Here is a 72,089-nt window from a genome sequence, read left to right as displayed (position 1 = left end):
AGAAATCACGAAAGCCTTTGAAATTTTGTTGTTATCCCGTTTAACTTCCAAATGTTAAACTTGATCAATTTTTATTAATCTTTACTCTTTGGGAGTTATTGCTAATTGGCCCTTGGATCCCACTATGATATTCACCAAGGTTAAGAAAGCATGCCTTGAATTGCAATGAATCTGCGAACTACTTAAGATGCATTAGGTGTTTAATTTAATTTTATTCTTGTGCTTATCATTTCCCAATGCTGCAGAGAAATTAAAAGTACTATAATAAGCAAAGCCAAGTTGACTCGCTGCTATGTATACAAAGGAGACTTACTGTCCTGTTAACTGATTATTATATGTATATATATACGTATATATATATATATATATATATAAAGCATACCTGTTGGTACTGTTGTGCTCGAATGAAAAAATCTATAGCATTATTCTGAACCTAAATGAATTTCTTTTTGGACAATTTGCACCTTGATGTTCTAGATGCCCACCAATTTAGTCTTATTGATAAACCTGTTAAGTGGATGGAAAATGCTGATGCATCTTCAGTCTGAATTTACTCAATCCAAGAAACTAGCAAAGCATTGCTCAACAACATTATTTTGAAAACTCAGTTTTCGCATCAACTTCTGTTAGTTTTGGTCCCAGGAAATCGACCAACGAGAATAATAGGATTTTTAGCAACTCAATAATGACAATAACATAATAAATAAATCAAGAAAAGAGGAAACAGAATTTTACGTGGTTCGGCCAAATTGACCTACGTTCAAGGGCGAAGAAGTAGCAGATTTACTATAACAGAAAAAGAGTACAAAAGAAAGAATTCAAAATCTAGGAAATAATTCCTAAGGTCAAAAAGCACCTAAAACTGAAAATACAAAAGAGTTTAAATAGCACTAAATGTTTAATGGTTCAAAGGCCCATGACTTGCTCTTTTGGTTTGATGTCTAACCAAAACTCCTCTTAAATATATTATAACTATTTGATGTAAAAAAGGTAAAAAAAAGAAGTGATTAAGAATGTATTCACCAAAAATGTAAAAATTGCTTTCCAAACAAAGCTGAATTTGAAGGTGACAAAGAACTTTTTCCTAGAAAAGCTTGAATCATGTGTACTACTTATAGGTTTTTCGTTTTTGTTAAAAATTATGCACCTTTCAAAATTAGATGGAGGCCTTTTGCTGGCATCTTGTTCAACTTCAAAATGTTAAAACTTATCATTTCGGATCATCTTGGAACCTTGGATTTAGTTTTGACTGGTCCTTAGATCCTACTAAAATTCCCACCACGCCTAAGAGACGATGCCTTGTTCTTTTCAATTTCCTTTTTATAAGTGGGAGGCCTTGAATTCAGGATTCCTTTTTTTATAATTCCTTTCACCTTACCACTAAACCCAACACTTTTCCATAAAAGAAGATGCCATGAATTGCAATGAATCTGGAAATCCCAACACCCGTTTCATTATGAGATTTTGCTAGCAAATTAATTTGCATTAAAAAATTTTCAAAACTTCCAAATCAACGTTAGGATAATTAAAATTACTTTGAAGAGTTGGACTTCATATATTTATAATATTTGAATCAACATGAAAGTTTATAAAATTTTTGCACGAACATAAGGTTTAATTTGTAAGTAAAATGTTTAAAATCTTTCCAAATTTGAAAGGAAAAAAACACAAAATTTGAAGACTTTGGTGTGGTGGTTCCTATTCCCTACATTTCTTTGCTTCTCGAAGTGCTAACTATTTCTTTAGTTATGAATCTTGAACTATACAAGCAACCTTCTGCCAATGTGTGTGTAAAATAACATGGTTACCTAATTAGACAAATTCTCTGCATAGAAGTAGTATTTGTGAACACAAAGTTAATAGCTGCAAGTACCGTAATTGATAGGTTGCATTTTTGCCATTAATTTTATGGCTATTTCCCTCTTTTATTTTACCAAATATTGCGTTAATTGATGGATTCTACTTATATTTGGTTAATGGTGCTAATTGTAGGAAAAAGAACAAAACGTGACAAAAAGGGGCAATTTTTCAATTAATTTGATGGTGACACGTTCAGGACCTGTTTCCAAGTTCAATTCAAACTCTGGGCAGCCTTAGAGGAAGATTTGGAAGAATTGAATTCTAATTATTAGTTTATGGTTGAATTAGGAAAATTGAAATACTTTCTTTTGTGGTTTATTTTTCTATTTAGGAGACTAGTTTAATTTGGTAGTAGACTTGAATTAGGAAACTAGGAGAGAAAAGGCCAGATTCCCATTTGATTAGGACTTCGGCCAAAAATAAAAGCGTCAGAACTCTTTGCTTTGCAAGGAGGGAGGACGGCCGCATGGCCTCTCAATTTGTCTTGCTTTCATTAGTTTTAGAGGAAAACCAATTGCAATCAGATTTCATGGAGTCTGGCAGAATTTCTTCTAAGATGCGTAGCTAAATCTCCATTTTCTAATTAAGGGTCAACTTGAAGTCACGGTTCCGAACATCTGTGAGATCGAATTATTTTTATTTATTTCTTTTATTCATTGGTATTCGTACATTTTCTGATTTAACTTCTTATGATTGTTTTGTTATTTGAATGTCAAGGGTCCGATATTCAAATTAACCTAATAATCTACTGCCAAATTAACCGGTTAAATCCGTAATTGTTTGATTGGTTAATACCAGTGGCAACTAGTGTGATTGGTCATGTTAGGGAAACATATGATCTAATTTAAACAAACCCTCATAGCATGTTTGTTGGTTAGGGTTGGATTTTTCTAATACTTAATGCAATTTAGGAATTGAATCCTACAATCGTACCTAGAGTTATTTCTTGGTTAGGGAAATAGTTAACGGTCGTACCTTGACTATCGATAAAGTAAGAAAAAGTTGGTTGTTTGTCTCGTGTATGGCAATTATAACGAATCTATTAATGAGTAATTGAATTATCATTGCATCAATGATCAGTTAAATGGACCGTGTCTGAAAAGTTGCATCTTTGATTAGAGTCGTTTCTGCTATTGATTAATTCTTATTTATTTCCGTTAGTTATTTCATTAGTTGGTTAATTAGTTGTTTTTATATTTTCATACAAACCCCCATCTCTGGACTGTAAAAGAAATAAATTATCCCCAATCCCTATGGATTCAACCGTACTCACCGCTATATACAAATTTGTATTTTTCTTGAGTAGGTAATTATTATTGCATAGGCTCAACTCCTGTCAATTTTTGGCACCGTTGCCAGGGACTGGTGCCTGATTAGTTTGTTTCTTTTTGAGTTCATCTTGTTTTTATTTTTATTTTTCTCTTTTTTTTGTTTATGGCTGCTAATATTCCGTATTTTGGTGATAAACTGGATTTTATTCCTACGAAAGGTAATGAGGCTTGTGCTTTTTCTGATGATCAACATTCAAATTCATTGAGTTTTCTCATAGAAAAAATGGCTACTGCAACTTGTGAAATTTGTTATGGCACGGATCATTCAACCGGTATGTGCATTGAATTTCAAGATTACCTGAATGCCTCAATCAATAAGTTTGAAAATTTTTCACCCTAATTTGATCCTTATTCATATGGGTATGATCAAGAATGGTGAAATAATTCCAACTTTAATTATGCATCAGAACCAATCGATTTTCAACATCACTATCAACAACAACAACCATCACCCACGTCAGGTATGTCTCTTGAAAAAATGATAAAATTATTAGTTGCTAACATATATTGATTTCAACAGGAGACAGAAATGAACATTCGTGACATAAAGAATCAACTGTGTCTAATGGCATCTAAAGTGACGCAATTGGCTTTTCAAATGTGTGAAGAATTACCCTCACAAACCATCATCGACCTTAAGAAAGACGAGAATGCAATTATCCTGACAAATGACATGGAGTTGCAAGAGTCTCAAGAACAAGGATCTAAAGATGTAGTTGAAAAAGGGAATTAAAGTGCAAAAAAGGAGAGCCTAACATCAAATCGTTCAAGTGAATGAATCCAGTGAACAATCTCCAAATGCGGTGACATCTTCTCCATTCCTTAATCAATATTCTCCTGACTTTTATTTTTCAATTCTTGTTAGTGAGATTGACTTTATTATACCAGAAAATTTTAAATTTTATGACAGGAATAAGTTAAAAGTGGAGAATATTTTGAACCAGTAAGTGCGCGTGATGGAGGAGTGAGTGAAGAATTAAAATTATTGTTGATTTGTTTGGTGTCATCTACTAGTCCATGGAAGACCGTAACTCATGTGCTCAACGATTACTCTATTTATGAGGGATATCAGGACTATATAGAGAATGACGCATTGAAACGAGTCACAAGATTTTATCCTCCCTGAACAAATATGACAATGTCTAACCAAAAATATTAAAAAAATGTGCTTATTTGGAGACGTCCTCCTGACATGACGTGCCCAAGTCAATAGGGCACGTGGCAATGTATAATTCAACGATTCTTCATCAGAGGGGTTCCTACCCTCATGACATGCCCGCGTCAACTCGTCTGGAGAGCTTTTTCTTCGATTTTGGAGCACACTGACTGACATGACGTGCCCGCGTCAATAGGGCACGTGGTTACTTTCAATTCAGCGAGTCATCATCAGAAGGGTTTCTACTATCATGACATACCCACGTTGTGTCCTAGGGAAAGGTAAAAAAAAACACTGAATTTTTTTTCCTTTCTTTTCTCTTCCTTTTCCTTTCTTTTTCCTTTTCTTTTTCTTTCTTTCTTTCTCTCTTCCTTTTCTTTCTTCTTTCTTTCTTTCTTCCATCATTTTCCATCTGAACTCTACCGCCACCAACCATCAGCATACGTCAAGCTCCACAATCATTTGCCCGTCACCTGTAGCTATCTACGGACTCCCTCAAATCTAAGGGAAGTTTCGTTGTCTATTTTACTTCATTTTTTTTATTCTTTATCTTTTACATTGGGGACAATGTAAGATTTAGGTGTAGGGGGGATAGCATATGATAGTATATTGAAAAAGTGAAATTATAGGCATTTTTGTTGAAATTTTTTGTTTGAATTTTATTCAATTTTTGCCTATCTTTGTGCATATTTGTGGTTGTTCCTGATAAACGATGGTTAGATGTCTCAAATTGGTTCAGTTATTAATCTTAGGTCTCCATATTTGAAAAATAACGCAGGCTTGTGTGGTCTTTAATTTTATTTTGGTACTTGTGAATTATGTTTGGTTATACTTCGCTAGTTATTGTTATCTAGTAACCGGGGATTTTTCACCAAAAGTGTCGACTTTTGCGCTAAAAAGTGGCGCTTACTATGATTATATGGTTTTTAATCAATAAGGGTTGAGTAACCGGACTCTTTCATTTGGTAATTGTCGGAGTTCGCATCAAAAGGTTTGAATGGCTAAGAACTAAGTATTTTCCTTAAGAAAAAAAAAGAGGGTTGTGCTAAGAGTAAAAAAAAACAACAAGAAAAATAAAAAAAAATGTACGAAATTTTAGATGGTTACATTAGCCTGCTGATCTATGAGTTTTAATGTTGAGATTTTGCTTAATAGTTGAACCGTTTGCTGATGAATGCTGGTTGAATATTTTATGTTCTTAGGTTAGTTGGTCATAAATTGAAAAAGTTCTTAATCTTAAAAGCTAACTAGAGAGATATTTCTTGGGATCTAGCCATTAATGCTTGACATGTGGTTAAACTTGCCGGATTCCGTTAAATTTAATGAATTCTGTTAGTTTATAATTTAATTCAAAACATGAGATGTCGTTTTGTATAGTTTGAAACCACGGGGGGTTTTCTGTATATTAGATATACCGCAGGGGATTTTTTGTTTTTAACCCTTAATTTATTGATAACTCACTTTGTGATTTTCATAATCACAATTCAACTAACAGTATTGTTCTCTGATCTCTGTCTTCACAAACATAATCCATTTGATAATTCCTGGACCAATCTTATAGTCCAATCTTCACCAACTGGATACTTCATGACCAACCTTGTAGTCCAATTTGATCAACTAACTTCTTCACTAGGGCTGTTCACGAGAGTCGCTCGCGAGCGGCTCAAATACGAGCTTGAGTCGAGTTCAAATTAATCAAGTCGAGTTCGAGGTCAAAAACATTAAACTCGTTGACCGCTCGTGAACTCGATTATATAAATATATATATATTTATTTATTTTAATAGTAAAATTATTTTATTCATTTTTAAAAACAAAATAATTATTTTTTTAAAAATAAAAATAATTATTATTTTTTTTTTATTTTTTAATCTCGAGCTCGAGTTCGAGTTCGAGTTTCATAAAATTAATTAGAGGCTCGACTCGATTAGACTAAAACTCGACTCGACTTGTTTGCACCCTGATTCTTCACAGCAATTCTTATACCTTAATTTTGACAATAGAAAATACTCGGGACTAACCTCATAGTTAAGACAATTTTTCAATATTCACAGGTACTTCAGGATCAAGTTCTTGAACCTAAAACTCTGATACCATATGTAGAATCCAAAAAATTCTAAGAAAAATTATATTGGAGATAAATTTCATAAAATCAATATGTACAGGAAGGCAATTTACACACAATTTACACATATACGTGTGGGAGAAGAGAAATAATACCAATAGTAATATATTAATCATACACCAAAATAACAAGACTATCAAATTTTATTGTTCTCAATACAATAATAAAACTCCTTATTTATAAACTATATGATTTGATAAATAAGTCTTACAACCACAATGTCCAACCAAAATACTAATTTCTAAATAATAAAACTAGCATAACTTCACTCAAATAAAACTACTAAAAATTTGACTTGATTAAAACCCGACTAAACAACAATTTAGAAACTTCTATAGGCTTGATTTAGTATGCTAACACGAAACAATTTGACAAGCGAATTCTCATTTCGAGAGTTGAGTAGTTTCATCACTTGATTGACAAATTGCAAATATTTGTCAATATTGGAATTGAGTGACAATCCACTGAATGGGAACTTTCCAAACTCGGTTAGTAATCTTTCAACTTCCCTTGAAAGATTATATGCATCGGATGGTAAAATCGAGAGCAGCACTCTTGATGGAATTGAAAATTTTAGCAGTTTGATCCTATTTGATCAATCAGACAATGAGCTAAGTGGGTTGTTTCCAACTAGAATAAAAGACTTGCTGAACTAAAATACATGGACCTTAGTAGGAACAAACTAAGCAAAGTATCTCTACTGCTTCTTTGTGCTTTCTATAACTTGGCTATCATAAATCTTGGACAAAATCAAATTATCAGCCCAATTCCAAAGTGCTTGGGAAATCATATTTCCCTAAGGAATCTTATTTACTCCATTACAATTAATTTTTCCCACACTAACAATATATACACTATCAACGTTAAATGAATGACAATTATGCAAAATTTGAATTTGAAATTTAACTTTTGCACATATATTATGGATCGTTAAATGAATGACAGCTGTGCAAATTTTAAATTTGAAATTCAACTTTTGCACATATATTATAGATCCAATGGTAATAGTGTATACACTGTCAGTGTATATAAGATTTACTCTTATCTTTAATTATTTTTTTGATTCCCAAAGGAGCCAATTTCAAAATCTTGAGTGGTGGCCAACTTTCCACTTTAGGCCCACTAATTTTGAGAAAATTCTTAAATTGTGATGAAAAAAAAAGTTATTCTACAAAGAGGGTAATTTGTGGAGTTGATTCCAGACTTGTGATCTTCGCATTTGTGAAATGCGAGTTCAGGTACCTCGCATTTCACAAATGCGAGGTAAGTCTTTTCACGAAAAAAGAAAAAGAAGATCGCATTCTCCTAATGCGAGCTTAGTAAACTCGCATTAGGAGAATGCGAGATTAAGTACCTCGCATTTCATGAATGCGAGGTACTCAATCTGAAATCAATCAAACTTCCCAATTTCGCATTTCTCTTCAGTCGTGACTCCCTTTACTCTTTCCGTGCAGCCTCCTCACTCTCAAAATTATCTTGGTCTGAGCTTTGTCATCAGAAATCAGAGCCACAGCTTTGTCGTCGGAATCTGTCGGCCTTCTCCTCGGAAGCTCTGCAATTTTGTAGAGTTGCGGCGTTTCTCCTCAGGCGAAACCAGAAAGGCGGCATTTCTTCCCGTCCGAAGCTGTCATCTTAAGCTCTCTGCCATTGCAGAGCTTCCCCTTTGGGAACCCATCTCTGGTAGCTAGCTCCATTTAAGTCCGGCATCCGTCTTTCTCCATTTGCCATTCCTTTCACCAGAAACAGCATAAGAGGTAAGATTTTTTTTTTTCTGAGTTTTAATTTTTTTCTGGGATTTTTTGTTTTTACGAATTGAAGTGGCTTTTATGATTTGACAATTTATTGGACATTGTTGTTGTTTCGGTTGGCAATTTATTTGGACATTGTACATTGCTTGTTATCGGAGCTAAGTTTCTTCTTGTGATTGATTACAAGAATGGCCTGTCCTAAGTTTCGGTTGGTCTAATGATAAATGTAGACAATAAAGAAGATAGCATGTCAGATACCTTAAAGATCAATCATGCTATGAAAATTCATAAAGAACAGGAATCTTTTTACGTGCACACAATGCGCAGGAGTGCTTGAATATCCTTATATAATAAATTTTTTTTTGATCTAGCAATTAAAGATCTAGCAAGTAAATCTGATATAACTTTTAAGATCATGCTATCCTTTGAATTTTTTCCCCTGTTGCTGTTTGTACTTTGAAAAATAAATGGAGTAAGAATTTGTTTATGCACTTACAAAAAATTAAAATAAAAACAATTTATTTGCACACTTTCGAATTTATCCATTAATTCTTTATCTATCCTTTTCATTTTTCATTTTTGCAATTGAAGCATGTTAATTACTTAATCTTCTTATGCCAACTTGTTATTAAGTTATCCTTAATGGTGTAACAATGTTTTGGGCAAATCAAATGTTGGAAAAAAAAAATCTAAGTCCATAATGACAACAACTGCTCAAACAATTATACTTGAATTTAAGCACTCTTATCCTTTCAAATTTTTAAACCCTGTATACAAACTTTATATTAAACTCCATTTACTAAAGCTAACATTTATGGAGAAAATTCTTAAAGTGTGATGAAAAAAAAAAAGTTATTCTACAAAGGGGGTAATTTTTGAGGTTGATTCCAGACTTGTGATCTTCGCATTTGTGAAATGTGAGTTCAGATACCTCGCATTTCACAAGGTAAGTGTTTCGACAAAAAAAGAAAACCAAGATCGCATTCTCCAAATGCGAGCTTATAAGCTCGCATTTGGAGAATGCGAGATTAAGTACCTCGCATTTCTTGAATGCGAGGTACTCAATCTGAAAACAATCAGAATTCCCAATTTCACGTTGTTATCTGTCTCACTCTCCCTTCACTCTCTCCGTGCAGCCAAAACTCCTCACTGTCAAAATTATCTTGGTCACCGCTTTCTCATCGAAAATCAGAGTCACTCGTCGGAATCTCTCGGCCTTCTACTCGGAAGCTCTTCAATTTTGTAGAGTTGTGGCTTTTTTCCTCAGGCGAAATCAGAAAGGCGGCATTTCTTCTCGTCCGAAGCTCTTATCGAAAGCATCGGAAGCTCTCGGCCATTGCAGAGCTTCCCCTTTGGGAACCCATCTCTGGTAGCTAGCTCCATTTGAGTCCGGCATCCGGACTAAGCATCCAGCTTTCTCCATTTGAGTCCTTTCACCGGAAACAGCATAAGAGGTAAGAATTAAATTTTTTTCTGAGTTTTAATTTTTTTCTGGGATTTTTTGTTTTCCTAATTGAAGTGGCTTTTATGATTTGGCAATTTATTGGACATTGTTGTTGTTTCAGTTTGTCTCTTATTTGGACATTGTACATTGCTTGTTATCGGAGCTAAGTTTCTTGTTGTGGTTGATTACAAGAATGGCTTGTCCTAAGAATGTCTAATGATAAATGTAGACAATAAAAGATAAAGCTTTTGCATTGATAACGCTGATCCTTTAGGATCACTAAGAGCAAAAGAATTGTTTTTCCCTTTCCAATACGCTTAGCAATCTGCTGAACCACATCAGGTTGCTATCTCACTAACATAGTGACGATTTTGCTGCACTGATGTGGAATGGTACGGCCACAACTGTTCCTTTGAACCATGACACCAAGAGACATGTTAGTTTTTTTCTTTTTCAAATCTGAAAATTAAAAAAAAAAGAAGATCAAGCTGTTTAGGTAAATGGTAGTTATATTTGAGTAAATTCTTAAGTTGTGATGAAAAAATAAAGTTATTCTACAAGGGGTGTAATTTTTGAAGTTAATTCCAAAAGTGTGATCTTCGCATTTGTGAAATGCGAGTTCTGATACTTCGCATTTCACAAATGCGAGGTCAGTCTTTTACGAAAAAAAGAAAAACAATGCGGTTGCATCCACATACTTTTTCTTTTATTTTGATTAATTTTGCTGGAGGTTAGCAGTTAGCTATTGCTTTCATGTGGAGGCAGCATGGGATTAACATGGATCAATATTGCATTGCAGAAACGTGAAAGAGAAAAAAAAGGAAAAGCAGCAATCTAAGAACCATAGCTAGTTAATGCCAAGTTCTAAGTAGCTAGCTAGCCTACCAAAAAAATAAAATCTTTAAGAAGCCATGCCGAAGCTGCAAAGAAACTTTGTCCTGGCTTTCTTAGTTTTTAGTCTAAAACACCCTGCCTCAAAGATATTAGTTGTCGCATGTGGTGATTACAGTATATGTTAGGACTGTTGATATGTGTAAATTGCTTAATTGGTTTATAGGTTTGGACTTAGTTAAAGTTTTCCTTAAGCATATGGTCTGATAGGCTTCATGAAGTTGCCCAATTTTTTTTACAGAAATGGAGCAGAGGATCTGCCTAGTTGCTGGGCTATCATGCTATTACAATGTCTACACATTTGACTGCTATGTGTTTTATCATAGTCTACGGTATCTGAGTAGCTTCTGGTATAATTTCTACTTTTACTGCTACTAGAGGCATCTGTACTTGGAAGTACTGGCACTCTCATGCTATCCATGCTAGCTTTAGGATCCATCATACTTTCCTGCAAACTCTGGAGAAAATTCTTAAATTGTGATGAAAAAAAAAGTTATTCTACAAAGGGGGTGATTTGTGAAGTTGGTTCCATAAATGTGATTTTCGCATTTGTGAAATGCGAGTTCAGGTTTTGTGCTCATACATTTTGCTTTTACTCAGGAAAAGTAATTAAAAATATGGTTTGGTAGCAGCAAAACTTTTTTTGTTGATTTTCTTTTTAATGGACTGACTATAACCATTACTTGCTAATTGTCGATATGAAAATGATGCTATATATATCAGATTCAAGCCATAGTTAAATTGTTGGGCATCAAAAGTGAAGGAAATGGTAAAGAGCATAAACTGTTAGACTCGCATATGAGAAATACGAACCTAGCACAGATCGCATTTATAGAATGCGAACACCTCCCTTGTCGGAATAGGACACCAAAGTAACCCCCTTCGTGGACCTTTTTTTATTTTCTATAAGTATGTTTTCTATACCTATGTTATTTAGTTTACCAACGCATATTTTCTTTGAAATTGGGGGAATAGATCCAAAAAGGTATATCGGAACAAGCAAGATCTACTGGAACGAGGTGGTTCATCTGAACAAATCCCTCATTGCACCCCAGATCCTCTGCTCCAGTACCTTATCTTGGTTTTCTGTGATCTCCATCATATTCATGTAGGTGCATACAAAGTTTTCCACACAAGCCAGGAGACTTGAAGAGGCTTTGATTGGTACCACTAGGAAGTTGTCCGCACAAGTGCATCTTCAGAATCTGAGGCAAATCATTGGGTAAGTCATGTAGTTTACAAGTAGATTTAATTGTAGTCATATTAATGTTCTAATTTTTTGAACTTTGCTTGGATTCGTTTTATGGTGAATTCATGAATGTAAAGTGAGACCCTCTACTGTAGTATATTTTTTAATTGCATGTTATGTTGGTTGACAGGGGAGTATAAGAAATTATTGTTGTTTCACACTCTACTATATACATTATATTATTATTGTAGGTTTGTCAAATATCACAGTTCCTTGTCTTCTATAAGAAATTATTGTATATCAAATTATTCTACCGTATTTGCAGTGGTCTAAATTATCTCATATCTCTCAATTGTTTGAAAATCGATGTGCCTATGTTGGTTGGCAGGGAGTTTTAGCCCAGTTACAGGGGAAACTCTGTCAAAATTTTTTTAAAATTTTTTTGGGTGTTTTGATTAGTGATTGCCTTAAGAGTATAATAAGACAAATTGGCGACAATATGGACTCAAAAGGGGGGGGTGCTTGGAAACGTTAAATAAAACAAGATATCTGCCTGCATTTAATAAACTTATACTCAATTTAATTAGGAATTCTTGACTAACATTTTGGCATGATGCGTAATAATGTATAGGCGGTTAGAGGGAATATTAACTTAGGTATAGTGATAGAACGGTTATTTGGAGTATTTTACACTGTTATTTTGTCCTAATTTTGGCTATTCACGGTACTAAGAATTGGGATTTCACTCATATTCGATATTTGTGTGAATTGTAGGTGGTAGGCATGAAAAATGATCTCGCGGGGTAAATTTTCAGAAGACTTTTCGTCTCAGGGCGTGGCCACGCCTTAGAAGGTGGACGAAACCGAAAGCCGGACTGCGGTCCACATGAACCGCGAGAAGCATGGGATAAAAACTCCAAAAGGCTAGCTTTTGAATTGGGCCAGACGTCTGAGAGTTCCTGCGGCGGCTATAAAGAAAGGAAAAAGCAAGATTCAAAACATCACTACTTTTAGTCTTAGTTTTACCTATTTGCAAGATTTGTCAGACGCTTTTATTTCTTCTTTTGTTTCTTCTGCGGCCGAATAGGGTCAGACACAGAAGACTTTTCTTTCCTTTGTTTTTGGCGTCTGCGTCTGACTCTTTTGCTTTTCGCTTTCGAATTTATTCAACTTTCGTTGGTTTTGGCATTGAACTTGGGGAATCCAGTACAGACTCCCACGCAGAGTCAAGCGAGACTTTTCACTTTTTCTATCTGCGCTACTTCACCAATCCAGATTCTTTGATGTTTGCGGGGATGAAATCAATTAAATTGCGTGAGCTTGACATGATGAGGAGCGGCTAATTCCCTCATCTACCCAAAGGTTGGCGCGAGGGCGCGGTCCATCACATCTGTGAGATCTAACCGAATCTTCATTATTTCTCCCAATTTATTGCTATTCGTGTGTTTCCTGAATTAATTGTTCATGGGTATTTTATTAATTGAATATCAACGGCCGGGTATTTGATTTAATTTAATAGCCTACTGCCGCGTTAATTAAATAGAATTCGTAATTGTTCATTTAGTTAACACCTCGTGGCAACCACCATAATTGGTTTTATGATGGGGAAACGCAAGATCTAATTTAAATAAACCCTCTTAGCGTGTTTATTGGTTAGGGTTGGGTTCTTCTAGCTTTAATGCAATTGGGTAATTAAATTCCTACGGTCGTACCTAGGGTTGTTATCTGATTAGAGAAGCAGTCAATGGTCGTACCTTGACTGTCGAAAAAGTAAGGAAGAGCTGGTTGTCAGAGCTTATTGATGGCTATAACCAACCTAGTGATAAATGGATGAAATATCTTTGCATCGATGAGCATTTATTTGGACCGTGCCTGAGCAATTAATCCTTTGGGTAGAATTTTATTAATTGCTATTTTTAGTGAATTGTGTTTTGTGAGTTAGTTTTGAATTTTGTTTGTTTCATTTTATTTTATTTTTATTTGCCTCCCATTGAAAATCCCTCAATTTTGTTCTACTGATTTGGAAAGAAATAATTTCCTACCTGCTCCCTGTGGATTCGACCCTACTTGTCATTGTACGTAAAATTAGTATTTTTATAGACAAATTCGGTATATCGGATCAAGCAAACTCTTCGGGAACAGGGTGAATCAAGTAACCCATTGCACACCTAGGGTCCCTGCTCCAATACTTGGATTTGTTTTATAATTATTTAATTGAGGTGGTAATTAGGACTTTTTAGTAATTATTATTGCACAGATTCGGCACCTGTCATATAGAACTAAAAATATGTATACAAGACAAGCATGTATCACATTTGCTTGTACTACTAAAATATGAGAAAATTCTTAAATTGTGATGAAAAAAAAAGATATTCTACAAAAGGGGTAATTTCATGCCAACTTGTTATTAATGACAAGAACTACTCAAACAATTATACTTGAATTTAAGCACCCTTATCCTTACAAATTTTTAAACCCTGTGTACGAACTTATATTAAACACCCCTTACTAAAGCTAACATTTATGGAGGTAAAGGCAAGGTTTGAAGTGAAAATGCTTAATATTCCCGCTCCACTACTTTTGTCTTTTATACCAATCCTATATTTAGTATCGCTATTTGAAACCTATACCGTTTGCTAAAAACAGTGGGAAAATATAAACTATTTATGATTTGACAATTCTAGTTATTATTAATTCCCTAAACACCCCTTTCCTCGATTTTTAGTCTTCTTACGTTAACCTCTGTTTAAATTATCCTCATCATTCTAAACATTATATATGCAAAAAACAATAGGATAATAAAACTATACCTACATAGTTGAATGTGATGCAAAGTTTAGATTTGGTGTGAAATTTGGATGAAAAAATCATGTGGGTTGTGCTATTTTGTTGCATTTTTTCTGGGTAATTCAGTGGTAAATTTGGACCACATAAAAAAGTAGGGATTGTTATTTGTTATATATTCTTGTACCACATGAGCTAACTTATTTTATTCCAAAATAGGGATTCTTTTCACACGTATGTCTATAGAAAAACCTCTGCGAGTGTCTCTTTATTGGGGAGGTAGAATACACTACGAGGATGGATCAATTTGTTACTTGCCTCGTACGTGCAACCGTACATTCTCATTACGATCCAGAATTGGATATGATGAGTTGGTGGATAGAATTTATCAATATATGGGGGTCGATAGGGGGTTGTTCAAGTTGAATATATTTCTCCGCTAACCTTGTGGCCGGAGCTCTTATAATGTCTCCCCAGTGGTGGATGATGAAACTCTGGAAATAATGTATGATGTATGGAACAAAATTGTCCCATACATCGCAGAACTTTATATCGAGAAGGAGGAAATATTCCAAAATCCTCGAGTCACCGGGACATTCATTTCACCAAATACCAATTGTGGTCCGATGATGTCGCTTGTCCATGCATGCATGGATCCAACAAGGTTTCGACCAAACTTTAGCACAGCAGTACCTGAGACAGCATCGGTATCACAATTGCCCCAGGGGGGTTTGTGTTAGGGATTCGTTAGAGCCACGTCTTCCATCAGGCTTAAGGACGGATGTTGAATCTGTTCAAGGCCTAGACTCGATTCAAAGTTTTAGAGATCGAGAATCACCGGAACTTGTTGGTAGTTATGGCTTGGATTTCACTGCCGGTCCAAGTCATTGTAACAGCCCCCTAGCTGATGATTCGGAGCATGATGTGGAAGATGTAGAGGAATCTGAGTCGGTTGATGTGTCAGGCAGTGACTCAGATGGCGAAATTGAACAACGTGGAGTCCACCAGGATCTCGAGAACCATCAGCCCTTTGATGCATCTGGCAACCTCTCATATGCTCCACGAGGATTGAAATTCTTCTCTAATCTTGGAAACATAGATGATGACGAGCATCTCACTGATGAAAGTGAGTTGGAGCGCAATGTGACATTCAGTGAGGAGAATAATAATATAAGGATGCATATGAGATTTGAAAGCAAACAACAGCTGAGCAGGGCTATTAGAATGTGGTCTATCAATAATAATAGGGAGTTTAGGGTTGTTGAGAGCAAGAGTAACACATGGATTGCCAAATGTAAATTTACAGTTGAAAGGAGTTTCACCACTGCGGCCGACTCATCGGAACCTCCATGCGACTGGTGTGTCCAAGCAGTGAAAAAAAAGACACATGGATTGTGGCAAATAACTAAGTGGGTGAACGATCACAATTGTCTAGGTGATTTGATCAGTAATAGCAATGCTAGCCTCACATCGTCGGTTATTGCTAGACACATTGTTCATAGCATTGAAGACGATCCTGGGTACAAAGTAAAAAACATAGTAAGTCATGTTAAAAAAGTGCTGAAGGTGGATGTTTCTTATAAAAAGGCTTGGTACGGCAGACGCAAAGCTATTGAACTTGTATTTGGTTCTTGGGATGCCAATTTTGCCGACCTACCAAGATATGTTGATGCACTTATGAAGTCAAATCAGGGTACTGTGATCAGGTGGTTGCACCATTCTGATAGTACGGATCACGTGAAGACATTTAAGTATGTGTTCTGGGCCTTTGGACCGGCTATTGATGCATTTCACATGTGTCGACCGGTTATATGTGTTGATGACACGCATTTGCGTGGCGAATATAAAGGCAAACAACTTGTTGCAGTCACGCATGATGCCAACAACAGGATTATTCCAATAGCTTATGCCATTGTCGACGAAGAGACTATTTCTAGTTGGTCTTGGTTCATGGAGCAATTTAGATACCACGTGGCCCGTGATCGGTGTCCTATTTATGTCATTTCAGATCGACATAATGGTATCATTCATGCCATGACACATTTTGACTATTGGCAAGAACCTTTGGCCTTTCATAGGTTTTGCCTACGACACGTTAGGAGTAATCTAATGACTCACTTCAAAGGTTTGCACCTAAAAAGGTTGTGTTGGGCAATGGGAAGAGTCAGACAATTGCGCAAGTGACAGGCATTCAAACGAGAATTGCGGAGCACGTTTCCAGGCGCATGGACTTATCTGTCTAACATTGAAATCGAAAAGTGGTGTCTAACACATGACGGTGAGCATCGGTGGGGTATTCTAACGACCAACATATCCGAAAGTTATAATAATGTACTTAAAAGAGCACATCATTTGCCTATCCGAGCTTGTATTAATTTGACTTTTCATCGGACAGTTGAGTTGTTTAAAACAAGAAGGGAGGAGGCCAGACATTGCCGCAATCCATTTCCTGCAAAGATATGGCGGAAGTTTAAAAATTCGGATCAGAAAGCGGGAAGTCACAGGGTTGTTGAGTTCGATGGCTCTTCCGGGGTGTATAAAGTTGTGACAGGCCGACGTGTGGATGGGAAAAGGGGTAATACACAAACGGTCAAATATGTTGAAAAAACTTGCTCTTGTGGTAAGTGGTAGTGCTACAGACTGCCCTGTTCGCACGTGTTGGCTGTGTGTAGGCACCGAATGGATAATCCAGGAGCGCTTGTAGACCCTCAGTTCACAAAAAGGCGATGGGCAGTACAGTATTCAGGAAAGTTTAACCCTTTGCCACATCGGGATACTTGGCTCCAACCAGATTGGGAGCTGCAGACAGATAGAAGTAAATATGTTGCCCATCGGGCGGGAAGGGTACGAGCTAGAAGAATTCGGAATGAGATGGATGAGAGAGACCCTGAGAAACCAAGAAGGTGTACAAATTGTCATCAGTCGGGCCACAATAGAAGAAATTGCCCTAATTTTAGAGCTTGATTTTGTTATTTAGCCAATAGATCCATTGTACTCCTCGTACCTGGGTGGGATTTTCGAAGTAGTATATTATATGTGATACCTTTTGGATGAAACATTTTCATGATATTATAATTCTGATTTATTTTGAGCTGTTTCGCATATTTAAAGTCGATATAATATGAATTCGCATCTAGATCTCATATTCTACTTTTCTAATGTGTGTGGTCGTATCTCTCACCTATGCAATTTGTAGATACTGTTTTTGGTATGGCAGACATCCCTATACAGCCAGACCTACATCCGGGTCCATTTGAGTATGATGTTATACCAGCAGGTTCAGTTCACCGGGCACATTCTATATTTCATGGGCATATTGTGGGTGATCAGCTGGATGTTAGGAGATGTGATAGGGGTTTTTGGGAGCATACACCTATCCCCGAAACTGTTCGGCATTATATTCGATTGGCAGGTTTTGAAGGGGTATTAGAGTATGGATATATGATGATTGACCATGCCTTGATCACTAGTTTAGTGGAGCGGTGGCGGCCCGAGACTCATACATTTCATCTCCCCGTTGGGGAGACTACGGTTACCTTACAGGATATAGAGGTCCTGTGGGGGCTACCCATAGATGGATCTCCAGTTACAGGGATAGATACATCTCATAGCGTTGAGAAGTGGAGAAATTTATGTGAGGAGTTGCTTGATTTCTCTCCAATGATGTCCGATTTTGATGGACAACGGCTCAAATTGGAGTGTTTATCTAGAGTATTAGATTCAGAGCTGCCACCGGATGCCCAGGATGTCCAATGTCGACAGCGGGCCCGCATATACCTGCTTCTGATGTTAGGGGGCCATTTATTGTCCGATAAATTCGATAATAAAGTCCCGCTATTGTATATGCCATTATTACGAGACTTGGAAACTGTTACACAATACAGTTGGCGCAGTGCGGTTTTAGCGACTCTGTATCGTTCATTGTGTGCCGCAACATCTCCCTTCAGATCTGCTATTGCCTGACCATTAGTTTTGCTACAGGTACAGTACCCTAATTGGTATCTTGGCTTTATGTACCTGTTAATTTACTACAACATCAAAGTCCATCGAATTCAAATCTAACTTTTTTACAGCTATGGGCGTGGGAACGGATACCTACAATGCGTCCTAATCGAGTGCAACTGTTAGAGCACTATCCTGGACCGTATGGAGCTCGGTATGTATATCAGATATATATATATGCACCTAAAAATGATAAGACACTCGAGACGTTGGGGAGTTATAAAGAGTCATGATTTATTGAATGCAGGTGGAATGTTCAATTTGATTTACACAGAGTAGCGAGAGATGTTGTGTCCATATTTCGAGATCAGTTGACAGGCCTACGTGATCTTCAAGTCTTATCATTTCGTAATAGCAATATATTATCAAGTATCTAATTTGTTTATATTTGAGCAAATGAGCATGATTTGTTTAGATTAGTTGGACATATACAAGATGATGCTTGTCCTTGGTCAAAAAATTGTTGTGTTTGGCAGGGAGTTTTCGTCCAGTTATAGGGAAAATGCTGCCGAAATTTTCTAAAAACTAATGTGTGTTGAATAATTATTGTCTTGCAGTTCATATGGCAGCCATATTCGGAGGATGTTCTTGCTTCTCTGCCTGCATATTGTACAGCAGGACGCGATATTTGGAGATCTGTCACATATCTCATATGTTGGGAAGTTGTCGAGCCACATCTTCCGTATCACGTTATGAGACAGTTTGGATATCATCAGCCCGTGCCTGATCTGAGATTGACCGAAAATCAAGCAGCACTACATTCTTTGGATCGTCGTGGCAAGGGGAATCAGAACTGGATAACTACACATGGAGCATATATTGATGTGTGGACTGATCGTCATTCTCATGTGGAAGATGGTGTTGTAGCTGAAGATCCTAGATATCCATCCGATGAGTATCGTCAGTGGTATCGCGAGCGGACAGTGCTGTATGTTTCAAATCCTACTAGGTAGCTCGTTTTTTCGGAGGGATTTCAGGGTGATAGTGCCAGAACTCAATATCTGGTAAGTTTTTCTTACAATTAATGAAATAGATTCCCATCCAAGTCGAAATAAATTTAACTCTATTAATCCTTATTCATCCCAATGGATGCTATGACTCAGGTGTATTACATGGCAGAGACCTCTCTAACACAGAGTGACGAACAGTGACAGGTGCCGAACCTGTGCAATAATAAATACTAAAAAGTTCTAATTACCACCACAATTAATTATAGAACAAATCCGAGTACTGGAGCAGGGACCCTAGGTGTGCAATGGGTTACTTGATTCACCCAATTCCCGAAGAGTTTGTTTGATCCGATATACCAGATTTGTCTATACAAATATTAATTTTGCGTACAATGGCAAGTAGGGTCGATTCCACAGGGAGCAGGTAGGAAATTATTTCTTTCCAAATCAATAGAATGGAGGATTTTTAAAGGGAGGTAAATGAAAAATAAGAATAACACTAAAGCAAACTAAATTCAAAACTAATTCACAAAGCCCAAGTTACTAAAAGTAGCAATTAACAAAATTCTACCCAAAGGATCAACTGCTCAGGTACGGTCCAGCTAAATGATCATCGATGCAAAGATATTTCGTCCATTCATCACTAGGTTGGTTATAGCTATCAACAAACTCTGACAACCAGTTCTTCCTTACTCTTTCGACAGTCAAGGTAATTCCGAATTGGCCCATTAATTAATTTTTTCACCATATTAACAAAATGTCTTTTTTTTTTAATTCCGAAACAAGCCAATTTTAAAATGTTGATGGGTGCCGGAATGTGGCCAATTTCCCGCTTTTGGCCCATTAATTAATTTTCTCATTTACTTTTCTTTAAAATGTCCATCAAAAACCTCAACTTGTTGATATTTATTCCATTTCATTTTTATAGGTCAAATTCCAAAAGAGATTGGTAATTCAACTATGATTAAAATGCAAAACTTTGGATACAACAACTTAACAGGTACGACAATTTTCTCAATGACAGAAATTAGACACTTATATGGTTTAATATATGTGCTCAATATTATTTTGCCAGGTGTCATACCACGAGAGATTGGCAACTCGTTCTTTCTCCAACAACTCAGCTTACAATTCAATAGCTTAACTGGTTCCAATACTCTCAAAGTTGAGTATTATGGCAGTTACACAAAATCAACTTTCAGGCAATCTTCCATCAACATTCCCTTATTTAGAATACCTTTATCTCGGCATTAATCATCTTTCTGGAGCATTACCTAGTTCAATCTCAAATTCTTCTAATCTCCGTCTTATAGAAATTGTTAATAACAAGTTCATGGGTCCAATTCCTACTTCTATGGGAGACCTGAGGTTCCTTGAACTGCTGGATCTAAGCGGCAACCTTTTAGTGAGTGACTCCTCATCTCCAGAGTTGAGCTTCATCACTTCATTGGCAAAATGCAAATATTTGGCAATATTGCTTTTGGGTGGCAATCCATTGAATGGGATCATTCCAGACTCGGTCAGTAATCTTTCAACTTCCCTTGAACAACTAAATGCACCGAATTGTAAAATAAAGGGCAGCATTCCTGATGGAATTGGAAAATTGACAAGTTTGATCCTATTAGATCTATCAAACAATGACTTAAGTGGGTCGTTGCCAGCTACAATAAAAGATTTACAAAAGCTTCAATACATGGATCTCAGTATGAACAAACTAATTAGCAGAGTCCCCCTGCATTTGCTTTGTGCTCTCCACAACCTGGATACAATGAACCTTGGACAAAATCAATTCATGGCCTCAATTCCAAAGTGCTTTGGAAATCTTACTTCCCTAAGGCATCTTAACCTAAGTCACAACAGACTATATTCTGCTCCACCTGAGGAAATATGGAACCCAAAAGATCTCTTAATGCTTGACCTCTCCTCAAATTTGCTGAGTGGATCTTTGCCATATGCTGTTACGAATATGAAGATGGCAAATTGGGTAGATTTCTCAACCAATTAGTTCTCAGGTGGCATTCCTGACTTAATTGAAGATATGCAGAGCCTGCAAAATCTTTCTTTAGCACACAACAGATTGCAAGGATCAATCCCAGAATCGATTGGTAAGGTGTTCAGCTTGGAGTCATTGGATCTCACATAACTTTCTCTCTGGATCAATTCCAATGTCAATGGAGACCCTTCGGTATCTCAAATATATCAATCTCTCTTTTAACAATTTAAGTGGTGAAATTCCATCCAAAGGGCCATTTACAAACTGCACTGCCGAATCCTTCGCTTCAAATCAGGCCCTCTGTGGAGCTCGAAGGTTTCATGTGCCCCCATGTCCTAGTATTTCAGCTCACAAATTGAGAATAAAAAAGCTGCATCGAAACTTTTTTATTTCACTCGGGGTAATAATAGCAGTGGGAGCCTTGTCCTTTGGATTTGTTTACCTGAGATATCGAAAAAAAGATGAATTTTCCAGTGGAGCAGATTTATCCTTAGTTGCAATGCTAGAAAGAATTTCATATTTTGAACTTCTACAAGCAACTAACTGGTACAATGAAAGCAATTTGTTGGGGACTGGAAGCTTTGGATCTGTTTATAGAGGTACTCTTGATGATGGAAGGGATGTGGCTGTTAAAGCGTTCAATTTACAAGTCGATGAAGCGTTCAAGAGTTTTGATGTAGAATGTGAGGTGTTGCGCAATCTTCGCCATCGAAACCTCACAAAAGTTATTAGCAGCTGCTCTAATCTTGAGTTTAAGGCATAGTGCTTGAGTTCATGCCTAATGGGAGTCTTGAGAAGTGGTTGTATTCGCACAACTATTTTCTGGATTTGATGCAGAGATTAGACATATTGATTGATGTTGCATGTGCATTGCAATATCTCCACTGTGAGTATTCAACTCCAGTAATTCACTGTGATTTGAAACCGAGTAATGTCCTGCTGGATCAAGACATGGTTGCCCATCTCAGTGATTTTGGCCTTACAAAGTTGTTGGGCGAGGAAAACAGCATCACATACACTGAAACACTCGTCACACTTGGCTATCTCTCACCAGGTGAAGAATTTTCTAACACAGCAAAATTACTATTTCCCCAGCTAAAATACAATCAATTTAAGAACATATGATGAATTTATATGTGTCTTGCAGAGTATGGGTTGGAAGGATTGGTATCAGCAAAATGCGACTCTACAGTTTTGGAATTATGCTAATGGAAGTCTTCACAAGAACGAATCCCAACAGTGAAATATTTGGTGAAAAATTGAGCCTGAAGAGCTGGGTGGCTAATTCAATACCTGATGGATTAGCTCATGTCATAGATGTTAATTTGCTAAAGGAGAGTGATGAATCCATTGGTGAAAAGCTAAGTTGCATAGCCTCAATCATGAAAGTGGCTCTGGGCTGCACGATGGATTCTCCAAAAGAAAGAAGCAGCATACAAGATGTTCTTGTTGCGCTGAAAAAGATGAAGCTTCAGTACACGAGTCCCCTCTGTTCAGGGACTTAATGGTGCATGCATGTTCTCTAAGCAAGATTGCAACCTTCTTCTTGATTGTCTCGTTAGGTAATAAATTTGTAGTGGTGTTGCACTGACAGGGTGGGGAAAGATCTCAACAAGACTATTTTTCCTCTTGACTTCTTTACATATTCTTTACATGACCTTTTGCTTTCAAGCTGATGAGGGCCATTCCTTTTTCCAAATTTTGAAACATTTAAATGCCCAATTTTGGGTCAAAAAATCTCATTTTCATGTCTGGCTCACAAGGGTAAGCTATGAATACTTGACTTTGATATCACTTGCCTACATTTCCCACAACCTTTTAATATCACTTATTGTGATAGCGGTTTATATTATTACAGCACTCAAAACATAAGGGCGCTATGCAAAATTGTCAGAAACCTAAAGGGAGATTTATAAAATTATCCCAACTACAAATTTTGCAACCAGGATTAGGCGCTATAACAGAAGTTGAAAATGTGCCAGATACAATATCATAGATTATATTACCACTTAATTAAGAGAATCTTCTTTGGAAAAAAAATACAAACAGAGCAATTAGCCTCTTTCAGCATAGATGACTTTATGATGTTTCCTAAGCCACAAAAAGGCCCTCCACAATCATCGATATGGTGACACACCAAGCAGTGAATCAGTGGTCATTGCAGCAATTCAAACCACAACACCTCTTCCCTGGAGGAGTTGGCATGTCTTCAGATGAAGAATGTAACAATTTGTACAAAATCTAAATTTGATGCAGAATAGAAATTTCAGAAGCTATGCCAAACATTCTTACAGTAAATGTTACTTCAGTTTAAGAAAAAGAAGCAGTTTTCATGACAAAGAGTTCAAGAGACAGCATGACTGCAAGGTGAAAAGCTTGTTAATCTTCAAGTCTAACCATCTGTGCATGTAAGGAGAGAGGCAAAATTTTGGAGAGGCAGATTTAGGGTATTCATAAATCAAGCTTCTATGAGGCATACGATGATCCATGAAAGATTATAACATATAAAAGAAAAAGAATACCACAATGCCTAATAGCAAAATCATGTAATATACTTGCTCATGTCATTTCACCCACTAATTAGTATAAGATTCTCAAAGAGCTATCCAAAGACATTAAAAATGCCATGAGGATCTTTTCTTTTCAGAGGCCAAAAAGACACTGCAGGAGGCCAAAAAGCTGGGTCTGGTCAAGGAAGGATTGTCATCGATATCTCCATATCGTCTAGAGCCACCTGAAGGAATATGTAATTGCTGAGACATCAAGTTTTTCACATTTTCCTGAATTTGGTCTTGAACAAACTTCAGCTTTGGCCTGAAATTAAAAAGATTTGTAGTCTCTCAGTTAACCAAGATAAGTAGTGGAAAGGAAATCATCATATAAAGAATAAAACTACTGAATAAATTAATTCATCAAATCAACGCATACCCCAGAAGTATAACCAACGCAATTACTTGGTAATCTTGCATTCGTTCAGCAGTACTGCTATAGCTTCCCTGCTCAAGCAATATCTGCAATCAAAGTAAAACAATCTGAGCCATTTAAATGAGAAGGATAATCATCATCTAGATACAACAGAGTCAATCTAGTAAAAGGAAAAATTTCAGAAAAGGGAACTGAATTAAAGGTAACCATTCTTGGATCAACATTCTCTAATTAGTTCAGATGTAAAGAAAACAAAATGAGATTGTTTTAGAGTTGGATGTAAAGAAAATACCTATTAACAGACGTGTGTCTGTACCCCCAAAAGCTGTTTCCTCCTTTTCCAAAAGCTGTTTCCTCCCTTTCCAAAAGCTGTTTCTATTATTAATCCTCACTCAAATAACTATCCATCTTCTCCCGATCATACACAAGGTCTCTGTGTCGTACGAGTACATGGTTCGAAGACTCGGCCGAGACGGTGACGACTCGGCCCTCACCAATACGATACCATGATGAAACGATACCGAGATATTCAACTCGCCGAGACGTTACCGTGAAGGGTTGAAATGGCCGAGTCACACCGAATCACTCCGATTCATCTCGAGTCAACTCGAATTTTTATTATTTTTACTAATTTTTTAATTATTTTTATTTATCATATTTTTTACAATTTTTAGAATATTAAATATTACAAAAATTCACGTCTCGCCGAAACCGCGACCGATGTGCAACGGTCCAGGCCGTGACCGCAACCGCGACCGCGACTTTGAACCCCCAAATACAGCGTCTTTCATCCTTTTGCTCCTGGACCTGATACCTTTTTGCTTGCTCCACATCCTACCAAGTATATACAAGAGTCAGGGGACAACATTGTGAGGCGGCGGCTTACCTTTGGTGATTCTACTTGTTGTTGCTTTGTTCTGGTTGGGCAATAATTCTTGTATTGGTGCTGTATCAGGCAGGGCTTGGAGAAATCTCAACTAGCTGAGGTCAAGTAGAAATGCCAGCTAATCAGTCATTATGCTTTGTAAGTACCTACAAGGTTGTAAATCCTTTTCATAGTCTTTATTGAATCCACGTACTGCTTAGCATAACAAATGTTGAAGGAGACTGCTTTTTATTTCAAGTTAAGGACTAATCTTTTCCTTAATTATAGATAAATTATCATCTACAAACAAGAAAAGTAAAAAAAAAAAAAAATTTTATCATCTTTTCCTAATCTATAGTGAAGCCAACAGGGACGTCACATGCCATCTCCTTATGTTGAAATTTTGTTCACTAAAAAAAATCAAACTAGATTGTCAAAATTGTAGGCTTGGATGGAACCCGGCCTTTCGGCCCAAGAAATTAAGGGGTTTGAATTTCCTATGTGTTGGGCTGGGTTTGGGTTTCAAAATAGGCTCATTGTGATCATGCATCGAGTTTGGACAACACTAAATGGGCTACAACTGGTATAATTAGATGTAAGACCATATCTATAAGGTAATCAATATATATCACTATTGTACTATGTGCTAGTTATTATCTAAAAAATTAGGGATAATTTCAGAAACCTCCCCTGAGGTTTCTGACTATTGCAGGTAGCTCCTCTCTAGTTTAAAAAATTACACCTACCACCCCTATCATTAGCATTTCAGTAGCAATATAGACCCGATATGTTAGATTTGTCCTCAAAAACCCTAAAATACCCCTTTGTTAGTTAGAAGGGGAGAAAAACTGACTCATGAATTTCTTCCATATGGCAACTATTGCAAACGGCATAACTACCACTCTAATGAACTCAATAAATCACCTCAACTTAATCCCCTCTAGCCACCACGGGGGTAGTCTAGTGGTAAGCAAACTCTCAGGACTCGCTTGGTCTTGAGTTCAAATCTTACCCTGGATTTGAACCCTAATGACTTACTTCGGGTGCGTCGTGTGGGGCCGCAATATATCTCCCCGGTTTAGTGTGTCGGCTCCTGTCCAAAGTGGCTCGAGTCGGGACATGTTCCGGATCACCAAAAAAAAATGTTAATTCCTCTATTCTCACAATTTTGACAGCCTACCTTTGCTACCTCAAAACTTCTTATGTAAATCAACTATGGCACTTGAAGTTTGCACTCAACCTAATTTTTAGCTTGAATTTTTTTTTGCCTAAATTCAGCATTTGAATTGGCCAATGTTACTATCCAAACTCAATCCAAATGGCTACAATATTGTTGATACTAAAATAATCTAACCCACCAAAAATACCAACACAGAGTAACCAAAAGCAACACTGGAGATCACGTTCCATGTCTCTAGACAAATCTTATTGCAATTTTTATATCCCAAAATTCATTTTGCACAATTAGTATAAGCGTAACCTTCCTCAATCCATGTTCTTTTTTTAGCCATCACTTTTATTTTCTTATCTGTACTCTGTATCACCACCATCATTTTCATTTTCATTTAGTTTGACATGCAACAAATCTATTTCGGCAACTTTCGTTTAGCAATTTCAATTCAAAAATACTTACAAAAAAAAGGAAAATAAAAAAGATAGAGTATCTATTTAGATGGTTGTGTAAATGGTGGTTCTGAAAAAGAGTGGATTATGAGATGCAAGAAAGAGAAGATAGGAGAGAGATTCTGAGAGAGAGTTTAAAAGTTTGTTATATGTGGCAGCCATTGCGTTAGAATGAATGATTAATTGTAGTTTTAGAGTTTTTTGTAGGAATTATCTATCAGTGAAGGATAGTATAGTCATTTTACTGCATGAAGGGAGGTTAGTGTAATTATTCAAAGTTGAATGGAGGCGAGTGAAATTGTCAGAAACCTCAGGGGAGGTTTCTAAAATTATCCCAAAAAATTATTATTCTCTAAGATGTTTGTGATACTAATTATAATTTCGTTACTTAAAATTTGATTTTGCAATTTACGTATTATATCTTTGGTGAAGTATCACAGTCAGAAGTAAGAAAGGTAAAATATTTTAATCTGAGTCTAAACCATTTTAAGCCGAAAGGCGCAATTTAAAGGTCAATATGATTCCTGGTATGAATAATGGCAATTCCAAATGATTGACACTAGAACAGTACCCTCCACCCCCTCTTAAATTGTGCAATATCACAGAAAATGTGGACTGTCGTTTTTCTCTTAGCATTCTGTTTCCATGTTTACTCGCAGCTAAGTCCTTCCATTTCCAATTTTGGATTAAAAAAACAATACCAATAACCAATCTGTGCTTCTTGCCTTGAGAGTTCACATTGCCAAAGGAGTACCCTCCATAAATCTTGCCTTGAAACCCATTCAAAATTAATGAATGGGTTTGGGCTGGTTATTGATGGACAAGTTTGAGTAAATCAACATAATTGAGTTGTGATTGACACCTCTATAGCTAATTCCTTTCATTTCCAATTTTGCATTTAAAAATAGTACTTACCACTAACCAATATGTGCTTCTTGCCTTGAGAGTTCACATTGCCAAAGAGGTGCCCTCCACAAATCTTGGCCAAAAACTAGTTTGTTGATTCTTTTTTTTGGGCATTGCTTGGAGTCAGACGAAAACATGACTCTTACCAACAGTTTACAAACACGGGCCGTGCAAGTGTAAAAATTGGTAAAAACAATGTGATGTAATTTTTGCTTCTTATTATTGTGTAGCAATAATAAAAATAAAATAAATACTTTTACTTTGTGACTGATTGCAAAAGAAATTTAAGGTGTCATATGTTTGCAATAAGTTAGCCTCTGACTGTATTACCTGTAGAGCCAAAGCCTTGGTTAAGTGTTAAGCTGATTAATTTCCTCAACCAAAGAAAGAAAAAAGAAAAACAATAATATGCCTCCCAATAACAAGTTTGCAAGGCTACTCTATTGGATTAAGGGTACGCTCATCATTTTGCTTATGAGCCCCTAATTGCCAACTACTTGAGGAACTGCTATATTCATTTTAATTGTAGCTATCATGCCTCAATATTGACTTCAGCCTGAAAAGTCATTTCACTACTCATTGTCTACTACGAGTTCCCCCAATAATGAAAGATTTCCATGACACTGGCAATTGGTGTCTTGACAGAATTATTGTGGCGTCAATTTTCCATGGCACACTGAGTCTACGATAAACCAAAGAAAACATGACATTAGATGGAAAAAAAATAATCAAAGACTTTGAAAAGCAAGTAGTGGAATTATGATAATAAAACCAAGCAATCAACGACAATGAGAGTGACAGAAGGTGACTAAAAGCTAATCAATCATTATACCGATTTGCTAATTTACTCAAGTGCTAATTGTCATATTTTTTTCAAATTAATAAACAGTTTATCTAACGGAATGGGCACTTGTTGCTAACCATTCATAGAAGATGTTATTTAGGCAAATTCACTAATTCATTATATGCCTTCTTCTATTGAGATGATTTGCATACACATCTCTCATCTATTAATCGCAAATTGACGTGGCTGAGTAGAAGTCCAGTCCCGTTGCCCGGTAATATTGATTGTATTGGCTTTTTCTTTCGTGATATCACCAACTTTATTAACCACAAATTCGATTATTCTTCCATTCGTGCGGCGAGGCGTCATTGATTTTCTAGCATTTCCTGCACGATGAGATGAAGTTCTATATCACAAATTTCTATACAAAATCATCGTTCAGAATAGGCGAGGAACCATCACATTAGTTTCTTGCATATATCACAAATAACTTTGTCCTTGAAAAGTTTCAATCATATGCATCACTTATTGGTTCTTCCTTTTCATTAGAAATTACGTACTCTTCAAGATTGCTTAACTTATAAATTTACCTGGAGGCCTTTTGGTTGTATCCTGTTCAACTTCACAATGTTAAAACTCATTATTTTGGATCATCCTTGAACCTTGGCAATTTAGTTTTGACTGGCCCTTAGATCCTACTAAAATTCCCACCCGTTTGATCATGAGATTTTGTTCGCTGATGACAGGTGTCGAGCTTGTGCAATAATAAAAATAATTATCCTAAGTGCCAACAAAGTACCTTCGTGTCAATTCTAGTACTGGAGCGGGGACTCTACATGTGCAATGGGTTATTTTATTCACCTTGGTTCCGAAGAGTTTGCTTAACCCGATATACCATAATTTATTCACGAGAAATCTATAATTTGTATATAGGGCAAGTAGGGTCGTATCCTCAGGAACTGGGAGTAATTCGTTTCTGCTAAAATTCAAGTTATGGGGGATTTTTAGAGAAATTAACAGTGAGCTATACTAATCAAATATTGCAGTTGAATAAGAATTAAATAACAATTAAATAGCAACAAGGTAAAAACTCATACAGTATTGGAAAACTCTAGTCAAGAAGCAACTTCAGAAATAGTTCTTCTAATTGATCATCGATGCAAAAATAATTCCACATATAAACTGATAAATAAGTTATAATTGTCAAACGAACGATGACAATCAATTTCTCCTTAATTATCGATAGCTAAGGTACGACCGTTAGCTATTGCCCTAATTACAAAATAATCCTAGGTACGACCGTGGAATTAAATTTTACAATTGCTTTAAGATTTAGAGAAACCCTGTTCTAACCAAACAACACGCTACGAGGGTTGTTTACAAGTTAACTCGTATATTTCCCTAGCATAACCCTGATTAAGCCAGTTGCCACTAATTTAGAACAATTAAATAATTACGGATTTAATTATTCTAATTGGCTCTAAGTTGTTGAAGTAATCTAACATCCGGGCCCGGAATAATTGAATAACACAACAATCATAAGAAAATAAAACAGAAAATATACGAATATCAGAAAATAATAAGAAAATTAAAATCAGTTAAATCTCACAATTTAAGTCGAATCCAATCCTCCATTGTTCCTTGACTAGAAAATGGGATTTAGTTCATCCCCGTTGAGGAGAACCCACGCAAAATTGCAGAAACAGGTGCGGCGCACATTGTCCCCAAAATTGAGATGAAAAGCCGATGGAATTAAGAATTATGTTAGAAACTACAAAGTCCATAGATGACTAATTGTCTCTGCCTTGTCCTCCTCGTACGATGGAAAAGAAAAAGCCACATAAAAGATGCAAAAGTCAATTGCCAAAAAGGTCAAGAATGACGGCTACTTTTTCTCACTAAATTCCTATATAATCTCTACTCCTATTCGACTAGCAATAAGGAGTAAAAGGAAGACTCCTTGTCTCTTCTGATTTTTTCCCCTTTGGAAACCGCCAACGAGAAGAAAAGTGGTCCAGTCTTCCAAAATTGCCCCTGGCTGCCGCATACTTTCCATGCAACAAGGAAACAAAATCGAATCGGTTTCCCCTTGTTGACTGCTACTCAAACTCTTATGCTAGCTATCGTCCAATTGACACCTTTTTGTGGTATTTTATTCCATTCCCTGCAATAACCACAAATTTTCAAAAGTGAGTAGAATCTGACAATTAATTCATATTTGGTAAGGTAATAGGGGAAGTTAATTATAAATTAAATGACAAAATTGTGACTTATCAATTTCCCTCACACCTAGACCATGTTTGTCCTTAAGTATAAGAACAGCAAACAAACACCAATATTTGACAATGACTATTGTTCCATTTACCTTATTGCCAAGACACCATGAAAACACATATCAAGCCTCAATGGTCAAGATCCAAGAAACATTACCTCGGTAAGCTTCTAAACCGCAGACTCCTCCAATTTAAGGCAAACTAATCTAAGAAAAAGGAATGGTCGCTCCACATTTATCAGCAAATGGTCCAACAATTAACCAAAATCTCAACATTAAATCCATAAATCGGCAAGCTTACTTTAATCACATATTGACACAACATTCACACCCTTTTTTCACGTTTTTTTATTTTTCTCTTTTTTTTTCTTTTCAATAGTAATAATAGACTTAGTCTCTAGCCATTAGAGTCTTTTGACGCAAATTCTAACATTTGTCAGATGAAGAAGTCCGGTTACTCAGCTCCTATCACTGAACAACCACGTACTCATAGAAATTACTACTTTTTGATACGAGAATCGATATTTTTGGTGAAAATCCCCGGTTACTCAATAGTAATGACTAGCGGAGTATAACCAATTTTTATTCACGACCAGGCAACAAAATCTCTCTAAGTGTCAATACAATAACAGTAGCTAGCCTCAATTCATCAAACATGGAGAACTAAAGTCAATAATTGGACCAACTCACATCAAAATGCCAAACAGTTATTCCCTATGCCTAGAAAAGTTAACCAGAAATTATAGGGGTCACAAAATCATCGATATTCACCAAAGAGATATTTTTGGACTCAACCAAATTAACTCAATATACTTTTATTACTAAAAGTTGACAATAGTAGAAATAGAGTTAACAACCATCATCAAACCTTGATAGTCACAGAAGAGTTGATCACTAAAAAAAAAAGAAAATAAACGAAAAATAGACAAATAACAAACTAAAAATAAAGGAAAAACATCTAAAACTAACAACTAGAAATACTAGTACCACAACTGTCCCCCTCCCCCCACACTTAAATCCGACATTGTCCTCAATGGAGGTAATAGAGCAAATCAAGCAGAGAGGACAATGAAACTTCCCTCGGGGGCGGCTACGGGATAGGCGGGAACGATGGAGTGAAGCCGATATGGTGGAAGTACGCGGCCAGATTCTGAGACATTTAAGCCACCTGATTGGCGACGTTCGTCACTCTCTCATCCACGTGGTGAATCTGGGCACGCAAGTGGCGCCACTCAACATCGGAGGCCATCGGTGGAGAAGGTGCAGAAGAGGAAGGGCCAGCAGTGTCATCGACCGATCTAGGGGCTGAAGAAGGGCCTGCTCATGTAGAAGGGCGTCGACTGGGAGCCCGAATGGGTCCCGAGAGGGTAAACTGGTAGAAATCATCGACCCGCCCGATAACTCCCATCTTCTCTAAGCAGTCCTCGTCCAGAAACTCCATGTCGAAAGCCTGATGGAGATCGTGGTTTTGCAAATTAAGAACTCGTAACTGGATCGCCAGGTGTGTGATATATGAACCGAGTATCAGGGGTTTGTTGATGAGAACATGAAGATTGTCCAAGCAAATCGATTTAGTTAATTAGTCCAAGTTTTGTCATTTATTTGGTGATATTAAGCAAGGGTTTGTTTGTCATTTACCTTGCCAAATTGAGTCATTTACTAGATATTAAAATTCAGCCAGGCTTATCTTAGTTAGCCGAATTACTTAGTTATTAGTTTAGTAAATAAGTGAATCCAATTCACTTTAGGGTTTCTAGTTTAAGTGAATCCAATTCATTCTAGGGTTACTAGTTTAAGTGAATCCAATTCACTTTAGGTCTTCTAGTTTTGTATGGCTATATATAGCCTAAGTAAGGAACCTTCAAAATTAGTTTTTGATCAATAAAATTTCGTGAGTTATTTACTTTTCTCTTTTCAAGAGAGCTCCTTTGAATATTTGAGAATCTTTCTCAAGTTATTCATATCGAACTTATCAATCAAGTATCTCCTTGGTTGTGACGTTCTACTACCTACAATTTGGTTCGCTAATTCGTTCAGTCGCATGGTTGAGATTGTATCAATATTGTTCGCTACTACGAAGATTAGATTGGGTCAAATTCTCCGCTGCCAAACCTTTGGTGTCGTTGTCTAGATCGTGTCCAAGTGCGTATCACTTCATTTGTTCTTCTTAGCTAAAATTGTCTTAAATTGCGATGCCAACTAACACCCCAAATTCACCTTAATATTATTTTTCATGCATCAGATAAAGAAGAACTTGGGTCGAGAAAGGATACCGGAGCTGTCCTTGCGAACCGAGTAGCTGTAGGCCAAGAATCACTGAACATACCGGGCATTAGAGTCCTTAAGATAAGAACTCCTAGGTCTAGAAGGGACATAACGGTCCCTATCGACAGACATATCCCTCCAAATATCAGGATAGTGAGAGAAAAAGGGTTCTATATAGTCACAAGCACTCTTAGCGTACTCCCTAGTCTCAGCATACTCCTGAGTGATGAATCCAAATGCCAGATTAAATTGAGTAATGGAGAAATTGAACTCTTGACCCATTAGACAGAAATGAATGACATTTGGGATATCGATAGTATACCCCGTAGGCAACTCAAACTCAAATGTGGAGTAAAACTCCCAAATCAACTTGACAAAGGCGGGATAGAAGATATCAAGATAAGGGCGCCACCCGATGGCGGTAAACATCCGCTCAACCTCTTCCCTTATATCCAGTGCACCTATAACAAGTTTCTCACAACATTTACAGGGGATGATACGCCGCTCACAAACCTTAGCATATCTTTGTTGATCAGTAGGCCTAGTAAAGTTTAAATGCCCCCCAAAGTGAGCGGGTGTAGCCACATGCACATCCCTACCCCTACCTAAACGGGTTCGAACACCTGAAGAGGAAGGTTGATTGGTAGGTTCATTCATGGGAATGGTGGGTTGGGGTGGGGTAGGCTGAGGTTGAGAGGTTCTAGATCTAGAAGTTGATTTTGGTCTCGCCATTGTCATTAACAATCAACCCAATGAACAAGAAATATAATTTCCAGCAAATAGAGCAACTAGCATAGCAGATCAATAGCAAAGAAATGGCCACCAATGTCTTCCAATTTATCAGTGAAAAGCAGAATCTATGCAGTCCAAAATCTCAACAATTGCGCCAATGAAATTAGCAATGGAAATCGATAGGTAGAGTAATCCCACCAATTTACTTAAATTCAATGAAAGTAACTAACAATGTCACACTCAACCCAATAGGCACTGTTGTCCCACAATTGAACAATTAAATGCAACCACAATATCAGTGTATCCCCAAACAATGTAACTCAATTTAGCCAACGAGTAGTGTAGCCACAAAATTTTCAGTTGAATCCAACAATCAGACCCAGCAACTTATGCTCCAATTAATCAGGTGGGAGTTAAGAAGAGTGAACACCTCCACTGTTGTATGAAAGAGGGGGACGCGAGGGAAGGGAGAAATGCGGAGGCGGTTTTGCACGGTGAGGGACGGCGGAGGACAATCGCGTGCGGCTGGCGAGCGCAAGGAAAGAAAGAGAGAGAGTAAGGGGGTGGCGCGCGACTGTGGGTCGACAGAGCAGCGGAACGCAGCGATGGACAAGAGAGAGAGACAGAGGGAGACGTGGTGGCGGACAGCAACGGGCAGCGCTACGGTGAAGAGAGCAGAGGCGGAGAGAGACGCGCGGCGAGGGAAGGCGAAGGCGTCGGCATCGGGCTGTGGCGGTGCGCGATGGAGAGCAGCGATATGCGGCGACGCGCGTCGGCGTTGGGAGGCGCGGTGGGCGAGGGATTTTCGACCAAGAGAGAAGTAGGGAAGAAGGAAAGGAAGAAAAGAGAAAGAAAGAAAAATGTAGGAAGAAATAACGAAAGAAGAAAGAAAAAGAAGAGAAAAAAAAGTAGTTTTTGGTTTTTTTTTCTCTCTCTTTCGAATTTAAATTTTAAAACCTGTAATTTGAAAATCAAAATTTAAGGTTAAACGGAAAATTAAAAAAATTTAAAAAAATTTTAATTTTTTGGATGGACAGAACAGAGGCCCGCAGCGATGGACGAGAGAGAGAGAGAGAGAGGAAGATGTGGTGGCGGACAGCAGCGGGCGGCGCTGCGGTGGAGAGAGCAGAGATGGAGAGAGATGCGCGGCGAGGGACGGTGAAGGCTTCGCCGTTAGGCTGTGTGGGACTGTGGCGGCGCGCGATGGAGAGCAGCGATCGGCGGCAACGCACGTTGGCCGTGGGAGGCGCGGTTGGCGAGGGATTTTCGACCAAGAGAGAACCAGGGGAAGTAGGGGAGAATGAAAGGAAGAAAAGAGAAAGAAAGAAAAATGAAGGAAGAAATAAAGAAATGAAATAAAGAAAGAAGAAAGAAAAAGAAGAGAAAAAAAAAGTAGTAGTTTTTGGTTTCTTTTCTTTGTTTTTTGAATTTAAATTTTAAAACTTGTAATTTGAAAATCAAAATTTAAGGTTAAACGGAAAATTAAAAAATTAAAATATTTTAATATTTTTTTATTATTATTAACAAAATTTATTTTCAAAATTCAAAATTTGAAATTAAAAGGAAATCGAATTTTTTTAATGATTTAAATACATACCTTTCCCGTGAACATAACGCGGGTACGTCAAGAAAGCAAGAACCCTTCTAATGAGGCACTTGAGAATTGTATGTTACCACGCGCCCTGATAATGTAGGCACGTTATGAGGGTGAGAGCACTTCTAACGAAGACTTGGAGAATTATGCATTACCACGCGCCCTGATGACGCGGGCGCATGATGACGGCTAGAACCTTTCTGATGATGAGTTGTTGAATTAGAAGTTACCATGCGCCCAGTTGACGCGGGCACGTCATGTCGGTCAGTCAGCTCCAGGATCAAAGAAAAAGCTCTCCAGACAACTCGACGCGAGCGCGTCATGATGGTGAGAACCCTTCTGACGAACGATTTGGGAGTTGTACATCGTCACGCGCCCTGGTGACGCGGGCACGTCATGTTTGGGAAACACCTACTAATCATCAAAGACGAAAAATTAAACTAGAAATCTAGAAAAACTATAAGAAAACATATTGAAACTGTCAAGTAAAACTGAACAAACAACTAAAAGAAATTGGATTGCCTCCCAATAAACGCCTTTCTTTAACGTCTTTGATTAGACATGGCTAGGTGTTGTCAATTGGAGCAATTTCGGGTGTCCAAATGTATCGACTCCATTTCTTCACTTGGAAAGCCCTTGTAGTAGTGTTTGAGATGATGTCCATTCACCACAAACTTTTTGGCCGTCTTAGTGTTCTGGATTTCTACTGCACCATAGTGAAAGACATGAGCAACAACAAAAGAACCAATCTATCGGGAACACAGTTTACCTGGAAACAGTCTAAAATTGGATTGGTACAGAAGAACCTCCTGACCCATTTCAAAGGTCGTTCTAGAGATTTGTTGGTCACGGAACGCTTTACTCCTCTTCTTATAAATTACTGTGTTCTCATACGTTTCGTTCCAAATCTCCTCTAATTCTTGCAGGTTCAACTTCCGATGGGCGCCGGCCTCTTCTAAATTCATATTACATTGATTTATCGCCCAAAAAGCCTTGTGCTCGAACTCCACTGGAAGGTGACACGGCTTTTCGAATACCAATCTGTAGGGTGACATCTCTATAGGGGTCTTATACGCAATCCGATAGGCCCAAAGTGCATCTTCAAACCTTTGACTCCAATCCTTCCTATCGGGGCGAACCATTTTCTCCAGTATCGACATAATCTCCCTATTCGAGACCTCCAATTGACCATTGGTTTGATGGTGGTACGATGTCGAGACCTTATGGAGTACCCTATACCTTCGAAATAGCGCAGCTATGGCCTTATTGTAGAAGTGCGTCCCCCTGTCCCTAACAATGGCTCTTGGCATTCCAAAACGCACAAAAATATTGGCCTTAATAAAATCTGCAACCACTTTCGAATCATTAGTTCGGATTGCTTTAGCCTCCACCCATTTGGAAACATAATCGGCTGCCAACAATATATAAATACAACCAAACGATGTAAGAAAAATCCCCATAAAATCTATACCCCAAACATAAAAAATTTCTACAAAAATTATCGAGATTTGGAGCATATGGTCTCTACGGACTATATTACCTACCCTTTGACATAGATCACAAGATTTACAAAATACATGTGCATCTTTAAATAACGACGGCTAGTAAAATCCACTCTCTAATACCTTATGCGTCGTTTTCTTTGGTCCAAAATGACCCCCACAGGCAAAGGTATGACAAAAAGTTAAAATTGACTGAAATTCAGGTTCACTTAAGCATCTTCTCATTACTTGGTCAGCATACCTCTTCCACAAGTAAGGGTCATCCCATATGTAGTATTTGGCATCGCTTTTCAACTTGTCCCTCTTTGCTTTGGGCCAACCTGCAGGAAAATTACTAGTTACTAGGTAGTTAACTAGATCAGCATACCAAGGCAATTGAGAATTTAAAGAAAATAATTGTTCATCAGGGAATATATCCCTCAATTGCACGTTCTCCTCTCCAACTGGTATGCGACTTAAATGGTCAACTACCAAATTTTTTGATCTTTTTTATCCCTTATCTCCAGGTCGAATTCTTACAGGAGCAATATCCACATTGTGAGTCTCGATTTTGCATCTTTCTTAGTCATTAGGTACCTCAACGCTGCATGATCAGAAAATACAATAACTTTAGCACCTAATAAATATGACCTGAATTTTTCTAAAGCAAAGATAACCACAAGAAACTTCTTTTCAGTAGTGGAGTAATTCATTTGAGTTCCATTTAAGGCTCGGGACGCATCGTAGATGACGTGCCTTTCCTACTCTCTGCCCCAAAACTGCCCCCACTGTATGGTCACTAGCGTCGCACATGATCTCAAAGGGTAGACTCCAGTTAGGGGGTTGGATGATCGGTGGCGATGTCAATAGTTCCTTTAACTTGTCGAAGGCTCTCTCACACTTGTCATCGAACTCGAAGGCCACATCTTTTTGTAAGAGTTGGAACAAAAGAGCCCCAATTTTCGAGAAATCCTTGATGAACCTTCGGTAAAAACCTGCATGTCCAAGAAAAGAGCGCACTTTCTGCACACTCGCGGGGTAAGGTAAAACAGATATACTTTCTATCTTAGCCCGATCAACTTCAATACCCTTAGAAGACACTACGTGATCTAGAACTATCCTGTGCTCACCCATAAAATGACATTTTTTCCAATTAAGCACTAGGTTAGTTTCTATACATCTCAATAAAATCAATTTTAGGTTATCTAGACAAGTATCGAAACTATCACCATATACACTAAAGTCATCCATGAAAATCTCAATAATTTTCTCAACATATTCTGAAAAGATGCTTATCATACATCTCTGAAATGTTGCAGGTGTATTGCACAACCCGAATGGCATGCGTCTGTATGCAAAAGTTCCGAACGGGCACATGAAGGTCATTTTCTCTTGATTATCTGGTGCGATTGCAATTTGAAAATACCCTGAGAATCCATCCAAAAAATAGTAATAAACTCAACAAGCTAATCGCTCAATCATTTGGTCAATAAATGGAAGAGAAAATGGTCCTTTTTAGTGACAGCGTTTAATTTGCGGTAATCTATACACTGTCTCCATCCGGTGGGTTTGCACACTGGCACGAGCTCACCCGTTTGGTTGGTCTCCACTGTCACTCTTGCCTTCTTTGGAACTACCTGTATTGGATTTACCCATGGGCTATCCGATATTGCATGTATGATCCCCACATCTAGCAATTTCAATATCTCTTTCTTCACCACTTCCATCATGGGGGCATTTAGCCTCTTTTGAGCTTGCTGGACAGGTTTGGCATTTTCTTTTGGCCTGATTCTGTGCATACAGATAGAGGGGCTAATTCCCTTAATGTCAGTGATGGTCCATCCTATCGCCTCCTTATACTCCGTAAGAACTCAGATTAGCTTCTCTTCTTGGGCTTCGAACAGTGCTACCTAGATGATCATCGGGAGTGTCTCTTTCTTGCCTAAATACGCATATTTCAGGTGTTTCGGAAGAGGTTTTAGCTCTAACACCGGTGCCTGCACTACAGATGATAATACCCTTTTGTGAAGTTCGGGTATGAAATTAGATGCGAGCTCATACCTTTCTGTTGTGATTGGCAACGAGTGTAACGCTCCAACCGTGCACTTCAGCTCTTCACTCAATTCTACCTCATGAGTTGTTTCCAACTCAAGGTGCTTAGTCAAATACATATTTTTTACCTTTTTTTAGGATTCTTATCATTTTGTATGATATTTCCTCTATATGTATATCCCTTATTTCTATGTGCGAAACATGACATTTAGACTTGCATTCCATTTAAAGAAATTAGACATAGGTTAGTTCATCTGCTTGACTAGAATAGGAGAGTCATCCTTCAAATATGGGAAGTGGACGAGTATGGCTTCTTAGCCTTAGCACGCTCGTATCTCCTTTATAAAAAGAAAAATTGAATTCACGAATTTTAGTCTCCCGTACTCGCTATGTTGCATTCCTCTTTTTAGATCACATATATTTATATATTATATTTTTTTCTTTTCTTCGAGTCTCACTCTTTGCATATTCATGACCTCTTCTAAGAATCATTTTGGGCATCACAATTAATATGATTTGCATCGATTAAATTTTGAAAAGATATTTTGACCCTTCCGATATCTATTAGGTCTAGGTTTGCATCTATATAGAAACATCCAAACGTGATAAGTTTTATAGGTTAAATTAAGAAAATTTTCGACTAAATCACGTAACTAGCCTTGGTTAAGTTGAAAGGGTGCCTTGAATTTTATCCTTGTCTTCTCTTTCTTCAACCGTGACTCTCGAGTTCTTTTTTCTTATTTTTCAAAAAATTGGAGTCGTCTAAAAAAGGGTTTTCACTATTTTTTATTTAAAAATTCATTTTTAGGTGATTTGGTATACCTAAACTCGATACCAAGTGGCAACTCCTATTTTTTTTTTTCTAAAAACCCTTAGACTTTTATTTTGGGCCAAAATCGTCGCACTTTTTAAGTCTCATTTTAAGCCATTTTCTTTATTTATTCACTAAAAATCAAAAATTCATTTTCAGTCAAAATTAATCAAAAATTCATTTTTATAACACCGTAATTTTATTTTTCAAAAATGAGGTGCGACAGAGGAATTATATGATTAAAAATGTTAAAAGTGTATTAGAGGAACACAAGACAGATTAGCTATAAGAAACACAAGAGAGACAAAGAAATAGGAATAGAATTTGATCTTGACACTTGTCAACCATCAAGCCAACTTTGACCAAGATTAGTCCTTGCTTTTATCTTGAAAAATTGAAGAAAAATCCATCATCTTCTTGCTCCTTATTGTCGAAACTAGAGAGGAGAAAGGGAGAGAAAAATACTTCATTTCAAGCCTTGATTTCTTGCTCAATCCAAGAGAAATTCAAACACCAACCCTAATCTACACCGATTAATCTTAAGTTAGGCTTGGAGGGAAGCTTTTGGTGGAGTCACTTGAGGAAGAAAGCTCTTGTTTAGCAACTTATCTTGAGGCTTTGGGGTATTATACTAAGAACCTCTCTTTTCCTTCTTATTTTGCCATCTAAGCAACATATGGCTTGATTATGATGGACTTTATGGAAGATTTCATGATTTTGCTTACTAGGTTGTAATTTTCAGTTTTGAAAAGCATTGGACAGTTTTGATATGAATGGTTTAGCTTTGATATGAGGTTGGATGAACTTTTTAGCTTTGAGATGATGTTTTCTAGCTTCTATATCCGAATTTCCAGCTTTAGTGGTTAATTTCTAGCTTTCATTTGAAATTTCCAGCCATGAATTATTATTTTCTAGCTTGCTATGAAAATTTGGGCTGCCATGAAGATTTTCCAGCTTGTACATGTATTTTTGGCTTCACTTGAAGGATTTCTAGCTCTTGGTGTTAAATTCCAGCTTAGCGTTTAAATTTCTAACTTAGATATATGTTGAATATATGCTAGGTAAAGGCCTAATATAACTAGTTTTGTGGCTAAAATAAGGACCCTTTGTATCTTATCACTTGTGGACTTGTTTGGGGCTATTTGGTTATGAAAGTTAGCTTTGAAATTGCAGGAAAATGTAAGGAAAAAATAGGAAAAATGCTGTCTGTTTATTTTCTTGTAGTATAAGTGAGTGAAAGTGAAAGTGGGAATGTGACTTTTGGATGATTTGGACTTAACTTGCTTAGGGATGCTTGAATCCACTCTAGTGGTGGTATATGAACTGAAATTTTGCCAAAATTCATACATTTCGCATGGTGAATGTCAGGATCAAGCGCTTACCATTACACCAAAAGCTATAGCTTTTAGCGAAGGCGTAACTTTATTTTCTTAACCACAATGGCAGCGCAAAGCACAGTACCACTCTTGGCCAACATGAGGGGTTGCACCCCTGGGTGCCACGGGTTGGGCGGTTAGTCCCTTTGAGTCGGGATCTGAGGAATGTTGCTGATTAGGCCAGCAATCCCTCCCCCAGCAACAGCCAGGAAGACTCGAACCCGCGACCTCGCTCTGATACCACTTGTCAAGATCAAGCGCTTACCATTACACCAAAAGCTATAGCTATTAGCGAAGGCGCAACTTTATTTCCTTAACCACAATGGCAACGCAAAGTACCGTACCACACTCGGGCAGCATGAGGGGCTGCACCCCTGGGTGCCACGGGCTGGATGGTTAGTCCCTTTGAGCCGGGATCTGAGGGATGTTGCTGACTAGGCCAACAGTGAACGTGATGACCATTTTACATATAATGTTTAGTTGCATATGTCAAGTTTTAAACTTAAAATATTCTATTTGTTTACTTTCCAAAAACAAAAAGGAGTGTGCATGTATCTTGCATAGGATTACTAAGCCTCAAAAGTCTATGTATATAAGTTCTATTTACATGATCTTCTTGTGATATTAACAAGTGAGAGTTGAGGAGTGAATTTAGGGCATTTTTGTTTTCCCCTTGTATATAATTTTACTCAAAACACTTGTTACAATTTCTTTCTTTGCATGTGTGTTAGTTTTGAGCCAAGACAAGAGGTTTAAATGAAACGAAATGAGTTTCTTCAAATCACTTTAGGTCAGATAATTTCCAACTTTGCACTTTGAAAGTCTTGACCTAATTCCTTGAAACGTTTGACTATAATTGATGCTCTTATGCTCCAAATGACTTTTGCAACATTGATTTAGTATGCACATGAGGTTTTCTCCTCAATTTGAACAAGAAAATGTTATATTTTTGATAAGTTATACGGGTCTAAAACTTGTAAATTGATGCATTTTCTAAATGAAGTTTTAAAACCTCAATTTCTTCATGTAATTTAGTTTTGTATTGCTAGTCTTTTAATGTAGTATATGACCACATGACTCGAGAGACTTCAGGCGGACGAACCAGGATTAGAGTGAAGGATTGCTATTGATTGGTGAGTGTTCCTGGCATGTTGCGCTTCCAATGACTACATGGAATGTTATGAATGTTTGCTTGAATGTTAAATATTTTTCAATGATTGTTAAATGGGTTTTCAATGGATGAGTGTGTACTTTATCGCACTCGATCCAAGTGAATGTGAATTTTCAAGGATCAAATGATTGAATGTTACTTGTGCATGAATGTAAGTCTTTGGCTGAACTGGATCCTTCCCCTTCATTGCCAGTTGACTCGAGCCAAAAGTAGACTCGGTTGGGCAGCTGGTGACCCTGGGACAGTGTTTGATATACTCGAATATGACCGCGAAATCTAGTGGAGTACTGGCTAGTGAATGCAATGCAATGATTAAAATGAATAAATGAACGAAATGAACACTGAAGGAGTTTTCACTTTTAAATGTTTTCACATGTTGGAGGAATAAGGGAAATGGTCGGCGACTGAATGACTGAATGAATGGCTCTAAGTGAGCACGTATCCTTTTAATGATTGAATGGTTGTTTCTTGAATGACTGCTTATTACTGTGCAAAGTATGTAAATTGTTAAATGTGATACTTTCATGTTTTATCTACCTGACTGCTTGTTTGGAAATCTCACTGGGCTTTTAGCTCATTTCTTTAGTTTTATTTTCCTTACAAGAGTGGAGGTCCGGAGCAATTAAGTGTGAACTAGTGTGTAGAACTCTCTTATACTTATACTTTTGGTAGATAGAATTTATTTTGACACATAATGTTGTATCTTACATTTGACTTTTGGGTTGTAAATAAGTTTGAATTTTGGTTGAATTGTAGAACTTAAACGTTATTTTTTTGGAGGCTTGAATAGTTAATCTTGAGAGTTGATTGAAGTGAATGAGTGAGTCCTGATGAGAGTTGGGTAAGCGGTTCGCCAAACCCTTGGGTACGTCCTAGGGGGAGGTGGGGTCGTCACAAGATGATTCTTAAAGCATTGTAAAGATAAGATCCACAACTACATTTCTTCTAGGACATTGAAGTCCAATTCACATATTTTGCAGGTCAAAAAGCCAAAATACAGAGATGCATTTCTATTGCCACGACTTGAAAAATGCTGCTAACTAGTTAGGGGTATTTTTGTTATTTCTCATACTCCAAAGCCCCAAATGACATGAATCTTAATGCATTGAAAAGTTAACTGAAAGTGTTACAACTTTTGTACTTTGTACAAGAGCTAGTTTAGCGTCCATCATCAAGAATTTTGTAGCTTGATTTGGTACGAAAATATGGCAATTTCCAAGATTCATCAAAAAAAGTGCAAACCTGCAGGGGGGATAAAACGCAGACCAAAATGCGACTACACTCGTGTATTGCACCCACATATTCATACTCCGACTGTGCAAGTTGCTCTTCAACTTGCAACTTGTTCACACAAGTTTTTAGATCATATTTTTTTATCAGATTTGGTTGTGGCTACTCAAGAAATATTGAAATTTTCAACAAACAAATGTTGTTGATTTCAAGGAGTAATTTGCATCGATTTCAACAAGTTATTTGGGAGCTTTAATCTTCTATAAATAGGGCCTCTTGTGAACATTTCTTATAACTTTGGAGGCTATGAAACTATCACAAAAATGTAGTCTTTCACTATAACTTCTTAGTTCATTAGTTTAGTATAGGATTTGTCTAGTTTTCATCCATTCTTGTGCTAGTTAGACGTAGATGAAGATTGAGGATTGAAAGTAGAGAAGTTCATACTTACATGTGACAATAAGTATAATCTCTTCAACTCTTTACTTCTTGTATTTGATTCTTCTGTTTAGTTATAATATAAGTTTGGAGGTTGCTTTTATGTTTGGCTAGTTGTTTCACCTAGACTGTGGATGCACTTTCTATGATTGTTAAGTGAGATTTTTATGGTTATTTGAGCTATTATCTTGTGCAAGTTATTAGCACTTTTATTATTACAATCATGATTAATTTGGCATCATTAGCTCTGATTATCTAAAGGTGTTGATTCATCAATAAAAATTGGAATTTAACATGGAAGTGTTAAACCTTGAGAGTTAACTCACTCATGTAAGGTTGCACCTTTGTGGCTTTTTAACAAGTAATTTCACAGAATTTAATGAATCTATAGCTAGTTTCATCATCACGTTAATAGGTATGAAGTAGTTATAAATATGGTCAGTATATTGGCAGAAGCAGAAGTCATGTACATGTGAAAATTATGTGGAAATTTAACCTAGGTAAACACGTTCATTTAATTGGTAAAATCACATGCAAGGATAGTTACGAAATTCATGACCTTAGGAGACTTTTTATTGTTATTTTTACTACTTTTATTGCATACTTGTAATATAGATTTACTTGCTTTTACTTGTAATTGTCTAGATAATAAAAGAGTTTGAATCACATCGATAATTAAGAATCTTTCCAATAGGATCGACACTCTAATATTTTCTACACTCATGTATTTCCTGTGCACTTACAGTAGTGAAAGTTTTGAGTTATATTAAAAATTTGGGAGCAATTACAAGGTTCAAACTTTGCACACATCACCATTTGTAATCATACTAGTTTATTTGTACCTCATGCGTTGCATGAGGGTGCCCAATTTTTGGTGAAGTTGTTAGTTGTGTGTGTGGAGTTAAGAGTGGGCGTGTGCGAACTTGATGATGGAAGAGCGGTAGTTCAAGATACGTAGGTACATTGCTTTGTAGCAATCTGTACATTACCAAAAACTGGTCATTACAGGATAGAAAACTATTTAAATTAGCAAAAGTAGGTGGTTACATGGTAGAAAACTAATGTCAACAGCTATTGCAAAGCAAAACATAGGTGGGATACATGGTTTTAGACATAGGTGGGGAGAAGAGACTGCCAGCACAAAAAATACTAAATTTGCATTTGGTGCATTTTAGACAGACATGCAACTTCACCAGCCTCCAATTGCTTCCACGTAATAAGGCAACAAAACCAATGTACCACTAACCCAACTCAATCTATACAATACTAACATGTTAAGGTGAAATTCCAAATTTAGTCGCTTAGTCACGGTGCCCATAGAGGACCATGACTATTGTTCATATTCATAAGTCAACTCCCCTTTTTATACTTTTTAGGATTGGTTAGATCACAATTAAAAACAACATCTCATAAAAAGTTAATCACACTTTGTCCTATTCGACACATAGGGATACTCACACTTTTGTATCCTAATTGCAGACATATACACTTTCTTGCTTTTTTGGCGCATAACACCCTTACCTAGGATTTGTTGGGAATTAATCACAGTACACCCTCAAGCTCTAGGGGTAATTAAGCTTTTCAAATTTCGATGCCATAGTTAGTTAACATCATAACATATTTCAATTACCTAAATTCTATATTCCTTTAACAATGATCATACTGGTTTTCCTTCCTAGCATCCGCTTATATGGTAGTTGACTTTTACATAATTGTTTGTTAGTCATAATCTGAAATGATCTTAAAATATCAGGGCCAATGTTACTAGCACCTCAAGCACTTTTTGGATATTGTTGTCGTATTTAAATAATAATTGCCAATAGTACCAGGTAGGGGCGGAACTAGATATACAATTCAATGTAACATGTTAGATTATACTGTTTCCAAATTTCAAATATGTAATAGAGGGTTTAACTACATCTCCTATCAAATTCGTAATAAATTTTTTCTATTTTTGAAGATGAAAAAGAAGAGAGCTAGCAAATTTTGTGAGTTTAACTATGTAGAGAAAAAAATTATGGAAACTTTTTTTAACTTAAAAGCCACTTGAAAATGATGGAGGGTTGGGCATAGATCCCAACCTATTTATTAAAAACTTTTAAAGAGTACATGATAAAGAGGACATACCTTTCAATTTTGACTAACTGAAAATTTAATGAACTTTTAAATTATCTCAACATGCTCCACATTTTTGATACTAGGAAGGTGTTTGAGTTTTTGACTTGAAGTCTTGTCGTATTTGCATTGTTTCGCCAAATTTTGAATATTCCTTTCATTTCTTGGCCATCTTTAAATCATTTGAATGAATTCATCATTATCATAAATGTCTTGTGACGAGCGTGGAGTATGCATATAACAATTAAATTCAATTAACAGTCAAGTTTTACATTTATAAATTTTCAAATACCCCACACGCGATTCTTCATAAGTATACAGGTCGTGAGTAAGTATAGGGTATTAAAGGTCGATTTCTCAAGGATGACGGGCAACTACCGACACTACTAAAACATTTCTATTATTTAGACTATCAACAAATTAAAATAAATAAATTAAACTATAAATGGATAGATAAATGCAAATAAAGCTCCTTGGATAATGGAATCCCTACCTATTCATGCTAGTGCAACTTTCTAACTAAATGAGTACCAAAATCTCGGCTAACTTATAGCGTAATTTCCTAATAAAAGTGATACCCGTTTTCGCTAGTGTACCAACTATACCTATAGTTAATTCATACCAATTTTCGTGGTCATGAAATCAACTACAAGTTCATTAATTTTTATGAAATCACACGAAACAAAATCACAAAAGCCACAAAGGTGTACATCTATTTTTGTTAGTATACTCCCTAGGTTTTGCACTTCTATAAACTAGTGTCAAATTCCAATTCTCATTGCAAATCTAATACCTTTAGATGATCATAATAAATGGCCAGTTAATCATGATTATAAGAGCAAAAGTGCTAAATAACTCAATCAAGATAATAGCATCAATTAACCAAGAAATCAACACCAAACAACAATCATAGAAAGTTCAACCAAATATCCAAAACATATACTTTAAATCAATATCACAAATACAATATCCAAATCTTGCATTAACAAAACTTAGATTTCAATACAAAGATAAAGGTATGGAAAGAAGAAAACTCTTGTCACTAGAGTTTCTTGAACCTCTCATTTTTCATCTCCCTTGGCCTCCTTGTTGAGCCGATACAAGAATGGATAGCTACAACTAGACTATACTACACTAACCAGCACTAAAACAAGAGAAAATAAAGAGAATTACATTTGTTGAGAGCTTGTGTCTTGCCTCAAAGGGCAAGACACAACCCTTTGGTTGTTTTTCTTTTTCTTCAAACTCTCTCTCTTCTCTCAAGCTAACTTGAACTCAAAAACTCCCAAACTAGAAGAAGGGAAAATTTCAGAAACTTCCCCTGAGGTTTCTGACAATTTCATTGACCTCCCCTAAGGTTTTCACAATTACACTGACCTCCCCTGGCAGAACTTGGGACCCAATTACTGACATCATATAATGTGAAATTACTATTATACCCAAGACATTTTGTGTTATTATAAGACTAAAATCTGATAAATAAGTCATTAGGGCCCAAATTAAAATTTTCAATTTCATTAACCAATTTACCAGTTGGAATCTGGCTAATTAGAAATGCATTTAACCAATTGGCGCCAATTTCATTCACCAATATGGTGCCATTTTGTTGATTGACATCAGGGACAAGACAACAAATCAGTCTTTTATATATTGTGAAGAAGGCATCAAGAGAAGAAAGAAAAATAAGAAGAAACGTAGTGAAGATGGAAGCTAAAGAAACCTGCAATTTTCGTTCAACTGGTGAGGCAGTGATGATGGCATTCTAATTTCATGGTTTTGAAGCAGAAAGGAGGGAGTATAAAAGGCAAATTGTAAGATTTTTCTACTGTAAATCACAAAAATAACAACAAAAAAGGTATGCAAGCTCTGTAAATTTTCAGAAATATGATCGAATATGACCTGTTACTTCCAGAACATGTAAATTTTTAGAGTTCATCATATAAACTTGAAGGAGAAAGGAAGGAGTATGTCAAAACCATGAACTTAGTTAGATGTTAAAGTCAAAAGCATGACAAAAATCATCATCTGTTATGTTGATCATAGTTGTTCAATGCTTGATAAGCTAAATAGATGATATAGTTTGATAAGTTGTGATCACTGGTACATGTAGTTAGATAAGTTCATTATCTGTTATGTTGACCATAGTTGTTGAATGCTTGATAATCTGCAATAAGTTAGATAAACTGTCTATTCTGCCAAATCTATGTTTTAGATCTTTGAGTTGTGCCTTGTTCTTCATTTATTGAGTAAAAGTGTTTCATTATCATAGAATCATGTTAATGGTTGTTAGTGCTGAACTATTAATGTTAATAATGTAGGATGGTGAACATTGGTGCTTATGACATAGTTGTGCATTACAAGGGAAGAAAACTGAGGATTTCGAATGTTGATCCTGATGGCTACTTGTACATTAACTTGCTATATGATGTTGCTGAAAAAGCATTGAGTGAAATGCCTGGAAATGCGAATATGATTATACATATGAGGCATGAAATTTCTGGAACATGTGAAATGCGTGATGTTAATGATGACAAAGCAGTAGTTGAGATGTTTAAAATGCATCAATCTGGAATTGTAATCAATTTGCATGTGTGTGAAATGGAAATTATTCCAACTAAGCCTGATAGACCTTTAAACCATAACAATGATCAGAACAACCAAGAGAATTTAGGCATTCAACAAACTTATGAAAGGGTGGTTGTTGGCCTTGGAAATTCTGATGATGAATTTGAGGACTCTAGTTCTGACGAGTCATGGAAACATGTGCTTGATAGTGATAATGAAGGTGATATAGATAATGACAAAGTCTCAGTGGAGAGTAATGACTTGAGTGACACTAATTTTTCTGATTTTGAAGAAAATGAGGATTGTGAAGTGGTTCCTGATTTCGAATCTGATCAGGAACTTGATCCTATGAGAGAAGTGATGAGATAAAAAATATGGGTGTACAATCCAAGAGAGGAGATTGAGTTTGAGAAGGGCCAATTATTCACCAATGTGGATTCCTTTAGAGCTGCTTTGAAGGATTATGTCATCCAAAAGGGATTTCCAGTAGTAAGATTGAAGAATGAGAAAACTAGAGTGATAGCCATTTGTGGTATAAATGGTTGCAAATGGAGAATTCATGCAAGTCCTGTGGCTTATTCTATCACTTTTATGATTAAATCTTACCAACCGAAACACAGTTGTGTGATGGATAAAAGTAATGTAGAAGCCACATCAGATTGGATTGCAAAGAAGTTGGTGCCTTTGATGAGAGATCATCCTAACATATCTAGCCAGGGCATAGAAGCAGAGATGATAACTAAGTATGGTATTAAACCAAGTTACATGCAGCTTTTTAGAGCAAAAAAGAAAGCAGAAGAGGGGATTCAAGGAAACTTCAGTGATTCTTATGGCAAATTACCAAAGTATGCAGCACTTCTAAGACAATATAATCCACAAAGCATTTGCAAAATACATTATGATAGGCCAAATCTCCTTGTAGAGCCCAGATTTTTAAGAATATTTGTTAGTTTTAGAGCACAGAAACTGGTTTTCTTGAAGGTTGCAGGCCATTCATTGGCTTTGATGGCTGTCACTTGAAGGGTCCATTTGGTGGTGTTTTACTCACAGCAGTGCCCTTAGATAGGAATGATAGTATATTTCCAATTGCATTTGTTGTAGCTGAATGTGAAAACAAGGAAACATAGAGCTGGTTCTTTCACTTTTTTGAGGAGTTTTTTGGACCATTCAACAACCACTTACCTTTAATCTTTATGAGTGATAGGCAAAAGGTACTGCTCAGAACAATCTACTCTTTGTTTGGACTTGTTGAAGGATCTGAAAAAGCTTTTATTTGACTCATCTATTTGTTGTTTTAGGGGCTCAACCTTGCTTATGAGGAGATTTTTCCAAATGCTAGTGGTAGATATTGTTGCAGGCACAATTGCAGCAACTTCAAGCAGCAATTTCCAGGCATGCTACTTAATAGTTTCTTGTGGAAGGCAGCAAAGAGTTATGATCAGATAAGTCACAATGAAACAATGTCAACCATTAAAGACATCAACATACAGGCTTGGAAATATTTGGACAAAATTCCCAAGAAGGCGTGGTGTAGATATGCATTTGCAAAAGAAATTAAATGTGACCATGTCACAAATAATTTCACTGAATCGTTTAATTCATGGGTTGGTGATCTCAGGGGCAAACCCATACTTACCCTTGTTGAAGGTTTGAGAAGGAAGTTCATGAAGAAAATGCATAAGAGATACCAAAAAGGATGCACATTAACTAACAGAATCACCCCAAATTTGCTGAAAAGCTCAAAAAAATTGCTCAAGCATCAAGGCATTGTACCCTGAATATGGCAAGTGAGGATACATTTGAGGTTGGTGATATGGACAGATCATTCATAGTCAATTTAAACCAAAGGACTTGTGATTGTGGTGCCTTCCAATTAGTTGGACTTCCTTGCAAACATGCTGCACTTGGCATTATCTACAAAAGGGAAAAGTTGGAAGATTACTGCGATCAGTGGTTCTCCAAAGACATTTACTTGAAGGCATATGCTTCTATGATTCACCCTATACCTCATGAAAAGAGGTGGCCGCCTATGGATGAAGTTACCCCTAAGGTTGTATTGCCCCCTCCTTTGAGAAGGGCTCCTGGTAGGCCAAGAGTTAACAGAAGAAGAGAAGCTGATGAAGGACCTTCATCTCAGCCAAAAAGGTCTAGTACCTTAAAGTGTGGAAATTGTGGTCAGTTTGGAACATGAGAACATGTCAAAGAGCTCCTATGCAAAGAAAGAATCTAGCCAATACTCATGCTCAACAGGTATCATCATACACACATTTGTACAAATTAAATGTTCTTTCTTGATTCAACATGCTGCTTATGTTGTTTACTTCATGGTAGATGCTAACTAGAAGAGGGAAACCAGGCAGAGGAATTGCAAATTTAGGATTGCAAGGATCTGTTCTTTGGGTATAAATCATATTTGAATTATGCAATTAGTCTACAATGTTACTTAGTCATATTACTTTAACATGTAAATTTGTTATGATAGGATCATACACATGGGAATGTGCCTATTGTGCATTCAGGTCAAGGTAGCAATTCAAGTCCTTCTACTGGAAATGCTGCTATAAATGTTCAGGTTAATGTACAGACAGGTGTAATTGCCTCTAAAAGAAAGGTACGGGCTCTTTTGTTTGGTTCTCCAATCTAGTGCTGCTACATATATATTCAATAAGGCACAAGCTCTTTTATTTTGAACAATTGCAGAGAGGAAGGCCTTCAAATGCTACTTCGACAAATGCTGCAACAGGTTCTCGCAGAAGAGTTGCACCAGAACTTGCTCAAGCTCCTGTGCAAGCCCCTGGTGATGCTCAAGCTGCTACAACTGTTAGGATGAATGCAGCTGCAACTCTTAACTCTACCAATATTAGCACTAGCGGCAATTTTAGCTTGCATTTCTAATGGAAGCTATTATGCTTGCATTTCTCTTCTTTTGTACTTAGTGGTGCTTGTGAATTATAGTTCATTAATATGCTGCCTACTCATGCTTTTGTATCTGGTATTGTGTAAAACTATGACTAAACAATGGCTTTGCAATCATCACCCTCTGCCTGAATTGTTCAAGGCATATGGTGTTTTGGATAGTCTTGGATTGCATTTCTATTTATTTAATGTATGGTTATGAAATCTGAATTGATATTACTCTTGGATTGCAGTTTTGGTTTGCACCTTATTACTGTTAAGACCTCATAAATGACTATTTTAGTTCTTAACTTGTTTTGTTTAATGGATCTGTAATGTTGCAACTTGAGCAGATGACAAGTAACTTAGTTTTTGCATTGCTTATGAACCTGTTCAATTCATTCTTTTCCACCTTAGTTTCTGCAACAAAGCACTCTTTTCTACCTTAAATATTGATGCTTAAAGTGAAAATGGCTTCCTTCTTAATGCTGGTCCATAATATGTTGAAGATAAAAAAACCTGTTCAATTCATCCAAAGTCAAGGTACTGTCGTGGTGTTCTAGATGCAAAGATCAGGATCTATGATGTTGGCATGAAAAAGAAGGGACTTGATGAGTTCTCATTCTGTGTCCACTTTGTTAGTTGAGAAAACAAGAGAGAATGTCTCCAGTGAAGCACTTGAGGCTCCTCTATTGCTATTTACATGAAGTTTTGTTTGTTTTTGGTCTTGTCACATTTTTTTTGCCTGAATTTCAGGGAATATAGCTCAAGTTTAGCAGCACAGACTATGTCAAATGGAAGCAAGAGAAGCATGGGAATATAGCTCAAGTTTAGCAGCACAGACTATGTCAAATGGAAGCAAGAGAAGCATATTGTTGCAGATGGTGTTCAGGCCAAGGTTTGTCACTGCTATACAAGTTTATTTTAGAGCTGTCTTTGCTTGTATTGTTGTTCTTTGATTGTACTCTTGGCTTTTGGTTGTAAGGCTAGTGCTAACTTTGTTTTGTTCAAATCTTGCAGCTTTTTGGTTGCCATGGACCATTGGCTAACCGTTAACCTGGAAGAATGTTTTTACAAGCAATTTCTTAGTTTACTTCATTAGCATTTTGTCTCTAGTACTGGTAGATGATGTACGTAGCTTTACAAAAGATAGCAGTAGCTGGCTACAGCTTTGTGCAAGTAAATGGTCAATCCTCTCCTTTCTCCTATTTCACTAACATCCCCTCATTTTTTCTAATTTATTTTTGGTTTTTATTAGTTTTCATTATTTCACTAATATAACTTATAAACACTTACCCCAGGGGCATTTATGGGAATAAATTTTCCTCTCTTTCCTGTAAACACTTTTTTATGTTTACTTTTGACTCATGGGCTGATTTTGTTACAAAATCCTAAGCCTCAGGGGAGGTCAGTGTAATTGTGGAAACCTCAGGGGATGTCAATAAAATTGTCAAAAACCTCAGGGGAGGTTTTTGAAATTATCCCCTAGAAGAATTAGGTAGTATATATTCTTAGTCTTGGATTATTGGAGCAAAAATGTCAAAAAGAGAAGCTCCTAGAACCCTCAAAAGTTGGTACAACTTATCCCTTTTTGTCTTGTCAAAGATGGGAAAAAAAAAGAGAAAAATCATGCAAGTTGACAACTTGCAACTGCTAGGAATCCCTCGGACGAATCCCTCGAGGGATTCTCCCAAGGATTGGGTAGAGCAAGTGTTTCTTTGATTTTCTCTGTGAACTGAAGTTTCTGACCACAAATCGCAGGAGAAACCGCATGCGGATTCCTCATGGGTTTCTTCTCTCTCTCTCTCTCTGTTTTTTTTTCCTTTCATTGTACCACTTCTTTTAGCATTTGTTGTGACCTCTCAAGTTTCTATCCTCATGCATTTTGCTTCCAATTGAGCTCGATCATTTTACCTACAAAAACAACGAAATTTTGCAAGTAAAATGACAAAATCACAACTAATTCATTTATCAACTTAAGGTGCAAATTTATGACCTAAAATGGATAACTTATACCAATTAACCTTTTAAATTGACTCAAAATCAATATGAAATACATTCAAAAATATCACAAATTTAACTATTATCAACTCCCTCACACTTGAATCATTGTTTGTCTTCAAACATTATTAACAACTGCACAACCAATGATCCAAGTGCCTAACCAAATAATATGCTTTTTCAAATTTAATCCCATCACTCAGTAATCAACCATTATGCAATCATTCAAATTACACTAACTACTCATAATATTTAGTAAAGGAGAGACAGTTATACTCAAATTTAACCATATTCAATTCAATCTTTCTCCCTAACCTAACTCCACAAATAAGCAACTCATACAGTCAAAAAAATAGTTAATGCTCTCCTGCCACCATCTTTTTCTCAAAACTTAAGTTTAAAGAGGGATTCTTCACACAAACTATCAACAAATACTTAAGTTATGAAAAATGTCTTTTGACGCGAAGATCGACACTTTTAGATAAAGATCCCCAGTTACTCAACACTCGCACACTCAAATCACTCAACTACTCCTAATTCAAGTATCATTTTACGCGAAAGTCAACATTTTTGGGTGAAAACTCCCAATTATTCAATACAAGAATCATTAGAGTAAACTCCTATTTTACACTCTTTTTTTGTTATCTTTTTCTCTTCTTTTTTTCTTTTTCTTTTGAAGATATACAATCTCTCTTAAAGCAATATATATATAGTAGGAAGAGTATCACTTAATTGCTTGTATCAATCACCTAGTTGTAAATTTAAGTAAAAGGGAGAAATCTCATTAAATATACAAATATAAACATAATTCTCACTACTTTACCAAATATACTTTCTAAAATGCAAAAATTCTTGTGAGGATCTCAAAATTTCATTAATTTTTGAAAATTAAAATCAAAATATTATTTAAATGTTGAAATTATTAAATAATATGTATTTATATTTAATAATGTGTATTTATATTAGTAATGATGTTTTCACTTATAAAAATGTTATATTTTAATTTACATGAATTTTTAAAAATTTATTTGACGGTTCGCGTTCGACTAAGCATTAGGGTAAATTTTTGCGCACTGACGCGCAATGTAGCCCTAAGTTGAAATGTAGGATATGTAGAGGTTATAAAAATGTACAACTAAGCTGCGGATGTGTTAAATGGGGAATTCCTACCAGTAGATAAAATTCTTGCGCGTAAACGCGATTCAATTCAAAATTTTCCCACCATTATTAGCATGCCCAAAAGTCAATTAGACTACTCCCTAGACTACCCCAATTTTCCTCCCATCTTGTCACCAGCTACCACCCTTTTCTTACCCCTCTAAACTTCCGCTCCTCTGCTGCAAGAAGAAGTAGAAACCGCTGCCTTCCAAGCTCCAACAGCCTCTCATCTTCAGCCACTCACACCCAGTCTTCAAGCTTCCATTTTCAGCTTCCACCTCCACTTCTTGCTGCTGTCCAGATCGAGCAAGAGGAAGGAGAGGATCGTTGTTGCTGCTGCTACTCTCGCTGTTCCTACCGCTGCTACTACTGCTGGGTTGTTCGGACCAGGGTGAAGGACAAAAACCAGCTTCCTATTTCTTTCTTCCACCAACCACAGAACCACCTCAAGCTCACCAAAAACCCCAGAACCCCAGCCCTCTTCATCTTCAGTCGCTGCTGTGCTGCTGCGGTAACTGGCCAGACCGAGAGGGAAACAGAGAGCAAGGGAGCCGGCTGACCCTCTGTGGTTCTTGGAGCAACTTGAGGAACTAGACAATACCTTTAGCTAGTAAACAACCCACTTGAAGGTAACAAACTCCAGCTTAGCACCTTAGCCAAAAATTTCAGATTTTTGCAGCTTTTGGTTCTTGAAATGTTAGCTTGCGTTGGTGAAACTTGTTGAGTTGCTGATCCTCTAAGCTAATGATTGATGAAGCTAGAGGTGTTTTATGTGTTTATATGTGTGTTTTGTGGTGGGTAAATGTTTGGGAAATTTTAAGAATGAAAATGGAGAGCTGGCCGAAATGGGAAGGCAAAATTCCAGCTTGGTTACCGGTTGTTGTTTTGCAATTTTTACTTAGGTAATAAACTGGATTGCTTGTTGGGAGGTTAGACTAGTTAGTTGTGATTGTTATGGACTTAAAGTATGACTTATAAGTTGAAAATGGTTGAGCAAAAAGAGGAGAAAATTCTGCTCTGCTATAGCCGCACAAACAGGCTTGACTTTCTTCCATTGTTACCCGAATTCTTGAGCTGGATTTTGTGAAGTTATTGGGCTATTTAAATCATGTATATGTTCACCTATATGTGTAGAGTAGTTTTGGTGAAAATGCAGCTTTGGTACAATGGGAAATTTCATTGAAAAATCAAAGAGAAAAATGCCCTTGAGCTGTCCGAAAAATTCTGGAAATTTCCAGATTTTTTGAGCGAATTTGGGGTTTGGTTTTGACAAGTTTTTGAACCATTTGAGCTGTAAACATGTTAACCTGTATGTGAAGTATTGTTTGGGTAAAAATGTAGCCTTTGAGTAGTTGAAAAATCTTGGACAAATGGAAGAGAAAGTGGACTGCTTGTACCGAATGCACTTGAAAATTTTTCCAGCTTTGCATGAGACATGTTGAATGATTTTCACGTTAACATGAACCCAATTTGACTTGTGTTTAGTTAAGGGGTGTGTATAGCTCAATTTGGGGACAGAATCTAGTAGAGTTTACGTCCAAAAAGTGGACCAAAATTTTATTCTTCACGAGGCTACCCAAAACAGAAATTTTGTTTGAAATTAGAAATGATTTTGACGTTTGGATTTCGTTTTGGTTAAATGTGGACTAAATTGTCCCGAAAATGTTTTCTAGCATTAACCTTTGTTACTAGGTCCACTTTGAGTCAATAACCTTGAATTTTATTAGACCAAATGCCCCATTTCGAGAAATATGCCAAATTTGGAAATTTTCTTGAAAACTCAAGTTTTTGCCTTCATGAAAATCCTTGAACCAAGTTGGCCAATGGAATTTGGCAAACTTAAGGAGTTTCTATTTTATAGAAATTCCAACGACTAGTTTTACTTGGTTTATATGATTTCCTCTTAAAGGAATTTCCCAAGATATTTTTGGTGAAAATTAGAAGGAAAAATTCCTCTAAATGGATAAATGTGATTTTTCTCAACCTGTGACACCAAAGTGGTGTTAATTGCTTATATGACTCTAGAACTTGGTTATTGAAATATTTGACGAATTTAGCAAGTTTTTGGTTTTAAAGAAACCTCAAAATTTAATTTCACTCGAAATTTGTGGATTTCACTTTGAGAAAACGATTAATACTAGTTTGGGATTTTTGAGTGAAATTAAATGCTAGTTGACTCGAGTTAAATTCGCCAACTCAAAAGTGGAAATTTATGTGAAATATTTGTATGATTTTAGGAGTTGGTGAAGAGCACAATCTCGATCAAAGTTTGGAATTCTAAACTCTTCACTTGAGGTGAGTGTCTCTTGCATGACTCGTGTTTAACTGCTAGTTGAACTACTTGTTAAAAGTACTTGCTAGAGATATCATGAAATGTTATATGTTATGTGATTGCATGAAATATCACAAGTACAAGTGTTGCAATGTCGATTGGAGCGTGGTCTCATCGATTAAATAAACCAAACGGATGCACGTACCACGCTCTATTAGAGTGGGAGGTACCTCTCTGTCGTCTTGGTAAAAGTGCTTGAAAAATTCGTGTTGGAGTCGGGCCCGAAAATAAGGGGGAAGTCGTTGCTAGGAGACGTGTAGATTAGGGAAAATGTTTACATGGAGATTAGATAGTGAAAGTTGATGGAGTGTCAACTACTATAAATTACCTGATCAAGCGCGAGGACTTTGGCTCCTGAGAGCCCCGTATCCTTTTCTTGTCATGTTATTTCGATTTTCTAAATTGTTAATTGCTTACTTGTCCATTTGTACTTGATAAATTGCCCTATGTGAATTGCATGTTTCGAGGCACCACTGAGCGATTGGCTCATCCCTTCCAATTTGTTTTCCTTGACAGGTTCTGAGTTGCATGAAGTCTTGGAGAACTAGAAAAGAAATGTTATATTTTGAATGCCCACTTTTATATATGTACTTTGGGAAAACTTTAGTATCTTTTGGATGACTTTTGTGTCTTTGGAAAAATGTGAATCCTGTGGTGCTTCTGTGCCCTGGATTAGGAATTTTAAATTATAAATTAAGTTGAATTTAAGTATTTTAAGTTAGACATTTTCTTTGATGCTTGAAATTGTACTTTTGGACAGAGTAAGTTGAATGGTACGGTTTGTTTAAGTACTTGACTTATGCGAGAAGTAAAGTTTAATTACAATTTATATTTGACGATGTTAGATGATTGAGTGAGTGAGTCCCGGCGAGAGATGGGCAAGCGACTCGCCGAACCCTCTGGTTCGCCTTAGGGGGAGGTGGGGCCGCCACAGGTGGTATCAGAGCATTAGGTTAGAACGTATTTGGGAGAATTGTTAGGTATTTTATTCCTAGAAATAGGAATGAGATACTTAGATATATTTTAAGTGATAATTGATCAGGTTAATGGTGCTAAGGTTTAACTTTGAAAGTTTTGGCTGTTTTGTAGGTATGGAGAACCATAATGGGAACAGACATGCTGCTAATGGTAACGGGCACGTGAATGGTCTCGCGCCGCCTCTTAGGCCTATTTTTTATCAAGTTCAGGGTGGTGGAGCTCGTGTTCAGTACTCGCCCGCCACCAGGGTTCCTAGGTGTGACTGTAGGTTGACATTTTCTTACCCCAACCGCTTGGTTCTGGCTATAGACGATGAACGTCACCAGTTGGTGAATTCCAACCTGGCCCTGATTCAGGACGTGGATGAGCTAGGTGCCATGGTGACTCATCTGCAGCATAGGGTAACAGAGCTGATTGGACGAGTGATAGAGGAGAGAGCTAGGGCTGAGGCAGACCGTGAGGAGCTGCGGAGAGCAAGGGACAGCATGGCTAGGATGAGAGACATGGTTCGTGAGCGAGCCTCTGGGATACTAGCGGATGCTACCATGCTGGTGGATGAGGTGATGGACGAGGCTTCAGAGGTAGTTCCTAGTACTGAGGAGGATCCAGAGGAGGACCCGGAGGAGGATCCAGAAGAGGATCCTGATGAGAGGAATCCATCTGATGGTCCCGCTGAGGACTAGGCTTAGTTAAACTCTCCTTTGACTTGTAATCTGTAAACATTGGTTGGGATGGTGCTAACTCTTGGGCCTTTGTATTTTTGTAACTGTATGGCCTGCTTTTGTAGTATTGCACTTCTTTTGATTATGAATGACTGGTTGCACCTTGTAGCACCTTTGTGCTATATTTTTGTAAAATCCCAACGAAATGCTAATTTTAGGAATTTCGAATGTTAATATATGTGTTAGTTGTGGTTATTTTTATCGCCCTCAAGTTGATCTTCATTTGGCATAATTTTCTGTTTTGTTTCTCAATTTTACGTAATTTTCCTGCGTTGCTCTTTAGACTTTGCGTAAATTTCTGCATACTTACTTCTTGTCTTGCGTTAGGCATAACTAGGTATGGATCCCCGTGGTAGAGGCCGAGGTCGAAGTCGAGGTCGAGGTCGAGGGAGACGGGTTGAACCCCTTCGTGATCAAGGGGGCGATAGAGCGTCGGAAGTGAACCAAAATCGGGGACCTGAGGGCGGGGGCGGAGATCAAATGGCCACCGCTATTAATAGGATAATCGAAGTGCTAGAGCGTTTGACGGACCATCAAGGTCTTGGACCAGTGCATCAACAACCTGGTGGGCAGGTAGATACTGAAGATAGGGCCTTGGAGAGGTTCCTGAAGTTTGGGCCGCCTAAGTTTCAAGGTGGGCCAGGGCCTGAAATAGCTGAGGGATGGTGGGAGAGAATATCTGATATTTTTGCCACCTTGGATTACACTGAGACGCGGAGGATGACTTTTGCGTCATTTCAATTTGAGGGAGCTGCACAGTCTTGGTGGAATCTAATTAAGGATAAGTGGGATAGAGACCGTACCCCTAGCACTTGGGCAAACTTCACCCGTGAGTTTAATGCCAAATTTCTTCCACCTCTAATTTAGGAAAAAAGGGAGGATGACTTTATTAAGTGCAAACAAGGGACCATGAGTGTAGCAGAGTATGAGACCAACTTCACTAAATTAGCCCGATATGCCCCTGACCTGATAGCCACTGAGCAGAGACGCATTCGAAGATTTGTGCAAGGGCTCAATGTGGAGATTCAAGAGGGGCTAGCCACTGCTCAAATTAACACGTATAGTGATGCCGTAGAGAAAGCTCAGAGGTTTGAGACGGCTAGAGCCCAGTCTAGGTCATTCTTTGCTAGGAAAAGGAATGCCCCTAGTGGTAGCAGGGACCCAATTTCTACAAGTGCCCCACCGCCTAAGATGGGTAGAGGAACTGGGGTAGTGAATAACCCTAGTGCATCGAGAGGTGCTTTAACAAAGGGTGCTGGAGCTAGAGGCTTTGGGGCGAGGGGATCTGGAGTGAGAGGAGGGTTAAATGGAAGGGGACCCCCTAGGAGTGCTCCACAAGGTGTACAAGTGTCAACCCCTCAGATAACCTGTGGTTACTGTGGAAAAGCCAATCATATTGCAAATGAGTGTTGGAGAAAGGAGGGCAAGTGCCTCAGGTGTGGGAGTGCTGAGCACCAAATTGCTAATTGTCCTAAGATTTCCGAGAATGGGGGAAGCCAAGGAGGTGCCACAAGTTCTAGGCAAACTGCTTCTGGAGGGAGTCGGCCAAAGGTCCCGACCAGGGTTTATGCCCTAGATAGTCAACCTGTACCTGACCCTTCGGAGGTAGTCGAAGGTACACTTCCAATCTTTCATCGATTAGCTAAGGTTTTAATTGATCCCGGTGCGACTCATTCGTTTGTTAATCCTGCTTTTATGTGTGGAATTGATGTAAAGCCTGTACGATTACCCTATGATTTGGAAGTTAGGACTCCTACGGGTAATAAGAGCATGCTCACTAGTTTAGTGTATAAGGAGTGTGAATTTTGGGTTGGAGAGCGAAAAATGTTAGTTAACTTGGTGAGTTTGGACCTTAAGGGGTATGATGTAATTATAGGAATGGACTTTTTGTCTTACCACCATGCTAAGCTAGATTGTAGAGCTAAAGTGGTGGAATTTTGCATCCCAGGTGAGACAACTCTCAAGCTAGATATAAGGGGTAGATTAGCTTCGTCTGCTTTGATTTCAGGGATTCGAGCTAGGAAAATGCTTCACAAGGGAGAGCCCAGGGTTTCTTAACTTTCTTAATTAACGCCCCTAGTGACCAAGTGAAATTAGAAGATGTGCCAATCGTGCGAGATTTTTCCGATGTCTTCCGTGAAGAATTAACATCTTTACCACCTGAAAGGGAGATAGAGTTTAAGATTGATTTGGTACCAGGAGTAGCCCCAATTTCAAAGACTCCTCATAGAATGGCTCCTGCGGAGTTGAAAGAACTAAAGATCCAGTTGCAGGACCTACTAGAAAGAGGTTTTATTAAGGAAAGTGACTCACCGTGGGGAGTTCCAGTTTTGTTTGTAAAGAAAAAGGACGGGAGTTTGAGATTGTGCATTGACTATCGAGGTTTGAATGAGGTGACTATTAAGAATAAGTACCCTTTGCCCTTGATTGATGGATTATTTGATCAATTGCAAGGATCGGTGGTGTACTCTAAGTTAGATTTGAGACAAGGGTACTATCAATTGAGGATTAAAAAAGAAGACATACCTAAGACTGCTTTTAATTTTAGATATGGGCACTTTGAGTTTGCGGTAATGCCCTTTGGGTTAACCAATGCCCCAACTGCTTTCATGGATCTAATGCAGAGAATCTTTAAGAAATATCTGGACCAATTTGTGGTGGTATTCATAGATGATATTCTAGTATATTCTAAAACCCGAGAGGATCACGCCAAGCACTTGGAGATAGTTTTACAAGTGTTGAGGGAACACAAACTTTACGCTAAGTTCAGTAAGTGTGAATTTTGGCTGGAAGAAATTTCTTTTCTGGGTCATAGAATTTCTAAGAATGGAATTGCAGTGGATCCAACTAAAGTAGAGGCAGTTACTTTGTGGAAACAACTAGAGAATCCAACTAAAATTAGAAGTTTCTTGGGATTGGCAGGTTATTACCGTCGTTTTATAAAAGATTTCTCGAAAATTGCTGGGCCAATGACGGAGTTAACTAAGAAAAATCATAAGTTCATTTGGAGCCCTAAATGTGAAGCGAGCTTTCAAGAATTGAAGAGGCGATTGACTACGGCTCCAGTGTTAACCCTACCTGAGGGAGTTGAAGGGTATGTAGTATATTCCGATGCTTCTAAAGAAGGGTTTGGCTGTGTTCTAATGCAAAAGGGAAAAGTTGTGGCCTATGCTTCTAGGAAATTGAAACCTCATGAGATGAATTACCCGACCCATGACCTAGAGTTGGCTGCTGTTAATTTTGCTTTGAAGAAGTGGAGACATTACTTGTATGGGGTAACATTTGAGGTATTCACAGATCATAAGAGTCTTAAGTATCTATTTTTACAAAAGGAGTTGAACTTGCGACAGAGGCGTTGGGTAGAATTTCTTGAGGATTATGATTGTTCAATCAATTATCACCCTGGGAAAGCAAATGTTGTTGCAGATGCACTAAGTAGGAGGGCTCAAGTAGCTGGTCTAATGGTGAGAAAATGGGATATGTTAGAAAAAGCGAGTGGTTGGAATCCTCGTTTAGAAAAGTTGAAAATCTTGTTTGGAAATCTATCCTTAAAATCCCCTTTGTTAGAAAGAATTAAGGAGGCTCAAAGGAAGGATCCGGTAGTACAAGGTTATTTGGAGAGAGTGGGAAAGGGGGAAACCCTAGATTTTAAGCTAGGACCTGAAGGCATTTTGAGATTTAGGGATCGAATATTAGTATCTACTGAAGAGGGTTTGAAAAGAGAAATTCTAGAGAAGTCACATCGGTCCAAGTATACTATTCACCCTGGAGTTAACAAGATGTATCAGGATGTAAAAGGGCTTTATTGGTGGGATGGCTTAAAAAGGGATGTGGCGAAATTTGTACAGACTTGCCTAGTGTGTCAACAGGTTAAGGCAAAACATCAGAAGCTTTCGGGTTTGTTACAACCTTTAGAAATTCCTGAGTGGAAATGGGAGCATATTACCATGAATTTTGTGACGGGTTTACCTAGAAATCAAAGGGGACATGATGCGGTTTGGGTGATAGTGGATAGGCTTACTAAATCTGCACATTTCTTACCGGTGAATATGGGTTACTCTTTGGAGAAATTAGCCAAGTTGTACACAGAAGAAATTATGAGATTGCATGGGATTTCTATAAGTATAGTCTCCGAATGAGACCCTAGATTCGTTTCCCGCTTTTGACAGAAATTTCAGGAGACTTTGGGGACTAAGTTGAAGTTGAGCACTGCATATCATCCACAAACAGATGGACAGTCGGAAAGGACCATACAAACCCTATAGGACATGTTAAGATCCTGTATATTAGATTTCGGAAGGAGTTGGAGCCAATACATGACGTTGGCAGAGTTTACTTATAATAACAGTTATCAGGCTTCAATCCAAATGGCACCGTATGAGGCGCTTTATGGTAGAAGGTGTCGATCCCCTATTCATTGGGATGAAGTAGGAGAGAAGAGGACTTTAGACCCGACAGCTATTGCATGGATCGAGGAAGCTTATGAGAAAGTTAAGCTGGTTAAGGAGAGACTTCAAACTGCTCAAAGTTGGCAAAAGAGTTACGCAGATCACCGAAGAAAAGACTTAGAATTTGAAATAGGAGACAAAGTCTTTCTAAGAGTGAAACCTATGAAAGGAGGGGTAGTATCCAAGAAGGGAAAGAAATTAAAGCCGAGGTACATTGGACCCTTTGAAGTTCTTAAACGAGTTAGAAAAGTGGCTTATCAATTGGATTTACCTTCTAGCATGAGCAGGATTCATAATGTCTTCCACGTATCTATGCTCAAGAAATATCATCCCGACCCAAGTCATGTGATTCAATTAGATGAAGTTGAAGTAGACGAGTCTTTGACCTATGAGGAGCGACCAGTTAAGATTTTGGACCGAGAATTTAAAGAATTGAGAAATAAGAAAATTGCCTTAGTCAAAGTCTTGTGGAGAAATCACGATGTCGATGAGGCAACTTGGGAGGTAGAGAAGGACATGAAGGACCAATACCCAGAATTATTCACTTGAACAGGTAAGAATTTTGAGGACAAAATTCTTTTAAGGGGGGAAGGATGTGAGGATCTCAAAATTTCATTAATTTTTGAAAATTAAAATCAAAATATTATTTAAATGTTGAAATTATTAAATAATATGTATTTATATTTAATAATGTGTATTTATATTAGTAATGATGTTTTCACTTATAAAAATGTTATATTTTAATTTACATGAATTTTTAAAAATTTATTTGACGGTTCGCGTTCGACTAAGCATTAGGGTAAATTTTTGCACACTGACGCGCAATGTAGCCCTAAGTTGAAATGTAGGATATGTAGAGGTTATAAAAATGTACAACTAAGCTGAGGATGTGTTAAATGGGGAATTCCTACCAGTAGATAAAATTTTCGCGCGTAAACGCGATTCAATTCAAAATTTTCCCACCATTATTAGCATGCCCAAAAGTCAATTAGACTACTCCCTAGACTACCCCAATTTTCCTCCCATCTTGTCACCAGCTACCACCCTTTTCTTACCCCTCTAAACTTCCGCTCCTCTGCTGCAAGAAGAAGTAGAAATCGCTGCCTTCGAAGCTCCAACAGCCTCTCATCTTCAGCCACTCACACCCAGTCTTCAAGCTTCCATTTTCAGCTTCCACCTCCACTTCTTGCTGCTGTCCAGATCGAGCAAGAGGAAGGAGAGGATCGTTGTTGCTGCTGCTACTCTCGCTGCTCCTGCCGCTGCTACTACTGCTGGGTTGTTCAGACCAGGGTGAAGGAGAAAAACCAGCTTTCTATTTCTTCCTTCCACCAACCACAGAACCACCTCAATCTCACCAAAAACCCCAGAACCCCAGCCCTCTTCATCTTCAGTCGCTGCTGTGCTGCTGCGGTGACTGGCCAGACCGAGAGGGAAACAGAGAGCAAGGGAGCCGGCTGACCCTCTGTGGTTCTTGGAGCAACTTGAGGAACTAGACAATACCTTTAGCTAGTAAACAACCCACTTGAAGGTAACAAACTCCAGCTTAGCACCTTAGCCAAAATTTTCAGATTTTTGCAGCTTTTGGTTCTTGAAATGTTAGCTTGCGTTGGTGAAACTTGTTGGGTTGCTAATCCTCTAAGCTAATGATTGATGAAGCTAGAGGTGTTTTATGTGTTTATATGTGTGTTTTGTGGTGGGTAAATGTTTGGGAAATTTTAAGAATGAAAATGGAGAGCTGGCCGAAATGGGAAGGCAAAATTCCAGCTTGGTTACCGGTTGTTGTTTTGTAATTTTTACTTAGGTAATGAACTGGATTGCTTGTTGTGAGGTTAGACTAGTTAGTTGTGATTGTTATGGACTTAAAGTATGACTTATAAGTTGAAAATGGTTGAGCAAAAAGAGGAGAAAATTCTGCTCTGCTATAGCCGCACAAATAGGCTTGACTTTCTTCCATTGTTACCCGAATTCTTGAGCTGGATTTTGTGAAGTTATTGGGCTATTTAAATCATGTATATGTTCACCTATATGTGTAGAGTAGTTTTGGTGAAAATGCAGCTTTGGTACAATGGGAAATTTCATTGAAAAATCAAAGAGAAAAATGCCCTTGAGCTGGCCGAAAAATTCTGGAAATTTCCAGATTTTTTGGGCGAATTTGGGGTTTGGTTTTGACAAGTTTTTGAACCATTTAAGCTGTAAACATGTTAACCTGTATGTGAAGTATTGTTTGGGTAAAAATTTAGCCTTTGAGTAGTTTAAAAATCTTGGACAAATGGAAGAGAAAGTGGATTGCTTGTACCGAATGCACTTGAAAATTTTTTCAGCTTTGCATGAGACATGTTGAATGATTTTCACGTTAACATGAACCCAATTTGACTTGTGTTTAGTTAAGGGGTGTGTATAGCTCAATTTGGGGACAGAATCTAGTAGAGTTTACGTCCAAAAAGTGGACCAAAATTTTATTCTTCACGAGGTTACCCAAAACAGAAATTTTGTTTGAAATTAGAAATGATTTTGACGTTTGGATTTCGTTTTGGTTAAATGTGGACTAAATTGTCCCGAAAATGTTTTCTAGCATTAACCTTTGTTACTAGGTCCACTTTGAGTCAATAACCTTGAATTTTATTAGACCAAATGCCCTATTTCGAGAAATATGCCAAATTTGGAAATTTTCTTGAAAACTCAAGTTTTTGCCTTCATGAAAATCCTTGAACCAAGTTGGTCAATGGAATTTGGCAAACTTAAGGAGTTTCTATTTTATAGAAATTTCAACGACTAGTTTTACTTGGTTTATATGATTTCCTCTTAAAAGAATTTTCCAAGATATTTTTGGGGAAAATTAGAAGAGAAAATTCCTCTAAATGGGTAAATGTGATTTTTCTCAACCTGTGACACCAAAGTGGTGTTAATTGCTTATATGACTCTAGAACTTGGTTATTGAAATATTTGACGAATTTAGCAAGTTTTTGGTTTTAAAGAAACCTCAAAATTTAATTTCACTCGAAATTTGTGGATTTCACTTTGAGAAAACGATTAATACTAGTTTGAGATTTTTGAGTGAAATTAAATGCTAGTTGACTCGAGTTAAATTCGCCAACTCAAAAGTGGAAATTTATGTGAAATATTTGTATGATTTTAGGAGTTGGTGAAGAGCACAATCTCGATCAAAATTTGGAATTCTAGACTCTTCACTTGAGGTGAGTGTCTCTTGCATGACTCGTGTTTAACTGCTAGTTGAACTACTTGTTAAAAGTACTTGCTAGAGATATCATGAAATGTTATATGCTATGTGATTGCGTGAAATATCACAAGTACAAGTGTTGCAATGTCGATTGGAGCATGGTCTCGTCGACTAAATAAACCAAACGGATGCACGTACCACGCTCTATTAGAGTGGGAGGTACCTCTTTGCCATCTTGGTAAAAGTGCTTGTAAAATTCGTGTTGGAGTCGGGCCCGAAAATAAGGGGGAAGTCGTTGCTAGGAGACGTGTAGATTAGGGAAAATGTCTACATGGAGATTAGATAGTGAAAGTTGACGGAGTGTCAACTACTATAAATTACCTTATCAAGCGCAAGGACTTTGGCTCCTGAGAGCCCTGTATCCTTTTCTTGTCATGTTACTTCGATTTCCTAAATTATTAATTGCTTACTTGTCCATTTGTACTTGTTAAATTGCCCTATGTGAATTGCATGTTTCGAGGCACCACTGAGCGATTGGCTCATCCCTTCCAATTTGTTTTCCTTGACAGGTTCTGAGTTGCATGAAGTCTTGGAGAACTAGAAAAGAAATGTTATATTTTGAATGCCCACTTTTATATATGTACTTTGGGAAAACTTTAGTATCTTTTGGATGACTTTTGTGTCTTTGGGAAAATATGAATCCTGTGGTGCTTCTGCGCCCAGGATTAGGAATTTTAAATTGTAAATTAAGTTGAATTTAAGTATTTTAAGTTAGACATTTTCTTTGATGCTTGAAATTGTACTTTTGGACAGAGTAAGTTGAATGGTACGGTTTGTTTAAGTACTTGGCTTATGCGAGAAGTAAAGTTTAATTACAATTTATATTTGAAGATGTTAGATGATTGTGTGAGTGAGTCCCGGCGAGAGTTGGGCAGGCGACTCGCCGAACCCTCTGGTTCGCCTTAGGGGGAGGTGGGGCCACCACAATTCTAACCACTTAATAACTAATTTCAAGTCATAGGGGAAATAAATTATTCAACAGTGCATTCCACAATCCAATAAGTAGGGGATTTAACGGCTTGCAAGTAAAATTTTGTTGACTTTTCTTAAACTTTTTAGGCCATAGTGAAATTTTGAAAAAGATTTTGACAGAGTTTCCCTTTATTACTGGACGAAACTCCCTACCAACAAACCCAAATTTCAAAAAATTTTCAACATGGCACTTTTTTCAATATAAATTCCAACATTTTCACTACAATTTTAGTCAACAATTATCATCACATAGTCACAAAACATTTACAGCTATTCCCTTAAATCTATTCCCTTTCCCCACACTTAAAATTCACATTATCCTCAATATGAAAGATAGGAAAACGATAAAGGTGAAAGCAATACACCCCTATTTAAGCAAGTGAACTTCAAGACCATATGATGAAGTTTGCCCTATCGTTCCAGCAGCATACCCAGAAGAACGAAGTGTAACTAGAGTAAGTAGTATTAGTTCAATTAAAACAATCTAAGAAACTATGAAAAACACACTAGAAGCAGCATCAAGTTTCATGGCAAAATGCAATAACAAAAAATCAATGTCAAGAAAGGGTGTGGTGCACATCTCCCGTATGCATCTCCATGCTAAGGTTGTGGTGAAATTGGACATTGGAGCCTAAGGCACCTCTCCACTTGATCCTTCTCCTCTTATCAGTGTTGCTCCTCTTCTCCTTTGGATAACATCTGCATTGATTTCATAACAGCCTTAATTGATGAATATAAACTATTAAAGCACCAATTCAACATTGTCAAGAAAATTTCAAAAATTAAGAAAAACACATTTTCCAAAAGAAAATTATCACCAAATGGCATAAATAACTCCAATAATATGCATTATATCCTCAAAACATCATAAGCAAGACAACTTATGAGCTTCGGAATTATTCTAGAATTTGCATTTTCCATTATACCTCAAATTTACAATTCGCAATTAGCTTTATATATTGAAAAAGAAGCACTTATACATCATAAAGAATGTTATATAAGGCCAACAATAAGCATAATGAAACTAAACAAACTCCTCATGAAAATTGCCTATTTATCAAAGAATGCAAGAAATGGCATTTTCCTAATTTCTCACATTGCATCAATTTCAACCACAATAGGCAAATTAACATGCTTATAGAAGTTAAATGAGCTCAACTAAACATCAAAACAACAACAAACGTCACCAAAAATTCACCAAGAAATCCGTTCAAAGAAATTTAAATATGGTGAAATTCACCAAAAATTCAAGAAAATTCAACTATGGTGAAATTTAAATAAGCCAAAGAAAGTCAAGAAACTTGCTTGGGACTTGGAGAGTGATGAAATGCAAAACAAATGATGCATGAAACCCCAAAAGTTGAGATCCAATCAACTCCAAATTAAAAGAAGTGAAGTTCTAAGAACCCTAAGATTCTTAACCCAAATCTTCAAAAGTTGGTGTTTTGATGATGTTTGATGCTTGGATGTTGGCCACAAGATATTTTGGAGTGATTTTGTGATGATTTTGAGGAGTTTAAACGGTGGAATTTGGAGATTTGAAGAAGTGGGTTTGTGGTTTAAGACTTGTTCATAAGAGGAGAAGAAGAAAATGAAGGAAAGAAATCATTTTTTGCTTCTTAAAACTAGTGTCTAACCAGAAACTGTACGCAGATTCATGGCGATTTGTCCCGTGAATTGTGGGCAGTGCATTTGGAGAAGAATTTTTGTTACCCTGGTGAAACCCTGGATCGAATCCCTCGAGGGTTTCTCTGAGGGATTGTAGGCAGTGGCTCAAAATTAGTTCCTTTGTTCAACACTTAGAAAAAATATCCTCCAAATCAACTTCCTCTTGTTTAAACAAGATCATTTTAGCACTTAACAATGCAAACACACTTCATTTACCATATTTTAAACTCAAAACACACACACACACACATATATATGCATGATAAATTAGAATTAACATCAAATGCATCAAAATGCATGCAATGCATGAAATGCATAGTATAAACATGAAACTCCCTCAATGCATTATCCAAAAGCAAAATTGCAATGTTGGCCATGTTTGCAACTCTTCTTGACATTGTGACCTACAAAATATATAAAACACAAATTACACTATACAAACATGAGAAACACATAAAACACAAGAAAAACACTCGTTGGGTTGCCTCCCAACCAACACTTTGTTTAAAGTCGTCAAGCTCGACTTTATTCCCTCTTTATCAAGTAGGTTTTATCAAAGATGGTCCGCAACTCAGATCGTGGTGGATCTACAAAGGGTGGCTCCACCTCACGAACTTTATATCCATATGATTTGAGAGTCGGAGTTGGCCTACTAATTTCAAGTGCTTGATAGATATTATCTTGCATTTGCAACACTTGAGAGCTTATTAAAGGAACCTCTGCGTGGCTTTCTTTGGCAATAATGTCCTTGGAACCTACATTTTCAACACACTCCTCAAGATGGGTTAAATATGAGTTCTTAATGCTTGCCTCTTGAGGTTCACAGTTAGTTCCAAACATATGATCATGTAAAATGGACATTTCCTCATTGAAACACAAATTAGGTTCATCATTTTCATCAAAATACAATCCACTTTCACATACAACATTCCCACCATTCATAATAGGGTTAATTTGCATATCACTATTTGAAATAACTTCACACAAACCATGCAATTGATCATGTACTCTCTCAAAATGTGAAACTAATTCCCCTATCTTCCTTCTACCCTAGCAAAATGATTGGGAATTGTATTAGTTAGCCTTTCTATATTTAAATTCACTTGATTAGCAAATTTTTCTGTAGCAAGCTCCCATTCATTCTTTTTCTCCTCTATGGCTAACTCCCAAGACAAAGGTGCATTGGCTATTTTTTCAATAGCTAATTCCCAAGATGACTTAAACTCAATTTGGTCATATTGTGGTTGATAATCATAAAAATATGGAGAATCATTATTAGCACCTTGATTATCCTAACCATAGTAAGAAGAATTACCACAACTAAAGCCATATTGATCAAAATAAGAATTGCAATGCCCAAATTCATCACATTGATCCACATGTTGCGCTTGTACCCAATGATAATTAGCATGGCTGCCTCTACACAAGTCACAAACTACATGATTGGAATTCAAAGTATTAAAACTCCTATATTGCTCAATCAAATGCATCAAATTGTCCAATTTAGCACTTAGCATGATATAGTCAAATTTAGCATTTAAACTTCTCAAGCCATCATTAAAGACATACTTGCAGCTCTTCCTTGATTACCACCACTATACATTGCATATTAAGAAAACTGTGGATTATAGCCCTAACTTTTTCATCTCAAACGTTGTTCACCCTTTTGTCTATCTTTCTCACTTCCTAAAAATGCTTTTAAACAATTTAAGAGCAAGATTAGTCAAGAAAAATAGATGATAAAATACATACACAAACTAAATATAAAAATAAAAGATAATAACATATAAGACACACCAAACTCAACACACAAAAGCAACTAGACTCAACAAACTCAAAAAGACTAGACTTAGACAAAACATCAAACACAACAAATGCAATAAATACAACTAAAATGTCTAAATTAATAAAGTTACCCTTCACACCAATATTGCTGCAAATCTTTTCTGGTAACGGCGCCAAAAACTTGACGAGCGCGGGATATGCATATAACAATTAAACTCAATCCACAAATAAGTTTTACATTTATAAATTTTCAAATACCCCATACACGATTCTCCACAAGTATATGGGTCGTAAGCGAGTGTAGGGTATTAAGGGTCGATCCCTCAAGAAAGACGGGCAACTACTGGCACTACTAAAACTTCTCTATTATTTAGACTATCAACAAATAAACTAAGTTATAAACGGATAGATAAATGCAAATAAAAGCTTCTTGGGTAATGGAATCCCTATCTATTCATGCTAGTGCAACTCTCTAACCAAATGAGTACCAAAATCTCAGCTAAATTATGGCATAATTTCCTAATATAAGTGATACTTGCTTTCGCTGGTGTACCAACTATATATATAGTTAATTTATACCTACTTTCGTGATCATGAAATCAACTACAAATTCATTACCTTCTATAAAATCACATGGAACAAAACCACAAAAGTCACAAAGATGTATCTCTATTTTTGTGAGTGTACTCCCTAGGTTTAGCACTTCTATGAACTAGTGTCAAATTCAAATTTTTTTACAAATCTAATGCCTTTAGATGATCATAATCAATGGTTAGTTAATCATGATTATAAGACTAAAAGTGCTAAATAACTCAGTCAAGATAATAGCATCAATTAACCAAGAAATCAACACCAAACAATCATAGAAAGTTTAATCAAATGCCCAAGGCATATATTTTAAATCAACATCACAAATACAATATCCAAATCTTGCATGAACAAAACTTAGATTTCAACACAAGGATAAAGATGTGGAAAGAAGAAAACTCTTATCACTAGAGTTTCTTGAACCTCTCCTTCTTCATATCTCTTGGCCTCTTTGTTGAGCCAATACAAGAATAGATAGCCACAACTAGACTATACAACACTAAACTACACTAAAATAAGAGAAAATGAAGAAAGTTACATTTGTTGAGTGCTTGTGTATTGCTCAAAGGGCAAGAAACAACCCTTTGGTTGTTTTCTTCTTCTCTAAACTCTCTCTCTCTCTCTTCT

The 72,089-nt window shown here is 37.1% G+C and overlaps 3 protein-coding genes across 3 annotated transcripts; all 3 read left to right on the top strand.

The window, feature by feature from the left end:
• The first annotated feature begins 18,627 nt into the window (after positions 1-18,627).
• LOC140014670 (serine/threonine-protein phosphatase 7 long form homolog) lies at positions 18,628-19,482 on the top strand. Its single transcript, XM_072065757.1, has 3 exons — positions 18,628-18,683; positions 18,777-18,864; positions 19,087-19,482. Exons 1-3 carry the CDS (start codon positions 18,628-18,630, stop codon positions 19,480-19,482), a joined length of 540 nt encoding a protein of 179 aa, XP_071921858.1.
• A 2,168-nt stretch (positions 19,483-21,650) lies between these two features.
• Positions 21,651-22,977, top strand: LOC113709887 (probable LRR receptor-like serine/threonine-protein kinase At3g47570). Its single transcript, XM_027232734.1, has 3 exons — positions 21,651-22,229; positions 22,310-22,458; positions 22,620-22,977. The coding sequence occupies exons 1-3, from the start codon at positions 21,651-21,653 to the stop codon at positions 22,975-22,977; spliced, it is 1,086 nt and encodes a 361-aa protein (XP_027088535.1).
• A 27,480-nt stretch (positions 22,978-50,457) lies between these two features.
• On the top strand, positions 50,458-50,868 carry LOC113709888 (uncharacterized). Its single transcript, XM_027232735.1, has one exon. The coding sequence runs from the start codon at positions 50,458-50,460 to the stop codon at positions 50,866-50,868; it is 411 nt and encodes a 136-aa protein (XP_027088536.1).
• Positions 50,869-72,089: the final 21,221 nt, after the last annotated feature.

This window comes from Coffea arabica, chromosome 9e, assembly GCF_036785885.1.
Source record: "Coffea arabica cultivar ET-39 chromosome 9e, Coffea Arabica ET-39 HiFi, whole genome shotgun sequence".
NCBI classification, from domain to species: Eukaryota; Viridiplantae; Streptophyta; class Magnoliopsida; order Gentianales; family Rubiaceae; genus Coffea; species Coffea arabica.
Note: the sequence above shows the minus strand (reverse complement) of the source record. Positions and strands in the feature narration are given on the sequence as shown.

Bases quoted from the DNA above. Each gene is read 5' to 3' on its own strand.
- LOC140014670 (XM_072065757.1), top strand. From the start codon at position 18,628: ATGCGTCCTAATCGAGTGCAACTGTTAGAGCACTATCCTGGACCGTAT. The intron at 18,684-18,776 runs GTATGTATATCA...TATTGAATGCAG, and splicing joins CCTGGACCGTATGGAGCTCG to GTGGAATGTTCAATTTGATT. The intron at 18,865-19,086 runs GTCTTATCATTT...ATTGTCTTGCAG, and splicing joins CAGGCCTACGTGATCTTCAA to TTCATATGGCAGCCATATTC.
- LOC113709887 (XM_027232734.1), top strand. From the start codon at position 21,651: ATGGAGACCCTTCGGTATCTCAAATATATCAATCTCTCTTTTAACAAT. The intron at 22,230-22,309 runs GCATAGTGCTTG...GATTTGATGCAG, and splicing joins GCTCTAATCTTGAGTTTAAG to AGATTAGACATATTGATTGA. The intron at 22,459-22,619 runs GTTGTTGGGCGA...TGTGTCTTGCAG, and splicing joins AGTGATTTTGGCCTTACAAA to AGTATGGGTTGGAAGGATTG.
- LOC113709888 (XM_027232735.1), top strand. From the start codon at position 50,458: ATGGCAAGTGAGGATACATTTGAGGTTGGTGATATGGACAGATCATTC.